Source organism: Mirounga angustirostris, unplaced genomic scaffold (genome assembly GCF_029215605.1).
Source record: "Mirounga angustirostris isolate CCGP_5_RB_7025 unplaced genomic scaffold, mMirAng1.0.hap1 SCAF_2, whole genome shotgun sequence".
NCBI lineage: Eukaryota > Metazoa > Chordata > Mammalia > Carnivora > Phocidae > Mirounga > Mirounga angustirostris.
In genome coordinates, this window is record NW_026991710.1 from 80,456,440 (window position 1) to 80,528,528 (window position 72,089).

Below are 72,089 nucleotides of genomic sequence, written 5' to 3' on the forward strand. Positions count from 1 at the left end.
CCTTATGCTTGAGGAAGTGCAGGACGCTGCAATTATTTAACCATGGTCATTATCTGGAAGACAGAGCCAGAACACAGAAAAGGCCCCAAATGTGTATGTAATACACTTAAGGCCTTGACATGAGACAACACAAAGCAGGGTCAAGTTGGAACAAAATCTTGCACCTCACATTATTTTATAGAGTATCCTATACAAACTCCACAGGCATTTCACAGAAACTATTTACACAAAATTGAGTCAAAGGTTGAAAACAAAAATAAAGCAAAAAATTAATACCCTTAAAAACAAAACCAAATGCCAAGGGAAATGTTTTGACAATATATAGATGTATTTGGGAAAAGCTCTCATTTCAAAAATTATGAAGTTCATTACACTGCTTAAAAATAAAACAGGGTCCAATATCAACATATTTGATTCAAGCTTTTTCAATGTTTACAGGCCTAAAATATAATAGGTCTTATTGCTTGTCTTTGGGAAAATGTACAATCTAGCAAAGAAACTATTTATGACTTGTATTTATAACAATGTTGGCTCATGAGAAAGTAAAGCAATTAAAAACCAATCAAAAAAATATCACAAGGCCCCAAACGGCAAAACTTGCAAAGGAGCACTATAGAACAGTTACAGAACTGATGATGATTCATGTATGTGAATTAGAACAGTCTGGATGGGGAAGGGGTAGAGAATAAGTGCCACTGCTAAAGAACAGAAAACAATTTCCTTTACCCAAACCCAAAAAACTCCAGTATACAAAGGTAAGACTACAATTTATACAGGGGACTATAAAGGCAAAAATGACTAGGAAAGCAGGCAGGCAGTCCTCCAACAGAGCACACATTCATACAATGGATCACTAGACCATGAACAAAAATAATGTTCTATGTGCACAATGACAGCTAAAAATGTCCAAAATTACTAAATGAGAAAACGCCAGCAAAATGATTTGTGTCCAAAGTTACACACACATACACACACATATATCTGGTGTGTGCACAGAAAATTCAGACATTTACAACAGATGTGAGTGGTACCTTGAAAAAGAGTGGGACTGAACAAGAAAGGAAATTTTTACCTTCTACCTTTCTGTAGTGAAAATAAAATAAGCATGCATCATTATGTTTGATCAAACATTAAAGGAAAAAACATTATCAGTATTTTGGGAAGGTAACTATAGGACTGCTGTCTATAAAACCACACCAATGTAGACACAATCACATTTAAAATGCTTCACCATACTCAGTATGTTAAATGGAAGTTGTAATTTTTAAAAAGTACAATCACATAACCAGAAAAGAACTACCAAATTTCTCTTGGACAATCTTACGGACTTCAGTAATATAGAGTAAAAATTACGTCTTGCAAAAGCTGTAATTCGCATGTGAGGGTTTAGTCCAGTCTTCCTATATAGTGTGATCTGTTCATTCAATGTTAAACAGTCTCATTTTATATGTACCTTCAGATTAATTCCCAGTAATAGAGACGCAAGGAGTTCTATTTCAATAACAAAACCTGTAGAATTTTATGGATTTTTAAGACATGTCTGCTTTTAAAAGTTTACAGCAGGAGCTTTTTATTCTGTTCATTCTATTTTCTGCTGTATGCCCATTACCTAGAATATAACAAATAGAAGTATTCAATACATATTTTTGGGGGGGTATGAAAGGTAGGAACAGAACCTCTGTGAAAAACTATGAGGCATTACAAGTTCTGAATTAAAAGAAAATGGGACAAGATTAAAAGGTGAAAATTGGGGGCACCTAGGTGGCTCAGTCGTTAAGCATCTGCCTCCGGCTCAGGTCATGATCCCGGGGTCCTGGGATCGAGCCCCGCATAGGGCTCCCTGCTCGGCGGGAAGCCTGCTTCTCCCTCTCCCCCTCCCCCTGCTTGTGTTCCCTCTCTCGCTCTGTCAAATAATAAAATTTAAAAAATAAAGTGAAAATTTGTTCCTCTGAATTAAAAAAAACCATAGTACCACATGTGACCGCATGACTGCAATTTCATTTCTGGCTTCTAGCAATGGAATACTAACAGCAACATTAAAGTCTAAACTACTCAAAGTACTAGGAAGGCTGCCTGATGTCTACTTTGGAATTCATAGTAAGCAGGATACCACACAGTATTAAAGATGTTACAGTTTAGGACTGAAATTTTGACATCAAGTCCAATAGTTGTGAGAAGATGAGGCATAGAGAAATAATAAACCTAGTTGTTTCAGGGAAGGATGGGCAAATGAGCTGGTCTTGGCTCCTGAGGAAAGCTACCTAAGAGTAGTGTTTCTCAAATTATATGTGAAGGACCAGTTTTAACCCTTAAATTGCACTCTGTCAAAAAACATACTTTTGTAAAATATATTTTCAAAAATTACTAGAAAAATTACTGATCATATACTTTAATGTTACAGTAATATCAAACTGCTATAGAATGTAGACATTCTCAATTTCTACACTGGTCCACAGAGATAACAATGACCTAGTATTTTGTTTTCTAATGTCAATCTGACCTAAAAGCTTGCATTCGTCTAGAGTCTGACTCTGAGTGAGAGAATTTAGTTGTTCCCCCGACCCCCACTAAATAATGAAGACAACCCCTAACAATGAGAGATAAAAAGTAGCATAGAGACTTGACATTAACTCGTTTTAATTTTAAAATGTAAAACATTGCATTATCATACTACCTTAGAAAATTAAAATTATCCTTTTAAATGCAAGCTACAGCATTTAAGAATGTTGACTCCTATCAACTTGATAATTTTGCTTTATTTTACCATTTATTTTAGAAGATAACAGGATATAGACACTTAAAAGTTGTATATGAAAATATCTGCTTGACTTATATTAACTATGTAACTCATGTATCTGTAAACTCCTGTTATCTTTGTTTCCATGTTCTCAAAACTCCCCAAATGATTAATTTAGTTGATTGCTAACAGGGTGAGCCTAGGGGGCCTATTTTAAGTTCCATTACCAAAGGAAGTAAAATGAAAATAAAATGCCTGGCCTATAAAATGACTACAATCTGGTGTGATTTACTATAGCCTGTAAGATAGGCTCTACACTATTGAGAGAGTATAATGTGATTTATAGGGTCTCTGGAACCAAATCCATTTTGCAACTTACAAGCTGTAAAGTGACTTACATCCTCACTGCTTCTGTTTCATCTATAAAATGGGGATAATAGCACCTACATCAAAGGATAATTGTGCAAGTTAAAGTGCATGTAAAGTGCTTGGAACACTGCCTGCCACATAATAAGTACTATATAAGTATTGTAATTATTTAACTCTTACACAGTATGTCTCAAATCCTTCTCTAGAGCTGGATTAACAATTAAATTGGTTAAATATGTCACATCCCTATAATTAATTACAATTCTTCTATTAAAAGATTTTAATTCTCTATTATGAAAATATATTTATTTATAATCTCCTACTGGACAGGGAGAAAAAAGATAGAAAATCATGTACAGTCTAATCTTATATTTAGAAAAGATGCTAATGAAGTTATGAAAAGTTGCAAGTCACTGTAATACTTATGTGGCATCTGCCAAAAGTGACTCAGTAATTTATCATTCTCCCCACCCACTGGGAAAAGACTTAAAATAAAACTGATTATGATTCTAAAATGGTAATAATAAGAATAATCAAATGCATATTATAAATCAGGTTTTTAAAAAAATTTAGAAATGTGTGCATTTAATTAATTATTCCTCCCTCCACTCCTGAAAGCCGATGCTTCTTAAAATGGACTACATCTTAGAATTAAGGAAATAGAGCACTGATTTCTAATAGATATACTACTCCAATCCCACCCATTGCCAACACACCACCACCACCACCATCACTTACAAGCAGCTCTTGTAGTGCTCACAACTACACATATCAACAGACAATAAATCACCTTATCTAACCACCCAAGCTTAAAAAGCAGGTATCAGGTACAGTCTATTGAGATTATAAACACAAAAGATTCAGTATTTCTAGAATACTGAACAAGAGGTGTTTGTGGTATTGAGTACTCAGATGGTAGCCTGTGGCACCCTTTAAACGGTTTTAAAATTCTTCAATGAAATCAATACTATTAATTTCATGTTTACTTTATATAGGATTTTTGTCAAACGTATCAGTCTTTAAATTAATTCATAATCACCATTTAAAGACAAATTTTCCTCTTATCTAATGATTTTCATTCTATCTATAAGTCCAGCTTACCCTTTTGTCTATAATAGCCATATTTCATTTTCTCTCATCTGAAACACACAATTATTATGTACAGAGTTTTTCACATGTGCTTTCAAATGCCTACAAAGAGTAGATCAAGTTTTCAAATTTACATAAAACCATACTATACCAATTTACCAATATAAATATGTCTTCATACCTATTTATTCCATTCTATTTAGACAGTAACACTAACAAAATTCTTAATGAATATGCCCCCACTACCTGAATTCTTTCCCTATGCTATCATGTTGACACTTACAAAAGAATATCTCAATTCAGCAACCAAGTTTTACAACTACCATTCCTACCAATCAAATGGTAACGCACCAAGATAACAACTCTCTGGAGTTTTACCACATTAAGAGTACATTATTTACCTAAGACCGAAGGACTGTGCCTTCCTGTATAAAAAAACAAAGATAGCCACATCAATTTAATTCCATATATATGGTGCTACCTATTCAATTTATTAAAATTTGTATAAACATAATAATCAAACTAGTGCTCCAAACTTATGCTGTTCACGTGGAAGACACTACAAGAAGACACAATAGAGACTGCCTGGCAATAAGAGGTACAAATTCCTTCTATAGAGATGGAGAAATAAAAGGACAAATCTAGTTGTCTAAAAGACAATTCACTGTACACATTTTATTTACAGTTTTGTACACTGTCTTATTAATATGAATGGGACCGCTTTTCTACTTGAGCCATTTTTTAACCAAAGCAAAAAAACCTAAGTAATACAAAGTGTTAAAATACAGCATAAAGATACAAAAACAGACATACTAATTCTAATTAGGAATGTAATTATGATGTTACATTTTTTATAATCCACAATTATGTTTAGGAAATCACACAAACATAGATCACTGATTTGAATGAAATGCATAAATTTGTAGCAAAGCTTTGTAGTTACAAAAAAAACAAAAATATTACCAAAGAATGCACAAAATTAATGTTTATTCCACCTTTGTGTCATATTCCTGGATCCTTCACCAATGTTACATGAGGAAAAAAACAAAAGCAAAACAAATGAAAAACTGAAATCAGAATCACTAATGTTATCAAGTAGGGAAACAAATAAATTAAAATCTAGCAGCCATCAGCAAGAGTACAGCAAAGACAATGCTGTAAAAGGAAACAAAGAAAATTGCTAGAAAACTGTATGCTTCATACTCTTTCAAACCAGCAAAATATGCTCCTGCATACAATGGAACATAAACAGAATTTTTTTCCTGTAAGGTATAGAAATGCAAGTTCTTTTTTGAATATTGTGGATGGGTAAGATGTGTTTGTAATGGTAATTCTACTAAGCTATTACAGAGTGGGCCAGGAACACATTTATGGATTCTGGGGATGATGTGTACTGTAATTCTTTGATTGGGATAGTGGACACTCTAGCCAAAATTAAAAAAAAAAAAAAAAAAACAACCCATGAACACAGAAGTACAAGACAAAGGCGAATGAGACTTCTATCTTAGCAACATTTAGATGGAAATCAAATTTAAATGCAGTCCACTCTGCTTTTGAAGAGGCTTTGGTTCAGCTCCCAAATCTCGATTGCTTGACGCAGTCTCCTATGAGAATACTCAGAAGGTGTCTTCTTAAACAACAAACCTATTTTTAGTGGTGGAGCCGCTCTTAGTAGCTGTGTCTGCATGGGACTGATAACCAATCACTATCTTTGGAGGAAGTCCTAACCTTTCCTTGTATACCCTCCTAAAAGAAGAAAAAGAAAAACAGTAGCCATTAATTTTTATTCACACACACCAAATTTGATATTACTTTACATTAAAAACAAAGTCCAGAGAGTGAAACAGGAAATTGTACACCCTTTTCCTTTTAGCAAAATTTACTCTTCATTTTTCAAAACAATCTCAGTTAATCACTTAACCAATATTTAGACTCTACTATGTTATCAGGTACTGTGTGTGTAATTACTAATAAATCAATAATAAGCAAAGCATGGACAGTCCCTGGGTGTTTATAGTATTTGATTATTTATAAACAAATAATCACAAATACATATACTGGAGGGGCGCCTGGGTGGCTCAGTTGGTTAAGCGACTGCCTTCGGCTCAGGTCATGATCCTGGAGTCCCTGGATCGAGTCCCGCATCGGGCTCCCTGCTCGGCGGGGAGCCTGCTTCTCCCTCTGACCCTCCCCCCTCTCATGTACTCTCTCTCATTCTCTCTCTCAAATAAATAAATAAAAATCTTAAAAAAAAAAAAAATACATATACTGGAGCTGTATCACATGCATAACTCATTTATACAAAATTAATTGTCTACATGTCTACTTTAATTTTCTGAAATAAAATGCTAAATTATATTTTACATATAAATCATAATAAATATTGTCTATTACTGCAAATTATTTACTGTAATTATTACTTTATATTTTCAGAGTAATTTAGAACATACATCATTTCTGCTTTATATACTAGCTCTGCAACCTAATTTTCAAATAATATTTGACTCTATTTTAAGAACAAACTATGATGAGTGCCAAAGTGAGTAAGTATAGGGGCTGTGATATTGTATAACAAGGATGACCTAATCTTGTCTGTGAAATCAGAGAAATTTCCCCTTTAAAAGTCATGAGGTTGAAAGTAAAATGCTGAGAGAAAGAAGCACATCTGAAGGCTGGGAAACAAAGTAAGGCTGTGTGGCTACAGCTCGTAAGGAAAAGGAGTATGAGCAAAAAGGATGACAAAGTAAAATTGGGGACAGATCATAGCATCACAGGAAAAGTAGGAATCCAGACATTTATTCTCAAGAAAAAATAGCAACACTTCAAAAATAAACACCAAAATAAAGCGATATACATTTATACATATTGGAGCTAAATTCTCCAATATGATACCAGGACAGTTTTATCCATACTCCACCTTCCAGAAGATTCTACTACCTTCCTTCAAATAGTTTCTAAAAATAATTTTATGATAACTAAAATAACTATTATCAGATTTATATTATGATACAATGTATTCCCTTCCATTATACTTAACCATTAAAAATGCCAGAAGGCCAGAGCACTGAGCCATGTAACTTGGAAGGGTTAAAAAAAAAAAAAAAAAGAAACCCTCCCTTGAAAAACTGAAGTCAGATATTTCACAAAGATTTCAATAATTTTTAATACTGACACAAATACAAGATTTTCAGAGGAAAGAAATTCACACTTATTTTTAAACTGTTTTCAAATATGAAATCCCCACAACTAATAAGTTTTGATGCTGACAGAAAGATTAGAATACGACCACAAATCAACAGTCAACTTTTCTTTTAGAGAAAACCTCTGTAGCATGAAACCTGGAGAATCTCCATACCTTTAGTTCAAAAAGGACTAAAGGGGAATTCATAATGTTTGAAAAAAATCACAAAGGACAAACCAAACATTTTGTGACCGATAAGCAATACTTAATTTTAACACAAAATTTAAAGTAAAATTTTACTAACTTAAATGTAATAAAAAGAAAATCCCAGTTAACAATGACCAACGTATGGGGTGGGACGGGGGCGGGAATGATAGGCAATTTTTGCAAGGAGTAATATTCACACACACAAAAATTAAAAAACATACACATGTGGGTTTTAAAAATATGTACAGAACTAAGACACATGTCACTGAAAATTTTATGTACAGTGTACACACATGTGCACAGAATACACATATACTATTTGCCAACACTCATGGAATTACTAAGAGTATTATAATATTAATGTTATGATTTTAAAGTAGAAAAAAGACAATACTGTCCTATGACAAATGAATAAAATGCTACATGCCAAAACAGAGTGCTCTAGTGATTGATTATATACTCCATTGTGAAGGAAAAGAAATTTTACAGAAATTAAAAAAAAAAAAAAAAAGAAAATGAAAACCAACAGAACAGTTAAGGATTATAAGTTTTCATGAAGACATTACAAGGAAAATAATGATCTACAAATCCAAGTATTTTTAAAGCTATAAATAACAGTACTTCTGCTTTTAGTTATCTTAATATTTTATTTTCTTATCTTAATATTTTAAAGGAAGTATACAAACAGCAAAACTTACCCTATATGTGTAACAGCCTCTCTGTTTTCACATTCAGTAGTCCATATTGCTATCTTATCACCTTTAGTTCTAACATTAACAACAGCTCCACATACATCATCACTGTAGTCATCAAAAGATTCTCCAATAAGGCACAGCAGCTTTAAAAAAAAAAAATCAATCCCAAATTACATGAAATAAATTATACACTGCTTATTGAACTACAAATGTCTCCTATATTTGTATATATACAAAACTGAAACAGTTTTTAAATCAAAAGTTGACTTTTTGAATGTCTAAATTGTATTTATGTATATAGGTCTTTGTCCTGACTTTTTAAAAATTCATTTGTTTCTTTGTTATCAAGAACATTAACAGTTGTTTTAGCTTTTTAAGCAAATGGCGCAATTGATGTCAGGGCAAAAATAAAATGCAACTCATCTTAATATTCATCTGTTCTGCTGCTGCTTCTATTTGCCAGCAAACAAATATTAATGGAATAACTGAATAGTTGCTCATGCTGCCTCTTGTTCTTGCTGTTTTTCATGAACACAATTTTTCTTTATTGTGGCAAATATACATAAATTTTACCCATTTTGACCATTAAAATTATTTTTGAGTATAGACAACACATGCCATTAAATCACTTTAACCATTTTTAAGGGTATGGTTCAGTGGCATTAAGTATACTGACAACATTGTATAACTATCACAACCATCCATCTCCAGAACTTTTGTCATCTTACAAAACTGAAATAACTTTTTAAAGTGGAATTCTAAAGTGTATTTACTGATAACCTCCCCCAAAGCAAAATTAAGTCTCTTCATTTAAAAAACAAAAACAAAAAAACCCCAAACAACATTCATTCAAATACTAACTGCTTAACTTAGTAAGTGCTAACTATAAATGAGACACTGTGACAAGTGCTAAGAATCCAAGAGAGACTATTATCCCTACTTCTGATAGCTTGGGGTTTAGAACTTCTCACTAGAGAAAATGACAGTTACCTCATATTTAATATAGGTTTTATAAAGCCAAAAGTTCCAGGTTATATCACAATATATAACACAATACATAAGGTAAATAATATCAAGCTACAATTTCATTGTTTGCTTCACTGATCTAAAAAATTTAGTATACAAAGTAATACTCTAAGAGGGCTGTAAAAACTTACATCATACAAAATGCGAGGTCCTATAATTTTTAAGTTAATGAAATGACCAGGATGAGCTCTCTCATGGAAGATGAGAGTCAACTGCCAATCACTTTTTATCTGATTTGTACTATGGTATGGGGTTTCACTGTACCACTATGTAAAATATAGGGTATTCACATGACAGAACAAAATTGCTGGCTTAGATTTTATAGGGTGGGCATCCTTATCTCTTGAATTAAGTAACCGATGTAAAATGTAATCCAAATTAAGTTTTAGTATTCCAAAACTGCTTTATAATTTTAAAACCTTACTGTCTCTAGCCAAAAGCGATCCAGGTCACTTCGTCTCTGCTGCTTGTTCAATGTAATTAGCCATCGTCCTCCTCGTTTGTTTTTCTCATCTTCCCACATAGGCTCAATACCATCCTACAAGGTTAGTAGGTAATAATATTAGACAAAATTGTTACTTTAATTGGGGAGATCACTAGAAAAGAGGAAGCAACAACTCTATCAACTTCTTATTTTATTCTCCATAAAGCTATTATTGATGTAGTGGGGAAAAAAGCAGGCAGGACTTAAAGCCAGAGGCGTGGGACTGCAGAATTAGAGTCCTGACAGATATTTATTAGCTATCAAACCTTGGGTTTCCTTTAATTTGAGGTTCTTAAACACTGAGAAATGGATACCCTTGAGAAGCTACATACATTTTGATATCTAGAAAATATATGCAAAAATTATGCAATTTCAGAGTTAATGAATGCCCCACCCCCTACCACTTGACAAACCCATTTATAAATATAAATATCCCAAAGACCAATGCATCCCAGGTTAAGAATTCCTGACAAACTCTAGACCTCAGTCTACTCAAATGTATAAGAGAGACTGGACTGGATGATCAAAGCTCTCTTCAAAAATCAATCACAGTGTGTGCCCATAGAGTAAGTCTCTCAATTTCAATTATTTATACCAATAGCGTAAAATTTGTTTATGCTAAAAGCCCAGTAAAATTAATTTATTTATTCTCCAAACCTCAGAGCATTAACTATTCCTAAGTTTCTGACAAGATTTCTTAATGTGTAACTGAATGGTCCAGTCTTATAATAAATATATGAAATCACCAGTTAAGCATACCTTAAAAAGTGAGTAGTCACAGCCTGGCATTAAATTACTAGACAACTGGATGTGGTTGTACAGACTAGGTAAAAGAAAAGGACAATTATAAACACAGAATATGTAATGCAGAGTTTAGGTACTTACATATATATTTAGAGAATATGATAAAAATAAAAAGATAAAAGTTCATGTTTACTTGTTTGTCTACTGAGTCAATTTCTGTAATAGACCAAACAGGTATCTTACTTACATATATATTTAGAGAATATGATAAAATAAAAAGATAAAAGTTCATGTTTACTTGTTTGTCTACAGAGTCAATTTCTGTAATAGACCAAACAGGTATCTTAATAATGGTCAGTTCAAGAATTAGCATTTGATAGGATTTTTAAGAAAGTATTTTTAATGATTTTATTCTGACAAAAGTATATTTTGATATATAGTTAACTCAGTGCATACATATGTATATATAAGAAACTGATAATAGGAGGTATGACGCGCCTTTAAGTACATGAAAGAATTCATGAGGCTAATGAGCAGTTTTAAACACACAAAAAAACAAATCAAGGGAAAGTCAGGACTGCATGACTAAACGACAACACTAATATCCTTGAAGGCATCCTAGAACAGACCAATGGGTCTCAAATACTGCAGTCATTACTAGTCAGTCAGCATAGCAACCATTTGGAAAGCTTTGGAAAAAACAAAGCAGCAAGCAAACAAAAACCACCCCAGGCCCTACTCCTTGTGATTTTAATCCCTTTATAGATAGGGTGGAACCCTGGAATCTGTATTTCTAAACTTTCCCCCAAATATCAATGTAACAGAATAACACTTGGGATGACTTAGATATTCACTAGCCTGAAGGTAGAAGGCTAAATCATTTGATCTCCTAAAGTTTCTTCTTGCAAAATTATTATAAAATTGGCAACAGAATAAGAATGCTTTGCCTGTCTCCAATATTAGTTGCAGAAACATGATCTTTACTACATCTGTAGATCATAGTCAATGCTATTATCCTTAGTCAGATTCTCTTGATGCTATTTTAACCCAGTCTAGAAATATTTCAAGTAGAGTTTTAAGAAAGGTTCTGGAATCCTTTGGATCACATTCCACAGATACATACAAATCCAATTTAGGGGAAGGTAGCCTAAGGCTGAATAAGATCTGTAGAGTTACTCAATGGTCACTCTTTCCAAACTACATTATCACTGGCAGCTTCCACTAGGCAACAAAAGAGGCCTGGATAGTAACAGTAACTATAGAATTAGCACTACCACTTTACGAAATTAACGGACAGGGTGGAAATGCTTTCTTCAATTGCATTCAAGGTAGAAATGCTTCTTTATGCTGTCTCCTTTCTCCTTCATGATGCTCTAAGGTCTATTAAGTTTATAGTAATGAGAATTTGTAATGACACATTTAAACAGAATCAAAGCACTACAGACAAGACTGGATAAATCCCAAAGGGCTCAACAGCTGTTTACTACTAAATCTGCCAGGAAAAAAGAAATTAAGAAATGCTTAGGTATTTAGAGAAAGCTACAGAATTCCTGCATATGTCTAAGTGTAAAAGTCCACTATGCAACGACATTGCTTACACATAACTAAAGTATGGGGGCCATGTTCTAATTAGAGGCCCACTTAGAAACCCAATTATGTAAACTGGTGAAAAGCCAAACAAACCAGATAAATGCAGATCTGGTTCAGTGGGGGAAATGGTTCAAGACTCTTGCTCTTCCTCCTCCATAGGAGATTGGAGACTTTTTGGTTAAGAGGACTCAAACAAATACAAAGAAGAAAATCACTTGATGCTTTGATGAAGGGCAAAACACAGCAACACTAGTTTAACTAGACAAATAAGCCTATGAATTACTGGGGATTTAAATATAGTTCCATTACTTTTAAAAAAGATAATGATTTCAGTATAAAGTGACCACTCTTAAAGTGCATAGCTTAAAATTTAAGAGTTTTCTCTAATTATTCTATGCTTTTTTGTTTTCCATGATTCAAATGCATACTAAATGCCTATTACGGGCAAAGCACTGCAAAGATACAGAAGAATACTGTTTCTGCCCTGGAAGAAGTATACATAAATGAATCTTCTGACAATCTGTTCTTCTGTGTGGGCAAAATAAACTCAGGGGTTATGTTAATACATAAGAGTTGCATCACTGATTCAACATATATAGGATCCAAAAATATACTAGATGTACAAATTAGAATTTTTAGGTAACTGCTAATTAATTTACACCTCTTAAAAATGTTTTAACAAGTTTTATCCTTGAAATGAAAATTATTTTTCAAATAAATTACATATTAACTTTTTTTTTTGAGAATCACTACTACAAAACATCTTGAAAAAAGTTTTGACCCCCAAATCTTAACTTTTTGCTAAATCTGAAACAAAATCTCAAAGAATATCTTTAAGTTGATCAACTACCATCACAGATACTTGGACAAACCTTTCAGCCTTTGAAAAATCTCAGAATCCCTATCACAGGAAATCCCAGGTGTTACACCAAAAAGAATTTGCACAAATGGGAACCTAACAAAGCTCTGGAGTATTAGGCAAATGTATCTAGGCAACCAAGAAAAGGGATAGATTCCAACAAATTGTCAAAAGTTCTAGAAGCAAGAAAGGACTCTCAAGGGAAGGATCTCTTAGGACAAGAAATATAGAATATACACAGGACTAAAGGATGACAAGACTGAAGCTTTCTAAATGATGAGATATAATCAATTCAAACAGTTGTGAGGAGACGGACAAACAAAAAGGTAGGTCTATAGATGCACATTTATTAGTTGTTTACCTTATCCTTCATTTTGTGAATGTGACTCAAAATGAAAAATTACACAATAAAACAAACATCCTAAAATGGTTACTTACGCCCAAAAGTCTTCAACAGTATCAAACTTAGAGATCAGCCGAAGGTTTGCTTGCCAAGTTTTGCTTTTATCATTTTTAAAAAACCAGAGTGCCCATCTAAAAGTAAAAAGTCAGTGTCAAACATGGTAGTTTTTAATTTACATTCCTAGCAGCATTCTTCACAATAGCCAAAGGGAGGAAGCAGCCCACCTCCTCACTGACAGATGAATAGATAAATAAAATGTGGTTTAAACATACAGTGGAATATGTGTCAGACTTAAAAAAGAAAGTCTGAGGATGAACCTTAAGGACATTATGTTAAGTGAAATAAGCCAATCAAAAAAGACAAACAGTATGAATCTACTTGTATGAAGTATCTCAAGTAATCAAATTCATAGAGACAGAAAGTAAAATGGCAGGGGCTAGAAGGAAAGGGAATGGACAACTGTTTAATGGGTACAGAGTTTCAGTTTTGCAAGATGAAAAGAGTTCTGGAGACTGGTTGCACAACAGTATGGATGTACTTAACACTACTGAACCTCACTTAAAAAATGGCTAAGATGGTGAATTTTATGTTATGGTGTATTTTACCACAATTAAAAATTTATTTTATTTTAAAAATAATTTTAAATGGTAGGTACTATTACAGTGGAAAATAATGAGTAGTTTTTGCTCTTTCATTTAGAAAGTATGTATTTTGTACCTATTTCCTAACAGATTCTCTGCTATACTTTAGAGACCCATTGAAGCTCATCCCCCAGAGTAATTCACAGAAATGTAATAGACAATTACAGTGTGGTAAGTGCTATGATAGAGATAATCAAGCAGTTACTTAAGAAAAACAGCAGAAGCACTTAACCAGAAAAGAAAGCAGGGAGCAAGAAAGCTGAATTTTCAGAGAAATGAAAAGATACTAGCCAAGAGTGGAAAATGAGAGACTCCTAAAAAAGGGGGAACAACTATGAAATGCAATTCTCTGTTTACTCAAGCACACAAATGGGAAAATAACAAAATAAAGAGATTCACTGGGGAATGCTATCACAGATACGTTCTGAAAAAAAAAAAAATAATAATGTATACTAGTTTCTACACATCTATATATAACTATTAAAAAAAAGTTTTATTCTAATACCTAGAAGATAAACTCATGTCACATCAAAGCTACACTTAAATATCCCAAGATAACATCTTTATTACAATTATCTGAATTATGATACCAAAGGTAACTCAAAAGGGAAATTTCATTTTCTCCTTTAGAATAATGTTGTCTGAAGACAGGTTTCCAAACACATATATACATTTCATAACTCCATGATTAATGCTTGGATAATCTGACATAAAAATAAGATGCATTTCAACATCCACTTGATAATGTGAATTTGCCAAGCCGCTATCAAGGACAAAAAAGAAAAAAGCAAAGGCACAGAAATTATTAAACACACATGTAATAAGGTCAAGTACTATACTCTGGTCTTCCAAAATTAATTAAACCTTTCATCAAAAAATTAAAAATAGAACTACCATATCATCCAGCAATTCCACTTCTGGGTATTTATCTGAAGAAAATGAAAACACTAACTCAAATAGATATATGCACCACCCTCATGTTCATGCGGCATTATTTACAATAGCCAAGATGTGGAAACAACCTCAGTGCCCATCAATGAATGAATGGGTAAAGAAAATGTTGTATGTACACAATGGAATATTATTCACCCACAAAAAAAGAGGAAGAAATCTGTCATTTGAGACATTGGATGGACCTTGAGGGCATATGCTAACTGACAAAGACAGACAAATACCGTATGTTCTCATTTATATGGGGAATCTTAAAACAAAAAACAAACTAAAAAACCAAGGTCATAAACACAGAAAACAGAGTGGTGGCTGCCAGAGGTAGGGGCTGGGTGAAAAGGGATGAAGAGGGTCAAAAGGTACAAACTTCCAGTTATAAAATAAATAAATCATTAACTATATACAACGTGGTGACTACAGTTAATGACAAGGTATTATGTATATGAAAGTTGCTAAGAGACTAAATCTTAAAAGTTCTCATTACAAGGAAAAAAAAACTTTATAACTACATATGGTGACAGATATTAAGTACACTTACTATAGCGATCATTTCACAATATACACAAATACTGAGTCATGTTTTACACCTGAAACTAACATTATAGGTCAATTATACCTCCCAATTAAAAATGATAAAACTGTTTTTTTTTTTTTACTGTATCCAGCCACTAAACATATAAAAATTTATCCTAAGAAAATAATTAGATGATTAGGCAAAAATTTTGTACAGAAATGTTCTTAATGTTGGAAAATTTGGAAACATCTTTTGTGCTTTCAACAAGGAATCATTTAAATCCAGTTATCAAAATGTGGTTTGCAAATGCTTAGGGGACTCCAGGACCCTTTCAGGAGCTCTGATAAGAACTATTTTCATAATAATCCTAAGACATTATTTTATTTTTCACTGTGTTGACATTTGTACTAATGGTGCAAAAGCAATGGTGGGATAAATCTCCTGGCGTCTTAGCAAGTTCCATACAATGGGACCAAATTGTACTAGCAGTCATTGTACCCTTTACCTTCACCACCTCTCACAGTAACAACATCAGTTGCAGTTAAGAATGCCACTGACGAAGCAGTAATTATTGGTTTCATTAAATTTCAATCTATGTACATCTTTTTCATATTCTGCAAAAAATCAAAAACAGGGGCGCCTGGGTGGCTCAGTTGTTAAGCATCTGCCTTCAGCTCAGGTCATGATCCCAGGGTCCTGGGATCGAGCCCCACATCGGGCTCCCTGCTCCGCGGGAAGCCTGCTTCTCCCTCTCCCACTCCCCCTGCTTGTGTTCCCTCTCTCGCTGTCTCTGTCTGTCAAATAAATAAAATCTTTAAAAAAAAAAAAAACCATTTCTGCATACCAAGGTACAATCAATGCTTAATGAATTGAACTGTGACATGAACTAGCCACTTTTTTCATAGAACTCCATTTTAACCATGACTGATAGATAAACCAGGTTATTTCTTGAAAATAAGGAGAGTAAGCCTGATGCTTGTAATGTGAGCTTTCAGGAGAAAATCAGAATTTTGGAAAGCCTGCATATGCCACTGAGACAAACTTACTAAAACTTAAAGACATTTCTGATGAGTTTAGTAGTGATATTATGAATGTTACGGTTTTCATACTGTATCATTAATGAGAAGTATCAATATCCAGAAGATCTGCATAACTCACTGAACCAATGTTTTCCAAATGACCACTGGTGTGGCAAAATCATGCATGGGTAAAAGATCCATGCCAAATGCAAGACAGGCCAATAGATATTAATGTAACAGAGAAGGAAAGGTTCTTGGATATGGTTGCAGATTCTACATTGCAGCTGACCTATAAAAAACCTATTATCAAAGGAGAATATCTATAATTAACTTACAAGGCTATTAAAAAATCCTCCTTTTCCAACCACGTACTTGTATGAGGTCATATATTCTTATACTTCCTATGAAATAACTTATCTCCTTCACAGACTGAATGCAGAAACAGCTATGAAATACATACCACTAACTTCTGTTAAGTCAGGCACTTAAAGAGATTTATAAAAATGCAAAAATGCTATTCTTCCCACTATATTTTTGAATATTTTTTCATAAAAAAATTTATGTTAACATGCAATGGATTTTCTAAATGAATATGTAATTTTACATTTTCTCAGGTTTATATACTAAATGGAAATAGATAAAAATCTACATAACCAAAGCTCTGTGGGGTCCTCAATAAAAAGGTCATGAGACCAAAAGTTTGAGAACTGACTTAAATAAAATATACACCAATAAAATAGACCACTATGCAGCTATTAAATAGAATAATTATGTGGATAAAGTTATTCCTAAGATGAACATGAAACCCAGAAGCCATGGAGAAAAGGTGGTACTGGACTACATAAAAATCAAAAACCTGAAAAAAAAAAAAAATCCTGTAGGAAAAAAACCATGTAATCCCACAGACAATGTTAAAAGACAAATGATTTGGCTAATTCACTTTCAACCTAATGTCATACATGGATATGTTAGCATCCTTAATTACAATGCTTGGAAATAAACTTAAAAAAAAAAAAAATTATTTATTTTAGAAAGATGGGGGCAAAGATCTCAAGCAGACTCCCTGCTGAGCAAGAGCCCAATGCAGGGCTTGATCTCACAACCCTGAGATCATGACCCGACTCAAAATCAGAAGAGGGACACTTAACCAACTGAGCCACCCAGGCACCCTGTAAATAAAAGAATACCTGCCCCCCACCCCTAGACAAAATAACTGAGCGGACTGTCCACAGATAAAAACAAAAATGTTCAATATATATAAAACAGCTTTGCAACATCAATAAAAGAAATGTAAATTTAGGGACGCCTGGGTGGCTAAGTGCCTGCCTTCGGCTCAGGTCATGATCCCAGGGTCCTGGAATCGAGTTCCACATCAGGTTCCCTGATCAGCAGGTAGCCTGCTTCTCCCTTCCCCTGCTTGTGCGCTCACTCTCTGTCTCTCTCTCTCGGACAAATAAATAAATAAAATCTTTTAAAAAAAAAAGCAAATTTAAAATGAGAAAACATTTTTTTTTTTTCCTGAGAGGAGACAAAATCCAGGTCTCCTACTCCTCCGCCATCTTGCTCCGCCCCCCAAGACATTTTTTTTTTTAGTAAGTCAGACTAGGACCAACCACCTGGCAAAAATGTAGAAACCAGGAATTCTCAAACTGCTAAGAGCCTAACCTGATAAAGGAGGAAGGTTGTTAAAGCACAGTCTTTCACCTAAGAAATCTGAAATTTTGGGCCTCCGGGGTGGCTCAGTTAGTTAAGTATCTGCCTTTGGCTTGGGTCATGATCTCAGGGTCCTGGGGTCAAGCCCTACATCAGGCTCCCTGCTCAGGGGGGAACCTGCTTCTCCCTCTCCCTCTGCTCCTCCCACCACTCTCTATCTCAAATAAATAAATAAAATCTTTCTAAAAAATGTGAAATTTTATCTTATAAATATATTCACACAAGCGCACAAAAACATACAGGAATGCATACAACACTGTAAATAGGAAACAAAAAAGTCTATATACCCATTAATACAAGGCTGACAAAATACATGACTATTCATTTAATACAAAGCACCAGTTTAAAACAACGAGGCAAATCTGAACAAACAAAAATGTCAATAGTATTATCACCTGTATAAAAAAAAAAGATAGATATGCACATTGAAAAGCTATGGAATACTACAAACCAAATTTAACACTGACTACTCCAGGGAGCGAAGAAAAGTAAAAGGGAGAAGAGAATAAATATGTGAGGAAAACAGAACTTTTACTTTATATACTTGTACCCTGATGATTTATTCTTTCTTATAATTATTATATATTTTTAACAATGCATAATTATACAATATTTACAAAAAGTAAATAATGAGGAAACTACCAAGATCTGAACATAAAACATCTTAGAATATTTTTCTAAATGATATTATTATTGAAGTAGAATTCACAGAGAAATTGAAATCCTCAGAGACTTCATTTCAGTTTATCTACTAATGACATTTTCCAGGCTCTTCTCAAATTTTATTCAAGCTGTGAGGGATATATGCCTTGATTACTTCTCCCAACAATCAATAACAACACCACCAAAAACTGGGTTCACAGACAAAAGGCACACAGTTAGCTTTTTGTAAGATAACACTAAAAACGTGGAAAAAAAAAATAGGGGCGCCTGGGTGGCTCAGTTGGTTGAGCTTCCAACTTTTAGTGGGGAGTATGCTTGAGATTCTCTCCCTCTGCCCCTTCCCCTGCTGTGCATGCATGCACGGTCTCTCCCTAAAATCAATAAATCTTAAAAAAAAAAAAAAAAAAGATTAAAAAATACCTTACGGGTTTTGGTGCTATTCTTATGTTGAATTATATGAAACTGCCACTAATCAATCGTTGAACTTTGGTACAATGCTTTCCTGAGGAAGGATTTTACCCTTTATGGACTATTTGACCTTTGATGGCTCACTCATTAGCTGACGATCCCCACTGTGTAGAGAATTAATTTCTTCCTCACTACAGGATATGCTGAACCACAGTTCTCTTATGAAAAAACTACATAAAACATGTTTGGACTTTTATTTCAGTAAGTCTACCATGATAATGAAGAAATTATAAAAAATATTTAGGCCATAAAGGGAAAATGTATTTTTTGGGTAAGTGAAACTACAGGTATACCTCAGAGATACTGTAGATGCAGTTCTAAACCACCATACTAAAAGCAAGTTTACAAAAAAGTAAGTCAGACTATTGAAGTTTTTGGTTTCCCAATACACATAAAAGTTATGTTTATACTATACTGTACTTTAGTAAGGGTGCAACATCGTTGTCTAAAAAACTAATGCATGTACCTTAATTTAAAAATACATTATTGCTAAAAACCATCATCTAAGCATTTAGTGAGTCATAATCCTTTTGCTGGTGGAAGGTCCTGTTTTGATGATGCTGGCTGCTGACTGATCAGGGGGTGGTTACTGAAGGATGGGGTAGCTGTGGTAAGACAGACAACAGTGGAGTTTGCCACATTAATTGACTCTTCCTTTCACAAACGACTTATCTGCAGCACGTCATGCTGTTTGGATATTTTATCTGCAAAACTTCTTTCAAAATTGGAGTCAATCCTCTCAAACCCTGCTGCTGCTTTATCAACTAAGTTTATGTAATATTCTAAATCCTTTGTTGTTATTTCAACAATCTTCACAGCATCTTCACCATCTCAAGAAACCATTTTCTTTGCTCATCCGCAAACTCCTTATCCAATCAACTTTTATGATGAGTTGCAGCAATTCAGTCATATGTTCAGGCTCCACTTCTCATTCTAGTTCTTTGCTATTTTTACCACATCTGCAGTTACTTCCTTCACCAGTCTTGAAGCCCTCAAAACCATCCAGGAGGGCTGGAATCAACTTCTTCCAAACACCTATTCATGTTGATATTTTGACCTCTACCCGTGGAATCACAAATGTTCTTACTGGCATCTTAGAATGGTGAATCCTTTCCAGAAGGTTTTCAGTGTACTTTGTCCAGATCAATCAGAGGAATCCCTACCTATGGCAGCTATAGTCTAACAAAATGTATTCTTAAATAGTAAGACTACAAAGTCAAAATTACTCCTTTATTCAGATATTGTATAAACTGCAAAATAGATGTATTAGCAGGCATGAAAACAACATGTACCTTGTACATCAGAACTCTTGGGTGACCAAGTACATTGTTCAATGAGCAGTAGTATTTTAAAAGGAATTTTTTGTTCTGAGCCGGTTTGAACAGTGGGCTTAAAATATTCAGTAAACCATTTTGTAAACAAAAGTGCTGTCATTCAGACTTTACTCTTCCATTTATAAAGCATAGGAGAGTAGATTTAGCATAATTGTTTAGGACCCTAGGATTTTCAGGACAGTAAATAAGCATTGGCTTCAACCTAAAGTCACCGGCTATATTAGACCCTAACAGGAGTCACCCTGTCCTTGGAAGCTAGGCACTGACTTCTCCTCTCTAGCTATGGAAGTCCATCCAGATGGCATCTTCTTCCACTAGAAGGCTGTCTCATTTACACTGAAAACCTACTGTTTAGTGTAGACAGCTTCATAATATTCTTAGCTAAATCTTCTGGATAACTTGCAGCAGTTTCTACATCAGCACTTGCTGCTTCACCTTGCACTTTGATGTTACAGAGACAGTTTCTTTCCTTAAACCTCATGAACCAAACCGTGTTAGCTTTAGACTTTTCTTCTGAAGCTTCCTCACCTCTCTCAGCCTTCACAGAATTGAAGAGAATTAGGTCCTTGCTCTGGATTAGGTTTTGGCTTGAGGGAATGTTGTGGTTGATCTTCTATCCAGACCACTTAAACTTTCTCCCTATCAGCAATAAGGCTGTTTCACTTTCTCATTATTCATGTGCTCACTGGAGTAGCACTTTTAATTTCCTTCAAGAACTTTTCCTTTGCCTTCACAAGTTGTCTATTTAGTGCAAGAGGCTAAGTTTTTGGCCCATCTCGGCTTTCAACATGCCTTCCTCACGAAGCTTAATCATTTCTAGCTTCTGATTTAAAGTGAGATGTGTATGACTCTTCCTTTCACTTGAATACTTACAGGCCACTATAGGGTTATTAATTGGCCTAATTTCAATACTGTTGTGTCTCAGGGGAGAGGGAGAGAGATGGGGAACAACCAGTGAATAAAGCAATTAGAACAAAACACAGTATTTATTAAGTATGTCATCTTACACGGGCACAGTTCATGGTGCCCCAAAATAATTGTAATAGTTACATCAAAGATCACTGATTGCAGATCACCATAACAAACATAATGAAAAAGTTTTGAGATATTGCAAGAATTGCCAAAATGTGACAAAAAGACACAAAATTAGCAAATGCTGTTGGAAAAAATGGCACCAAAAGACTTGCTCAAAGCAGGGTGACCACAGACCTTCAATTTGTAAAAAATGAAGTATCTGCAAAATGCGATGAAACAAGGGATGCCTGTGAAACATACACAGGCTTATGGTTTTTTAAAGTAGATAGGGTAAAAAAGTCTTGGGGTAGGGGAATGAAAGGAATTGAAATACTTAAATATCCTCAAATTAATTCTAATTTACTTTCTTCTAGAGTCTTAAAATATTTCTGCATTGCCTTTTTCTTCTATCAGCTCTCAGAGCATTAATGTTAATTTTCATCATATAAACCATAAAAACACAAATATAATACTGGGAAGGGGTGGGGTGGAATTGGGAAAACTATATAATGAGCTACTACTCACCTACTACACTTAACTATGAAACTTAACTCATCTTTTTTTTTTTTTTTAAAGTAGGCTCCACCCCAACATGGAGCTTGAACTCACGACCCCTGAGATCAAGAGTTGCATGCTCTACCAACTGAGCCAGCTAGGTGTCTTGAAACTTAATTCATCTTAACCTCTCCTCTTTCCTCTCGTAACTTGTCTTAAAAAGAAACCAACCAAACTCCAGACTCCATATCCCCCAGCCTTTTCTCCTTCACAGCACAACTTCAATTTGCTTATTCTTGCTCTATAATACATTTATATTCACTATACAAACTACTCCAATCTTTTTCCATCATCTACATTCTACTAAACTTTCTCCTACATTAGCAAGGAGTTTATCATTCAATCCAATGGCCATTTTGAGCCTTTTTCAATTGTTTAATCCAATGGATATTTGACCTTTTTGTGGAACATATGCTATTGACCACCTGGCCTTAAACCATTTTCTTTGTTTCCCTGACCACCACTCTATTGTAGTTTATACAGTTTATGTCTAAACTCTTCATAGGCATTATCCCTCCAAAAAAATCCCCTATAAGCTGGTATCCCAAGCCTCTCTGTCTTGAGTCAAGTTTACTTTAAAGAGAATTCATTTACTATTATAGTTTCACTTCCACCAAGTACTGATGAATTTCAAACCCAATGTCTCAACCGGTTCTCTTTTCTGAGCTCAAGATTTACACATAAAACTGCTTGCCAGAAACAGGTTATCCAAGTGAAAATGGAATCTTCAACCTAATATAACTAAAACTAGTCTCGCCTAATTGTTCCCCCCCAAACCTGTACTATTTTACCATTTACCTCAATGCCTGAGTCAGAAGAACCTATGTGTCAGAAGACTTACCTGTTCTGTAAAGGATGTTTAATATAGTGTTCTGGGTTAGCAACCTCCTGATTAGATTCTGTTTTCTCTTCTTCTGTAGGCGGGGGATTAGGAGTAGGGGTGGTTTCCTAATGGAAAAATAATAAAACATTATTTTAAATTTCTTAACATAACTATGATAGCAATACTCTAAATCAAATACTGCCACTATTCTTTTTTTAAGAAGAATTATAAAAGCATTTCATAAAACAGACCAAAGACCAAGCGCTAAGAAAAGCACCAGATTCTCCATTCTAGCATCTCTTCACTAAGAGCAAAAGGCTTCTCAATAAAAATACAGCCCATAAACAGTTATCTGTGACACATTTTGGTATCAGAAAGATTGTTAGACACCATGCAACAAAGCTAAGAACATCAGCTGTCTTTCCTAACATACCATTCAAGTACTACATATGGTTTGGAGGGTGGGGGAAATATGACTAAAGTTTGGAGAGAATAATAACTATATTAAAATGACAAAAGGGAGCTTTATAAACTGATCAAGCCAATACTACACAGGTCCTTCCCTCTTGTCACACTATTATATGGTAACTTAGAAGTTCAGCAACTTCTGTCATTTTCAAATGGCCCCAGGCAAAAAGCTCAATGTTGGCTTGAACTTAAATCTTCTTCTAGGTTAGACATAATTAATATTGTCATCTAAAAATGTCAGGAAAAGGTGCGCCTGGGTGGCTCAGTCAGTTAAGTGTCTGCCTTTGGCTCAGGTCATGATCCCAGGGTCCTGGGATGGAGCCCTGCATCAGGCTCCCTGCTCAGTAGAGAGCCTGCTTCTCCCTCTGCCTGCCAGTAACCCAGCTTGTGCTCTCTTTCTCTGTCAAATAAATAAATAAAATCTTAAAAAAAAAAAATCCTTTAAAAATGTCAGGAAAAAATGGAGCTTGGGGATAATCTGTGTTCTCCACATTGCTCTATGTAGCTCTTCACCCAATTATAAACTATTTCAACAAAACTGAATGCTAAGGAAAGGCACCAGAAGCTAAAACAAAAGCTGATTTTTTTCAAAAAGGGTACCACAACAAGTCTGGGGATAAATTGAACCAGCAAAACAACAGAGATGTATGCTCACATTAACAGGATTATGCAAATCAGAGATGTAGGATCTAAAGGTATCCTAGTGGATAGGGAGTATTCATTTTACAAAATACATTTTTCTTAATAACATGACATGTCTAGGAGCTAATTTCTACTAGCCTATGAAGTCGCTCATAACAGGCTATGTCTTGATTTTGCTCACAACTGTAATGCCAATGAGCAAAGTGCTATACTCAATAGGAACTTATTGTCTTGATTTCTTAAGTAATAAATGTAAATGTTTACAAAGCAATTAAGACTCTAAAATTTACAGAGTAGTCAATGCCCTAAATTCACCATTTTTTACCAGCATTTTTTGATCACAGTCAATTTACATCATCATATAATTACAAAATGCCATTCCTTACCCCACTAGATTAAAATTAATGATAGTTTTCAGACAGAGGCAATCTCAATGGATCAAGAAAATAGGGGACAGTTAGGGACTAAGTGGGCCTAGGCAGACAGGGTACTAGAGAAAAGTGGCCTACAGAGGAGTAAGCCTCAAAAATCTATGTAAAAGTCCCTCAGAGGTCCTTGGCTAGTTGCTAAGCTGTGATGTTCAGAGTACAGCTCTGGGTAGTCTAGCAGAGAACAGCTGAGCCAAGGCTTCAGAGGCTGTATACCATTAGGAAGACTGGGTTCAGACCCAGCTCAGAATGGGTGGGTGAAAATCCTCAGCTTTCAGATGAAATCCTAGAAAGGCCATGCCCTAGGAATCAGGTGAAATACGTCTAACAAATCCTAAAACCAATCTTCTGACAGGATCAATGTAATCTACCTATAAGTTAAGTGCCTCCAAGAACCAAACTCTGCATTCTTCAGAAGAGAACATAAGTCTGTCTTTATGAATGTTATTTACAATACCCTACCAAACAATCAAACATTACTAGACATGCAAAGAAATTTTTTTTTAAGATTTTATTTATTTATGGGGTGCCTGGGTGGCTCAGTTATGTATCTGCCTTTGGCTCAGGTCACGATCCCAGGGTCCTAGAATCGAGTCCCACATCAGGCTCCTTGCTCAGCAGGGAGCCTGCTTCTCCCTCTCCCTGCTGCTCCCCTTGCTTGTGCTCTCTCTCTCTCACTCTGTCAAATAAATAAAAAATCTTAAGATTTTATTTATTCAGAGAGAGCAAGAATGAGAGACTACAAGCGGGGGTGGGGGGAAAGTAGAGGGAAAGGGAGAAGCAGGCTCTTCGCTAAGCAAGGAGCCCGATACTGGGCTCAATTCCAGGACCCTGAGATCATGATCCGAGCCGAAGGCGGATGCTTAACCGACTAAGCCACTCAGGCACCCTGCAAAGAATATTTTTTAAAGTCACTAATGATCAAGAAATTCACCTGTCCACAGAAAGACATCCAAACATGACCCAGGTAATGGAGTTAATAACTACGATTACTATGGTAAAACAGCAGACAAAGACATAATAACCAAGATTACTATAGTAAAATAGAGAAGATAGGGGAAAGGATGAAAGAAAAATGGGGAGTATTTGAAAAGAAAACTGAAATCTATTTTTAAAAAGAACCAAACAGACATAATTTATGACAGACATAATTTACTGCCAAGTACAATGTCTGAAATTAAGAGTTCACTGAATGGGGGCACCACAGTGGCACAGATGGTTAAGCGTCCGATTCCAATTCAGCTCAGGTCATGATTTCACGGTCATGAAATCAAGCCCCAGGTGGAGCTCCACACTCAGTGTGGAGTGATGCCTGAGATTCTCTCTCCCTCTGCCCCTCCCCCTGCTTGTTCTCTCTCCCTCTCAAATAAATAAATAAAGCTTAAAGAGTTCACCGAATGATTAACAACAAATTCAACTCTGCAGAGTGTGAGATTGGTGAACTCAAACATAGGTCAACCGAAGATATTCAAATAAATACAGACAGAGAGAAAAATAGATGGTAAGAAACATTACGGAAGACAGTTAAAAAGTTCAAGGACAAGATGAGAGAATGGGACAGAAGCATACACAATGACCAAAATTTACCAAATCTCATCAGAAACTCAAGTCACAGATTCAAAAAGCTCAAGGAACTCCAAGCAGTAAAATACAAACAAAACTATACCTGGGCATATCAGCTTCGAACTACTGAAAACTTAAAGAAGTCACATTAAAAGCAGTTAGGAAAGGGGACACACACACACACACACCATTCACAAGAATAATAAGATTAACAGCTAACTCCCCAACAGAAACTCTGGAAGCCATTAAGACAACAGATTGACATCTCCACACTGAAAGAAAAATGGTCAACCTAGAATTCAGTGCCTAGGAAAAATATCCTTCAGAACTGGATAAATACACAGATGCACACAAACAGACACAACCCCTTCTCCCCTAACACATACACACAGGTCCAAAACAAAAAGGAACAAACACCAAACGGAAAGTCTTCAGACTAGAGGGGGAAAAAAAAGAGCGCAGGTAGGAACATGAAAATGCAAAAAAGAATGAAAAGCACTGGAAAATGTAAATAGGTGGATCAATTTGTCAAAGACTATGAACAGTTTAAAAGAACAATATAATGATGTCTTACGGAGTTTAAAATAATAATGATGGTTCTAGCAAAGGATTAGGTATATATAAATTTGTAAGGCTAGGTATATAGCACATTCTTCCTCCAGAAGTTAAGTACTATAAATTCTCTTATTTATCTAAAGTAAAAGACAAGTAAAATTTACTCATAAGTTCCAAATCCTCAATACAAACCATACTTTCACATTTATTTAAACAGTTTATGTCAGCAGCACATAAAAACAATGAATTAATTATAGTCTGAATAATTATACGTTTCATGAGATCCAAAATATCACCTGCTAACTAACTCAGTATTTTACTTTCTTTTCGATTACTCAACTCTTTTCACAGTTAGGGGAATGATGACTTAGATGGTATCAAAAATCTCTGGACACATAGGAACTAAAAGCAGGTAGTAACTTAGGAAAAAGTACATTAAGTTCCTAGAATTTAAAAGTTTCGTTTGAATTAAAAGTCCTACCTTAACTAATGCTTTAGTCTTTACATTAAGAATTTACAATTTTGAATTTTTCTTATAACTAAAATTAAAATAACTACAACTTTAAATAAATGTGTGTGGATGTATAAAAATGTAAAACCTTTCAGCCTTCACTTTTAATATTATACAAATATGCTAGATGTTAAGACAAATACTCTAAAACACTCCAAAAAAATATTAAATAATCATCTTTCAGTATTTAAAACTTTTTTTTACGATTTTATTTCTTTGACAGAGACAGAGCAAAAGAGCACAAGCAGGGAAGGCAGCAGAGGGAGAGGGAGTAGCATGCTCCCGGCTGAGCAAGGAGTCTGACCTGGAGCTCAATCCCAGGACCCTGGGATCATGACCTGAGCCAAAAGCAGATGCTTAACCAACTGAGTCACCCAGGCACCCTCCCCCCTTTTTAAAAAGATTTTACAAAACTTTTTTTTAAAATATAAGCATAGACTGACATTTATTTAGCCTTTTAAGTTACCATCTGCAGTCTTAATAGTCTCATGTTCAAATTTTTTTTAAAGATTTTATTTATTTAGAGAGGGGGCTTACATGCCTGCGTGGAGGGGAGGGGCAGAGGGACAGAGAGCCTTAAACAGGGCTCACTCTCATGATCCTAAGATCACGACCTGAGCCAAAACCAAGAGTCAGACAATCAACTGACTGCACCACCCAGGCACCCCTCATGTTCAAATTTTTACCTTAAGAATTTCTCAAACTCTTTTAATAAAGAAACAATGGTTTTAATAGCCATTTCCAAGATAGAATATAAAAATACTCAAATACTCTACGAAAATACTCATTAACATGGCACAAACCAAATCTAATAAAAGTTAGAAATCACTTCATGATGGAATTTACTTATGAAAACATTAATATTAAAAACCACATATAAAAGGGCACATTAAAAAAGGAAAAGTCATATTTTCTTATTTAGGCCATATTTTGTTATGATCATCTACTTGTCTCACCAATTCATTCTTAATCAGCAGAAATTTAAACCAAAATCTAAACCAAAAATTTATTAATCATTCACCCTTTAAGTTGCTTGCAACTATATTGTAAATTATTGCAAAGAAATAAAAAAACTTGTTTGAGACTGTTGAGACATGCCTCTGTTAATTTCTTTCAACTTATTATTTAGTTATAAAACCTCTCAACTTTGATTCAAATAATCAAAATGCTTTTTAAAAAAAACTTAGATAAAACAAAAGAAAAAATATTATCAATGTAGGAGCTTATTTAAGACTTCCAGGCTAATTCTGTAAGGGTAGTCCTCTATGGGGAAAGTCCAATTCCTACACAAAGGTTTGAATCTATAGCAGACACAATGAGAAACGATGTCCAGAATGATGGCCATACTATATTAAATTCTTTGATCAAAAAATGATTTAAAAAATGATTTATAATTATGAGCATATGCCAAATCAGAAAAAATATAATTTATTTTTTAAAGAACTGGAACAAAACTGATTTCAGTTCACTCATCAGTTAAGCATAAACCTCATATAATTATAACAAATCTCCATATTATCCATTTTTTGTTCTAATTTACTAAGTACTTCTAATATAAACTGAATTTGAAAATAAAATTATCTTGGAATTTTATCTCCTCTTAAAATTATTTGGAAAGCTATCTGAGACTTAAGATTACCATGAAATAGGTATAGGAAGGCTATGTGTTATTTGTTAGCACCAACTTCACAAAATTCTCCCTGAAAACTCCACAGCAGGAGCTTTCATGGAATCTTTAACAACTGATTCAGTTATTTATTTTTAGTAAGATCATCAAAGTAGCAAGTAAAGCAAACAAGATTATTGTATGATCTGTATAAGAACTAAAAAATGTATTTTATAATGTCATTTTTATGGTTGCTTTATATATTGAGCAGACAATAAAAGTTTTAAATTTACATTCAATTTAAAAACAAAATTCTTTACTGCAAAGTTCCACAACATCCCTCTACCTACCCTCTAAGCTCCTCTGTAAGCAAATTTCATTGAGAATTACAACTTAAATATCCATATTTACCAGTGTTTCTGAATTTATTTATTTATTTTTAAGATTTTATTTATTGGGACGCCTGGGTGGCTCAGTCGGTTAAGCGTCTGCCTTCGGCTCAGGTCATGATCCCAGGGTCCTGGGATCGAGTCCCGCATCGGGCTCTCTGCTCCACGGGGAGCCTGCTTCTCCCTCTGCCTCTGTCTCTGTCTCTCATGAATAAATAAATAAAATCTTTAAAAAAAAAAAAAGGAAAAAAAAAAGATTTTATTTATTTATTTGACAGAGAGAGAAACAGCGAGAGAGGGAACACAAGCAGGGGGAGTGGGAGAGGGAGAAGCAGGCTTCCCGCGGAGCAGGGAGCCCAATGTGGGGCTCGATCCTAGGACTCTGGGATCATGACCTGAGCCGAAGGCAGACGCTTAACGACTGAGCCACCCAGGCGCCCCCACCAGTGTTTCTAAATTTAAAAATTATGCAAATAAAACACAAAAGGCTAGTTTAACAATTATACTCTCAAAGTAATCAAATACACTTTTTTCTTTCCAAGTTTTTATTTAAATTCTAGTTAACATACAGTGGAATATTAGTTTCAGGTATAGAATTTAGTGATTTAACACTCACATACAACACCCGGTGCTCATCCCAAGTGCACTCCTTAATCCCTATCACCTATTTAACCCATCCTCCCACCCACCTCCCCTCCAGTAATCCTGTTTGTTGTCTATAGTTAACAGTCTATTTCTTGGTTTGCCTTTTATTTAACTCCTGTGTTCATTTGTTTTGTTTTGTTTTTAAAGATTCTATTTATTTTTTGACAGAGAGACAGCGAGAGAGGGAACACAAGCAGGGGGAGTGGGGGAGGGAGAATCAGGCTTCCCGCTGAGCAAGGAGCCCAATGTGGGGCTAGATCCCAGGACTCTGGGATCATGACCTGAGCAGAAGGCAGATGCTGAACAACTGAGCCACCCAGGCGCCCGTTTTGTTTCTTAAATTCCCCATATGAGTGAAATCATATGGCATTTGTCTTTCTCTGACTTAGCTTATTTTGTTCCACATATGAGTGAAATCATATAGTATTTGTCCTTCTCTGACTTACTTAGCTTAGCATAATACTCTTTAGCTCCATCCATGTTGTTGCAAATGGCAAGATTTCATTCTTTTTGATGGCTGAGTAATATTTCTGTGTGTGTGTGTGTGTGTGTGTGTGTGTATACCACATCTTCTTTACCCATTTATCAGTTGACAGACACTTGGGCTCTTTCCATAATTTGGCTATTACTGATAATGCTGCTATAAACATCAGGGTGCATGTATCCTTCTGAATTAGTATTTTTGTATCCTTTGGGTAAATACCTAGTAGTGCAATTGCTGGATCATAGGGCACTTCTTTTTTTAACTTTCTGAGGAACCTCCATACTGTTCTCCAGAGTGGCTGCACCAGCTTGCATTCCCACCAACAGTGCAAGAGGGTTCCCCTTTCTCCGCATCCTCACCAACACCTGTTGTTTCCTGTGTTAATTTTAGTCTAAGTGAATTATCAAATACATTTTTAACCTAAAAGACAAACTACACTTGAAAAACTCTTGTATAACCTATTTCAGGTGGGTAGAATGGAGAGTACAAAGCAATGAGATGGTACCGGGTTTAACTAGAAGATGGTAAGGAATCAATGAGACTGAAAGAGAGGGATCATGAAGCCAAAGACAGACTAGAACGGTGGGCTGAAGGGAGACTGAAAGGCCTCAAGGGTCAAGCTAAAAGTATACCTTTCATTTTGTGAGCAATGGAAGCCATTCACTGACAGATCAAATTGATTAAATACTGATGACAAATAAGGGAATAGAAAAGACAACCAGTTTAAGTGCAAAATATTAAACATAGTTTTGGATTTGTGGAGTTTCAGATTCAAATAAAAATGTAGTCTTATAATTTAGTGGTCCCAGAGCTCAGTAACTGTCATAACAAGAGAAGAAAGTTGGGAAGAAAAAAAAAAAAAAAGTAGAGCAAGGGTGGGGCAAGTTCAACAATCAGCTGCAAAGAATCTCAGGCAGCTTTTGAACATTGCTACATCTCAGAATGCAGTAACATTCTGCAAAAACCAGCACATGTATCAAACACAATATTAACTTTGTTGGACAATCCTAGTATTATAAAGCTAAATACTTCCCAGATATAGTATCATTTCTCTAATCTGACTAAAGTTTAGATTCTTACTTCTAGCCATGTTCAAATCTACAGTGCTTAAATTCCAAAACCGTGGTATGCTTTTCCACGGTTGTGAACACCCAAGATTTTTCATTAACTCTCAACTCAAACACACTTACAAACTATCTCTTCTAGAAATAACATTAAGCCTTCCCCTCAGGAAACTCAATTAGTGTCCTCCATTACTTCACTCAACAAATATTACTACTAAGAACTTCCAGGGCGCCCCCCCCAACACACGTATAGCTTTAGGACATCACCTAAACCTTAATTTGAAGTAAGCAAAAAGCAACAGTTCACCTGGCACTAACACAGGTTTAAAGCAGTAACACAAAATGCAGTCCACAGATTTCTGCTGGTTATAACCTACAACCACGGTAGGTATAGAATGGAAAGTAAGGACTTAGAAAACTTTACAACAATCTGACAGTATTTTTGCACCTGTCGAAACTAGTAATAGCAAATGCAGGCTTACATTTTTGTGCCTTTTTTTTTTTTCACTTTTCTTTATCCTATTTTTATGATTTACAAAAACATTACATGAGAAATTGTTTAAAAGAAAATAAAAGGGGTGCCTGGCTGATTCAGTTGGTCTAGCATGTGACTTCATCTTGGGGCTGTAAGTTCGAGTCCCACATTGGGTGTAGAGATTACTTAAAAAAAAAAAAGTCTTTAAAAACAAGTAAGTAAATAAACAACCCGCTTTCCACCAGAATATGGGAGACACTGGTTTAGATCACATACTCTGGAGCCAGACTACCCAGGTTAGAATCCCAGCCCTGCCATTCACAGTTGTATAATTTCAGCCAAGTTTAACAGAGCACCGAATAATGGATAATAATATCCAATTTTCAATAGCACTTCCTTATATATACCCTCTTCCTTGCTTCACTGTTTTTTCAGTTGAGTTAGAAAAGACCATTTGTGGCCTTAAGAGAAATGTAAATGCTATTATGGCAAAGATAGTTGCAATTATCTCTACAAGTTACTCACCCCCCAACATTTCAGTAAACTGAAGGCACTACATACATTAAATAAAAATATGAAATAATGAGAAGAGTAAGCAAATAAGAACAGAAAAGAATGGTGCTTTATGACTTTTCAAATGGTAACATCCACCCTCCTCACATTTCATCCAAACTATGAGTTTTTACTAGATAGGTAACATTTACCAAGCAGTTACTATCAAATAATATGCTACATATTTTTATGTACATTATTTCAATATTTATATAATCTCAATATATTCAATCTTCACAATGCTGTGAAACTCTCTGGGTCTTTAAATTTAAGGGCTGGAAGTTAACGTGGCCTAGCTGTATTCTACATTTGAATCCAGAACTATCACTATCAGGATTCACAGCTAGGGATAACATATGTCCTGGTTTTACCTGTTTTATTGTTCCAGTGTATCGGTAGAATCTTCATTCACTCCCAGAAGTGCCCAGAGTTGGATAATAAATTATATAACGTTATCGAGGTACTCTTTCCAGGTCGCATAACCCTACAGTATGTACTATGCCTTGTGCCACAGCCTCAGACTCAATACCTTCACTATCTTGCAAATGTAAGCCACTGCCAATAAACTAGAAAAAAAGGCCATGAATGGTACACCTCACTCCCAACACACACACAAAATCCCACTATGAAAAAAAGCAAGTAAATGCCAATGATCAATTATAGTGAGTTTATATTATGTAAGACAGCATACTAAATGCCTATATGGTCAAATACCTCAGAAATACAGGGAAGTATAAATAAAATCCTCTCTTTATGGATACAAATAACTGGAAAGAGAATTCTATCATTTCATACAAGTAAGATGCGTAAACAGACCTCAAGATATATTACTCTTCCCTTTAGTCTCCAAACATTCAGTTCCCAGGTCTCTTTTTAGCAAACAATGCATTTCCCCCAGCACCCTCCATACGTAAATTAGTGTAATTAATTAACTAGTACATAAGAACAAGTAGTCTTACCACTTGCCTTGTAAGGAATAAAAAAACTGGTGTAAACACTGAAAATTACCACAAATAATTAAATCAATTGTTTTGATTGTTAAAGTAGTATCAGCTAATCTGGCATCACTCATCACAAAAGTGGGAGGCTGTGGATTTTGCAGGTCTTCTTCCTTGTCTGTAGTAAAGAATCAAAATAGTGACCTTCATGCTCTAAACTATAACACTGAAGTAGAAAAATAACATATGCAGATTTAGCAAAATACAACCCTTTTCTTAAAACACTGCTAAAATGGAGACATTTTTTTCATGTTTTTCATTCCTTTGCATAATAGTGACCATAATCAATGGTCACTAATCAATATACCCTGTATGTCAATTCTGATTCAAAAGACAGTACTTTTTAATATTCTTTTCAAATGATGTAAAATGGCATCTATACAACAAAAAAATACTGGAAGCTGAGGTACAGAAGGGAAGAGCTGTGATTTGTACAAATTGTGTCATATCTATAAGTACTGCAAAATTTAATAGCTGTTCGATCTATTTAAGGAACAATAACCTAATTACCTGACTAAAATTAATGACTAGCAACCACTACATTTTTCAGTGAACAGAGCTGATTAAGTTTGCTGCTCTATAGCTAAAAATGGTTATTTCTGGATAGACAGCAAGATAGACTTAACCACATTTCACTAATATTAAAAAAAAAAAATCCCTTCAGGCCACACTTGAATTTCTGACCTTATGGAATACAATTTTTAAAACTTGGATGCGTCTATCTTTAACTCTTTACTAAAAAGATCTGTAGGCATCTTGTTTCATTCGAAATCTGTCAACCAAATTACTCTCCACATCTTACATAGCTCAGAGGATCCCAAATTCAGAAAGGAAAATGTGATGATAGACGTAAGAAATGAAGATGTGTGATCTAGAATGATAACAAGGCTAATGATAAAATTTAAATATCAATACTACTTAAACCAAAGATTACCAAAATACTCGTATTTTATAACAACTAAGGAAATTTATAGAAGTTAAACATTATATACAAAATTAAAAAGTGCTCCAAATAACATTAAAGTGATGTTAGGACAAGCATTTTCACTGCACAAAATTACACTGGTTTCAGTAGCAAAGCAATTTCAATTATTCTTTAAAGCTTCATAATTAGAATTTGAAAGGCAAATATTTTGCCTACTGATTCTTTCTAAGTTTATTCCTTTTAAAATTATAACTAAAATTTAATGACACTGATTGAAATCTTTACAGTCCCAAACAAGTAAGCAGCTGCTTTTTTTTTTACAGCTGAATTTTCTAAATTCTACATGTTTTTTCAAAGTTCTACAATGTTAAAAGTTAAAGATTAAAATTGTGATATAAACTATAGTTTCTTTAAAAGTAATCTCCACACCCAATGTGGGGCTCAAACTCATGACTCCGAGATCAAGAATCGTATGCTCTACCAACTGAGCCAGCCAGGCACCCCAAAACAATAATTTTAATAAGAAAATTAGAGTTGTCCTTTCATATTTCAAATATTTAAATTATCTTCCGAAAGAAATCAACCTGTATTTCTTTAAAAAATTAGAAAACTAGGGACAGTCAGTTTCAAATGTCCCCAGGTTTATAGAGTAGATCATATCCCGCTTAAGTTAATGAAATACAAGCTTCCAAATATAAAAAGAGCTATGTTCTTTAACTCAGTAATTATACTTCTAAGAGATTTCTTTAAAAAAAAGTACCAGGACACTAACAGTTTTGTGTATTTTATGTTAGTAAATAAAAAGTACAGTCAACATATATCAAAAGATACAACCAAAAAATAAAATATATTATGGCATTCACAATATAGGCACTAAATGTGATGCTTAGAAAACTGTACAAACAGGGAGGACTTTACTTTTCTGGTGGAGGGGAGGCATTTTTTAAGAAGTCCTAAATAAACTATGGTACATCCACACAATGCAATACTGTTCTGCACAAAAAGAAATGAGCTATCAAACCGTGAAAAGACATGGAGGAATGATAAATGTATATCACCAAGTGAAAGAAGTCAATCTGAAAAAACCACATGCTGTACAATTCCAACTATATGACATTCTGGAAAAGGCAGTAAACATGGGGGTAGTAAAAAGATTAGTGGTTGCCGGGGTTAGAAAGGAGGGATAAATAAGCAGAAAAGAGAGGATTTTAGGCAGTGAAACTCCTTCTGTATGATCCTACAATGTGGTAAATACATGTCATCATTTATTTGTCCAAACCCAAAGACTGTACAACACCAAGAGTGAACCCTAATGTAAACTAGAGACTTGAGATGACGATGATGTGTCAGTGTAGGTTCATTTGGTATAACAAATGTTCCACTCTGGTATGGGATGTTGATAGTGCGGAGGTGAGGAGGGGCGCGGCGCACCTGTTCATACAGGAACAGGAAGTATACCAGAACCCTATCTTTCTCTCAATTTTGTAGTGAATCTAAAACTGCTCTAAAAAATACTCTTATAAAAGCAGAAGAGGGGGCGCCCGGGTGGCTCAGTCGTTGGGTGTCTGCCTTCGGCTCGGGTCATGGTCCCAGGGTCCTGGGATCGAGCCCCGCATCGGGCTCTCTGCTCTGCGGGAGGCCTGCTTCTCCCTCTCTCACTCCCCTTGCTTGTGTTCCCTCTCTCGCTGTGTCTCTCTCTGTCAAATAAATAACTAAAATCCGTAAAATAAATAAATAAATAAAATAATAAAAGCAAAAGAGACGTCTAGGTGGCGCAGTCGGTTAAGCCTCCAACTCTTGGTTTCAGCTCAGATCAGGATCTCAGGGTCCTGAGATGGAGCCCCACATCGGGCTCTGGGCTCAGTGTGGAGTCTGCTTGAGATTCCCTCTCTCCCTCTGCCCTTCCCGTTCATATGCCCACTCTTTCTCTCCCTCCCTCCCTCATATGTAAATAAATAAATGGAAAAGAGGTATGTATAAATGAATGAATGAATGAATGAATGAATAAGAAAAGAGGTACAAAGAAGAGATGAGGTAAGAATAAAAGAGTCCACAAACAAGTAAACCAAAATATTACCAAGGAAAACCTAGTTGTTGGGATTATAGATGACTTTTATTTTCTTCACACAGATCTAAATGTTCCATATTTATTACAACAAAATTATACTGAAACCAAATATACACTTGAGTCTACCGGACTGAGCTGTCTGTTTCAGTGATCTGTCAGTCCCATTTACACCAATACCACATTTTTAAAAATTAACTGTTCAATATTTTTTTTCTCATTGTAGGGCAAGTTCTCCATTCCCCTTTTCTTCTTCAAAAATTTACTGCCAATTCTCATTTATTTATTCTTTCAAATAAACTTTACAATCATTTTATAAAACAGGAGCTTGCAAACTTTTTCTATAAGGGGTCAGAGAGTAAATATTTTAGGCTGGTGATCTTTGTCACTTATTATCTGCTTTATTTTACAACCCTTTGAAATACAAAACACATTCTTAGCTAGCAGGCCACACAAGAACAGACCTAAGGCCAGTTTGTGGACCTCAGCATATAGTTCCCCATCCCACTGCAAAGATTTTGGCATTTTGATCCAATACATACTGAATTAATTCAGGAAAAATTAACATCTTCCCAATATCAAATCTTTCCCCAAAGCAAATTATGACTTTGTTTACTAAAGCCCTTCATTGTATTCCTCAGCAGAATTGTAGAGCTTTCATTTATGAATCCTGCAAATTACTTACTAGGTTTGTAATTTCTGGGCACCTGAAGGCACTGGTACCTGGGTACAGGAAAGCAGCAAATTACTTGCTAGGTTTATTATTCCTGGCATTTTTTGCCTAGTTACAGAAAAACTGTAATACTGTATTCTATGATCAGAATGAAACAATGTTACTTTTTAAATATCATGCTAAGTGTTACTTCTTTACTTTTTTTGCTATTCAGTAATTCAGTAACTTTAAGCTCAAAGGAGAGCCGGGTTAAGCACTCAGAAGTGTCTAGCACATGATAGTACAGTACTCAAATGTTTGAATAAGTGAAAGATTTTAATTTTGTTCCTTCTCAAAATCCCACTAAAACGATAATAGAGATTTTTTTCTAAGTCCACAATTATGGGAACAGCAAAGAAAAAAAGAAAAGAGCTGGAACAGAGATGGACAAGTGGTCCCTAATCAATATACACAGATAGATCCTAAAAGTCTCAAAAACTGGCAGCACCTTTAGAACTGAGAGTGAAAGGAGGTAAATTAAAGAGAATATGGTGACAGCTATTGAAAAATAACTAGATCCCTCAATTTCCTCCCTCTACCTTCACAGGAATGCTGCCATGAGTTCAAAAATAAAAAAGAAAATAAGCAACTTGGAGGGAAGAGGCAGGGAAAAGAAAATGCCTTCAAAAATATGTAGCTCTCTATATATCCTCAAAAGGTTAAAATGTGGGGTGCCTGGGTGGCTCAGTTGTTAAGCGTCTGCCTTCGGCTCAGGTCATGATTCCAGGGTCTTGGGATTGAGCCGAGCCCCGCATCAGGCTCCCTGCTCCGCGGGAAGCCTGCTTCTCCCTCTCCCACTCCCCCTGCTTGTGTTCCCTCTCTTGCTGTGTCTCTCTCTGTCAAATAAATAAATAAAATCTTAAAAAAAAAAGGGTTAAAATGTTGCATCACAATTATAGGAAGTTATAAAGTGAACACAGAGAAGAGAAGTGTCCTGGAAATTAAAATTATGACAGAAAGGCTTGAAAATAAAATTTCCCAGAAAAGACAGAAAATGAAAACAAGATTTAAACTTAAAAAAAAAAAAAAAAATCAGAGACCCATGCTAGGAGATCCAGTATCTCAATAACTGTTTCAAAGAGGGGAAAATCACAAATAAATCTATAAAGTGATGAATAGGAGTTGCCACGTTAAAAAAATGCAATGAGTACCTAGCCCAGTGGAGCATGTCATTGTGAAATGGGGACAAAAAAATTTCTCGGTTGAAAAAGAACTGGTCACACAAAGAAAAGAAGAGAAAAGAAAAGAAAAAAGAAGTCATTAGACTATCTGACTGAACAGCCATAACAGAAGATGACCTGAAATAAGGACTTTAAAATTCCAAAGAAAAGAATTCTACACCCAGCCAAACTACAGATATGACATTGTTTAAGAGGCAAGGTCTCAAAAATCTTTAACTCTCATGTATCTTTTCTCAAAATATTACTGGAGATGTGATCTACTGAAATGAAACAAGAAACCAAGTAAGACAACAAGGGACACCAAGAAGTCAGATGAGAGGGAATCACGAGCACAGTCAAAGACAAGTGTGCACCAGATATAGAGAGCAACATCCAGATTGGACCAATGTGATTCTTCATCTGATGGCTATAATGCTCAAGATGCTTATTATTCTACCCTCAAAAAAAAACAAAACACTGATTGCCATGGTTTGTCTGGCCCAGACTTTTATCTTTACTTAACTCAGCTTAACCCTGTGTTAACAAAGCTCCTTTTCTCTCCTTTGTGCCCTTCCTCCTCAAACAGCTACAAATTTCACACCAAATGAGTTCAGCTTTAACCCACACTTAAAACAACACACAAAGACACAAAGCATCTTACTACCACAAACCACTCTCCTAACTAAAAGTTCTTTGCCTGGCCCACACCATAACCTGCCAGATAACAACTGTGGAGTCCTATGTTTCCCAGAACATGTTCATGATCTTGCCCACTGGTTTCCCCAAGTGGGGCTTTAGTAGAGATTCGAGGAAGCTGAAGCCATCATAAAGACACGATGATGGCTTAGGTGATGAGTACAAAGGTCATCAATTTATTACTCTAAAACTTATGCACATGTGTATCTTTTATGTTTTTTACATATAAATTTTTCACAATTAGAAAGAGGTGTAGTTCTAAAAAAAATTATAGCCTGATAGCCAACTATAGTCACAAAGTGTTTTATCTAACCAGTAGTTTCTAAATTTTCAATTTACTGGCAAAACATTTACCTTTTAGCTATACTACCTCATGTATGGAATATTAGAAGGCTATTCACCATAAACTGAATTAGCAAATGGTTGGAATAACCCAAATGTATAGAAATACAATATAGAAATAACTATGTTAAAGACCAAACCGTGCAATACATACCAACAAAAAAAAGTGAAAGGTTTATGTGCTAATGTGCAATGCTCTAAAACACCTATTATTAAGTGAAAAACATAATGTGCCAGATTAATGTATACAGTTGACTTAACATTTTTTTAAAATGTTAGTCCTTGTTGCCTATATATATAAATCTCTATGGAAAGAAGTGACAATACTGGTTGTCTCTAGAAGTGATCTACCTGAATGGGATCAGCCTGAGATACAGACTTCACTACATAGTCTTTTGTACAAAATCTGATTTTCAAACAACATAAAGTACTGCCTACTCACAAATTTTTTTTAAACAGCACAAAAAAGGCTATAGGACAATTCTAATTATCCATACAAGAGCAAATAATTGCCTTTGAAATGCATGTTTACACCAGATAGGTCCAGATTCTACAGCTACACTGTCCAATTTGGTAGCCACTAGCAACATATGAAATTAAATTTCAATTAATTAAAATGACATTTAAATTAAATGAAGTTTAAAATTCACTTCCTTGGTTCAATCAGTCACAATTCAAGTGCTCAAAAGCCATGTGGGGCTAGTGGCTACTGTATTGAAAGCACAAATGTAGAACATTTCCACCATCACAGAAAGTTCTCTTGTACAGCCCTTATCTAAAAGAATCCTCAAACTGGTTAACAGTATGGATGCATTGGAAAAGGGAACTAGATGGCTGCAAAAGATAGATAGGAAATAGGTTTTTCACAATAAAAAGACAGGACTGGGGCGCCTATGTGGCTTAGTCAGTTGAGCATCCAACTCCTGGTTTCTTGGTTTCAGCTCAGGTCGTGATCTCATGGTCATGGCACTCAGCAGGTAGTCTGCTTTGAGATTCTCTCTCCCTCTGCCCCTCTTGCTCATGGGCTCGCTAGCATGCACTCTCTCTCCCCACAAAATAAATAGATAAATCTTAAAAAAAAAAAAAGACAGGACTGAGCCTGTGCCAGGCAGCATCCTTAAGGCAGCATCCTTAATGCTGCATGTTAACTCAGTTAATCCTTACTATACTTCAATGTAATTAGCTTCTTTTGTAATCCTAAGTATTTTACTTAATGCATTTAAAAACATTATTCTGACAATGGGGCCATAGACTTCACCGCTAAAGGGATCTATTTGAATTTTGGACCATGAGCATGTATTACTAATTCAAGAAAAAAGTTATTAAAAAAAAATAAATAAAAGCTAAATGGTAATTATTTATAAACCAAAATCCAAAAGAGATTTTACAATCCTGAACATTATTAAAAAATACAGCGTACAAGTTCAAATGAATGAATAAAAAAAAAAGAGAAAAACCTGTATTGCTCCATGCCACAGCCCATAAGTCATTTGGTATATCTTTTCAAAGACAGGCATTTTTTTTAAATGTTTATTTGAGAGAGAGAGGGTGTGCGCATGCGTGGGGGAAGGGGCAGAGGGAGCGAGAGCAGCAGACCTCCCACTGAGCATGGAGCCTGACCCTGGGCTCAAGCCAGGACCCTGAGATCACGACCTGAGCCAAAATCAAAAGTCTGCTGCTTAACCAACTGAGCCACCCAGGTGCCCCTTCAAAGACAGGGCTTTATATTTAATTTATTTGTGCATAATGATGATCTATCCAGCAATTTTTATGCTTAAGGTAGGAGTTTTACTGAAGATAAGGAGTTAAGGCTTTTTAGTCTTGAATTTCAGTTTCTTTTTTTGAACAGAATAGTAACACAGCTTGCGGCCAAGGCCTGGGTTTGAGTTCTAAGCTTGGCAGGAAAAAAAAATTACTTGAAATATGAATTTCCCACCTATTATTTATCTCAAAATATTAAGAGAATTAGGGAAAACTACAAGAAAAATATGTGTTTCATCTTTCCATTAAAATATTACATTTTCGGGGCGCCTGGGTGGCTCAGTTGGTTAAGCGACTGCCTTCGGCTCAGGTCATGATCCTGGAGTCCCGGGATCGAGTCCCGCATCGGGCTCCCTGCTCAGCAGGGAGTCTGCTTCTCCCTCTGACCCTCGCCCCTCTCACGCTCTCTCTCTATCTCATTCTCTCTCAAATAAAAAAATAAAAAAAAAAAATCTTTAAAAAAAAAAAATATTACATTTTCTTTCCTTAGTTAATACTTGGAAGTTATCAGACTTTGTAACTGCATAAGCTGTTGCCCTAAGAGGACTATGTAAAACCCCATAAAAATTCTTCATAAGAACACTAACATAGGACGCCTGGGTGGCTCAGTCAGTTAAGTGTCCGACCCTTGATTGCAGCTCAGGTCAAGATCTCAGGGTCCTGGGATCAATCCCACATCAGGTCCCATGCTTAGCACAGAGTCTGCTTAGCAGAGATTCTCTCTCCCTCGCCCTCTGCCCCTGCCCCAACTTGCGCTATCTCCCTCTAAATAAATAAAATCTTAAAAAAATATCCACACTGACATTAGTTCACATAAATATAAAAATCTTATTAACTGTCACTATAATAAGCAGAGCACATTTTTTTTTTTAAAGATTTTATTTATTTATTTGACAGAGAGAGACACAGCGAGAGAGGGAACACAAGCAGGGGGAATGGGAGAGGGAGAAGCAGGCTTCCCGCGGAGCAGAGAGCCCCATGTGGGGCTCAATCCCAGGACTCCGGGATCATGACCTGAGCCGAAGGCAGACGCTTAACGACTGAGCCACCCAGGCGCCCCACAGATTATAATTTCTGTACAGCATTTTTTAGTAACAAGTTTAGAACATATATCTAAAAACATGCAAATATATGTTTTAGCTCTAACAACTACTGCAAAGCCTTGAGTTTCAGAGAAATGGTCTTACTACTATCTTCCTCAAACAATTGAGCTTTTAAGACTAGCAACATTAGGGGTGCCTGGGTGCCTCAGCTGGTTAAGCGACTGACTCCTGATTTAGTCTCAGGTCGTGATCTCATGAGATCAAGCCCGGTCTGGCTCCGTGCTCAGTGGGGAGTCGGCTTGAGATTCCCTCTCCCTCTCCTCCCACCCATCCCCCACATGCACTCATGCGCCCGAAAAAAAAGAAAAATAAGACTAGCAATATTATACTGAAACTTTTTCAAAACAACTGCTAAACTCTTAGACCTTTCACCAAAATTACTAACAGTACAAAGGTAGTTATGAATAAATTCCATAATCACAAATTTTTAAAAACTTACTGCACTGTTTTTACTAGGAAAATATTTTAATTGGCAAATCATTTGATTTGACAAGGTCCAAAAATCAAATGAGAAGGGGGAGAAGGGAAGTGACCATTTGCTTTCTTCAGAAATCTATCCAAAATGTTCTGGACCAGTTTCTAAAATATAACCTTATGTGTAACAACGCGTTTAGTCCTTGAATTTAGACACCACAGTGCTATTTTCTTACTGTACTTTGGTTATCAGTTATCAAACACTGTAGTAGAAAAGAGCCTAAAATGTCCACACATTTTCTTTTAGAGCTGCAGTAAAATACCTAGTAAGTTTATCAAATTAATCTCCCCAAATCCCATAAGGAAAACACATTACATGGCTATTGGAAAGACGGTGTCATGGTTAAGAACACATCCTCTGGAATTTGGCTGCTTTAGTTTGAACTCCACCCCACCATTTACTAGCTGTGTGATCTTGAGCACGTTAGTCACACGGTTACTTAATCTCTTTGTGCCTTGGTTTCCTCATCTGAATGAAGGATAATAGTATCTACCTCATAGGGCCGCTGTAGGATTAAATAAATTAATATATGTAAAGTACTTAATGTAGTGCCTGACATACATACATGCTATATGTTAATTAGTAAGAAAGATCTGCCTACATTAAAAATCACTGTTACAAATAGGTTGTGATTAAAGGTCATTTGTTTTAAAGATTTATTTATTTGACAGAGAAACAGAGCCAGAGAGCACAGCGGGGGGGGGGGGGGGGAGGATGGCAAAGGGAGGAGGAGGAGCAGGCAGGGGGCCCCAGGCAGGGCTCGATCCCAGGACCCCAGGACCATGACCTGAGCCGAAGCAGACGCTTAACCACCTGAGCCACCCAGGCGCCCCTTAAAGGTCATTTTTAGGGCAGCTGCTTAGAACTCTAAATCCATATCCCTGGAAATTCAATGCTGGTTAGATTTGTCCTAATGCCACTGAAACTTACTGAACAATGTGACAATATTACAGCTTCCCATTGTTTCTGTGGAATAATGTATCAAAAGTTCCAACTGGAGGGAAAAAAACACTTACTTTCTGACCACATATCTGAAAGTCAAAAGTGATCCTTTCTTTTTTCTCCAGACACAAACAGGAACTTTTGAAGGAACACTAGTGATTTTTATGATAGGGATAGGAGTGGGAAGAGTATCTGAGGATTGTAGAGCATAAGCTTTGCATTTCTTGCCAACGACTAAGGATTGATAATCAAAAAGCAGCTATGTGAATTTCTTATCAAAGAGAGAAAAAGATGAGTATACATGAGTATGCATGAATACACCTGCATGCAACACACTCATGGACTATTAACTTGGTATACCTAGTTTTTCATAACGGACAAACTGTCATCTCTGAATACTGAATTTGAAAATCAAAATCACTGTAAGATATCTTATTCCCATTTTCTCAGCTAGACTTAGAAATTTCAGCCAGGGTGACACAGATATTAAAATTAGACTATACCCCATGCTCTTTCCCACTTCTCTAATAAGTCTCTATAACATAGATGAAAAAACTCATAGGTACCAGAAGAGCAAGAAAATTTCCAGCAGTAGCAGAGAAGGAAAAGTAATTACCATTGCTAAAATAACCATTTCACAAGTTCCTTGTTACAACCAGGTACTCTACATTTTTAACCTGATATAAATTAAACAACGTATTTTAAGTATTGCCTAGAATTTGCTGTCCAAATTGGATTAAGCTTACCTAATTCATTTACTACTATATTCTCTGCAACTTCAGTGTATAAACTAGGACTGCTTTCTAAATTGGATTTCTGAGGGGCGCCTGGGTGGCTCAGTCGTTAAGCGTCTGCCTTCGGCTCAGGTCATGATCCCAGGGTCCTGGGATCGAGCCCCGCATCGGGCTCCCTGCTCGGCGGGAAGCCTGCTTCTCCCTCTCTCACTTCCCCTGCTTGTGTTCCCTCTCTTGCTATGTCTCTGTCTAATAAATAAATAAAATCTTAAAATAAATAAATAAATTGGATTTCTGAGTTAAATGATTATGCACAGTATTAATTCAGAGTATGAAATGAAATGAAACTTGAAAATATAAACACCAGAACCAAATTTATTTGGTTTATCAATGAACTCTGATACATGTACTGGGTTCTTTCATTAAGGCAAAAACATAATATTAATTTGCAAGGTGTGCTTGTCAATCAACAGTCTTTGATTAAACAAAAACCTGAATTATATACAACATATTTGTCCATATATACGTAAGCCTTATTCACTTTTAATAAGCTCTTTGCAGTACAAAACATGTTTCTAAAGGGTAAAAATGGAAACACCGACTGTCCAAGTTGATTCCAGTAAGCAATTAATGTAGCTTTAAAAATCCAAGAAATACAGGGCACCTGGGTGGCTCAGTTGGTTAAGCGACTGCCTTCGGCTCAGGTCATGATCCCAGGGTCCTGGGATCGAGTCCCGCATCAGGCTCCCTGCTCTGCGGGGAGCCTGCTTCTCCCTCTCCCACTCCCCCTACTTGTGTCCCCTCTCTCGCTGTGTCTCTCTCTGTCAAATAAATAAATAAAATCTTTAAAAAAAAAAAAACCCAAGAAATACAATGTAAAAACAAATAAAACTGTATACCTTCAGTTTAAACAAACAAAAAACCTCTTACCTTAAAAAGAACTACAAGTCAAAAACAGCCCAATAATGAAGAATGCAGAATGAAGATAAAGTTACAAAGAAATGTTTTGCCACTGGAAGCAAGGTGGCCTGGGGAAACTGCCTCCCCATCTTCACTACTAATATTAAGTCTAATTTTGATCTAGCCACAAAGGATAATTTTGACCTAGCCACAGTTCAAATGCCAAGAGAATAACAGAAAAGCACTGTTTATCCCAATGGTCAAAATTTGCCATATTACCTATAAAGAGGTAAAATGCTTCCTTTAATTTTCCCTATCAAGCTTCTCAACAAATTTAGTATTTGTAAGCCACATCTTAATGTAACTGATCTCTTACACACACTTGAAAAAAATCAAATATCAAACTGAAAATGACTGATATTTTATGTAATTTCCATAGATAAAAATTCCCCAAATACCTATGAAAGGTGGGACAATCAGGAAAAGCCATGATTCTTTAAGTGCTTATGATTATGCCCTACAGAAGAGCAATAAGGAAACTCACAAGCTAGCTGAAATAGCAATGAACAGATACAATGGTTTCTGTAGGCTTCAGTAGGAATATCTCAACTACAATCAATACTAATCAGCTGCTGTTTAAAAAATTAAAAAAAAAAAAAAACCACCTCCCAGTATTTAAAATAGTCAAAGAATTCTAAAAGACTAACCTGTGAAAAGGGTGCATTGAAAGTGCAAAAAATTTGCCATTCTCACTAGAAATGAACACGTCAATGTATTTTACATACATCCTCAAAACTACTACTGGCCTTCCACTTTCACACACTTTTAGGTTCCCTACTACCCAAATTTAAATGCTGTATCCAACTTTCCCTGGGTCAGCACTAGAATGAATACTATACTGTATCACCCACCACATCACTGGGAATTAAGCTCCTTAAGAGTTTATGTTGAACAAGGTACAGAATCACATTTTGTATAACTTTGTATCCTAAAGAACATTTGATATAACCTCCTAAACATAACAGAGGCTATAAATATTTACTGACTCAAAATAGTCCAACACTTTGTAGTTCTGTTCTGTGCGGTTGAAAGAAAATTGCATAGCTTTACAAAATCCAAAGGACCTAAATGTTACTGAAACTTCACAGAATACATCATTATTTCGCAGCTTAGAGGTTTTAGCCTTGCCCCTATTACCCGCTGTAATGCTTTTTAATGATACTGGTACAGTAGGGAGGAGAGCAGATCCAGTAAAAAGTTGACATGGGAACTTGTTAAAAGGGAGTATTTTCATATTCATCCTTTACCCTTTTATTTATGTAACATTAATGTTCTAAAGTCAGTTAACTGTATCAGCAAATTAAGAGACAGTTTTGCTGAACATAAATGAAAACTGACACCAATAAAAAACAAGTAACCAAAGAGAAGAGCTGCCTTAAATTCCGGCAACAAGGTAGGATAGTTCACACCAATGTAATGAAAAATAAGTCTTTTTGTAGTCTATAAACCGTCCATAACTAATTTTTGAGCTAGCTATAAAGGTCTCTAAAAAGTTAAAACAAATCGGTTAAGTCATAATCAAAATCACAAACTATCATTAAAGATACACAAAAATATCTCGCAACCAAGGTCTAGAATTGGTTCCAAGGTCTTCAGTTGTTAAAATACTCCATTATGCCTCTAAAACAATTTCACTTAGATGAGACATTCCTAAAACAGCAACACAGGCCTGTAAGTTTCAGTGAGCCAGTGCCGGCAAAACCAAACTATGACAAAGATATCCTCTCCTTTGGGCGGTAACTACCAAATTACTGTTCTGGGATCGGCTTGCTTCAACTAAGTTTAAGATGGTGCCTAAACTGAAAAGAAAGAGGCAGAACGCGTAAAGGAAAAATAAATAGAAAACTAATTTTAAAAGTTAAGTTCCTATTTCCAGTAAACTGTGTCTTAGAAATCTTTCAGACGATAAACGCGCCGAAGAGCAGATGGATCAAGACCCATCCGCATTCTCTTGAGACGTGCGCACTGCGCGGAAAAGGATGAATGAATGGAAGACAGGCGCGTGTGAAATGCAGCAGGTCCGGCCGGCAACCAGACCAGCAGCAGCGATCAGTAGGCCTCGCTCCTCCCCCTTCCCTCCTCCATGACAGCCCAATATCAAGCATGGAGGGGAGAGGACAATGTGATCCCCCTTTCTCACCACCACCACCCTTCATCCTACTCTGAGAGCTCTACCGCGCAACACGAGGTTCTCCTCCCCACCCCAAACCTTTCTCGCCTCCCCTGCCGCCAACCCCGGCAACTCTCGGGCGCGCTGGAGAAACATGCGCTTGCCCCTCTCGGCTCCCCTCGGCGAGGTCGAAGCTTCTCGCGTACCGCGGCACCACTCTCGCCCAACCCACCCTCCGGCAACGCGCGCCCACCGGCTCCCTGGCCCACCGGTCTAAAGAAGACCCGCGCGCGCCTCGCACACGAACCCCTAGGCTGGAGCTCGGGAGGGAAGCAGGGACGGAAAAGCTACCCCGGGGCTCCCTCCTCCAACTCGTTCCAGGCCGGCTCGCCGCCCACCCTCCCTGCGGATCCCGGCGCCCCCTCGGAGCCAGTCCTGCGCCCTTCTATCCCGAAGACACAAACCCCACACACCAAGCCCAGGGCCCCGATCACCCTCCACCCTAGCAGACCACCTCGCGGATACGCAGGAGGCGCCGTGCCGCCCCTCCCCCACCCCCTTCCCCCAGCTCTCGGGCCCCCACCAGAACGTGTGCGCTACACGCCGCCGCGGCCAGCCTCCGGGGCGCCCCCAGTTGCCCGCGGAGAGGTCAGGCCCAAGAAGAGGGGGAGGGGGCAGCAAGGAAGGGGTAGCGTGCGCGCCGGGAACGCCGTCCCGCGGGGTCCTCCAGTCCGAAGGGAGACGGAGCGCGGGGACCGATGGGGGTGGGGGCCAAAGGCAATACTCACCGGTTCCACAGTCGCCATCTTAGATCGATCTGATCGCACAACCGCTCCTGAAGGGGGGGTGAGAGGAAAAAAAAGAGATTCAAACCGGATTGGCCGGCTACTGTCCACGTGACGGACGTGTCCGTTTGGCCCCGGCGGCGCCTGCGCAAGACTGCGGCTGCGTGGGTAACAAGAGGCTTCTGGGAAGTGGAGTCTCTCTCTCGCTCAGTGTCTCTCTCCCTCTCTCTTTTTTTAAGGGCAAAGAAGTTAAAAAAAAAAAAAAAAAAAAGACTGGTCGCGTGGTTGGTGGGTAGGGTGCGCAGTTCTCGGCGGCGGACCCTAGCGTGCCGGACGGTGGTTTTCAGTCCCGCGCTCTTCCGCCTGGTTAGCTGCTGTTGCGTTTACTGCCAGGCATGCCTGCTGCGCCCTTTGTTGCCCTGTCCTCCCATCTTCCCCGGAAAGTTGGGAACTGCAGGCTCAGCACGCACAATGAGGCTTCATTTGCTTAGTTGAGGTCCTAGGGCAAGTTGTCTGTTTATTTAAATTTTGTTTGACTTCCCACCATTTTCTCTTGCTTTCAGAAAGAGGCGGCGATGGAGAGTCCTTGTTTAAAGCAATCAACCCTCCCCCGTCCCCCGGCTCTGCTAACGCTGGTGGTCACTCATTGCCATCACTGCGAAAGGGGGTGGCGGAACCGCCCGCAGTACCCACTTGCCACAGGTTGGGGGAGGGGGAGTGCACCCGACAGCTTTTCCTGTCCCAAATCCTGAGATTAAGACCTCAGGGCTAAATCTGAGTAGAAGTAAAAATTATTTGAAAGTTCTGTCCTCTCGGTTCCCCTACTCTGCTTAACAGAACGGAAATAGCCTAAGTCCAGGTGCCAGCCAGGGAAGCCACTCCGGGCCCCGCTGACTAAGCCCTGGACTGATCGTCAGAAGTTAGGTCGGTCAACTATGACTCTTGACGTTGACTCATTCTCCTTAGGCGAGTGACTTAATCATTCAGTGCCTCAGCTTTTTCATTTATGAACCACAGATGATAATACACTTACCTCACAAGGGTGTGCTGTGGTAATGATTGTAACCAGCTCTGAAAATGCATCGGTCTCTGTAAGTGCTTAATAATAAGGCACCTTGTGCCTCCCTAAGGATAAGCTGCTTCCCCTGATGTTTTTTTAAACAATGTTTTAAAATGTTTTTTCTGTTTACTTTGCTACATTATCATGTACACCAAGGAATTTAAATTTTAAAGTTTCAAGATGACTTTTTTCTTTATTACTGTAGCTACCTTCAACAGAGGCTTTATGTCAGGAATATATTGTAATATTCACAACAATCACTGGCAGTTAGAAATTTATCCCCACACTAGCATCCTACATTTCCTTTTCCTCTGAGATACTCTGCTGTTTTCCTTAAGACCGTGTTATTCTGCAGAGTTTAGTCGTTAATAAAACAAATGGAGATAAACCTAACAGACCACTACTATAAAGTTCTAATGAGGAAGACATATCATTACTATTTTCCATACTTCTTAAGAATGTTAACACTAGAAACATCAGTATAAGCAGGCTGCCTCTGCCTGCCTGCTTTAGTGTTGCTGATGTCCAGAGCTGTGTCATACCTATTATTGAGTACATAATGGTTGCTTGAGTTGACTAACACATAATTGAGGCTGTATATACAAAACCATTACCTTTGCATATGTTTTGGTTTCCGTGGATGTCAAAGGTGATTAATGAAAGCTTTTTTTCCAGTCAGCTTAGCTCTAATAGGCTTAAAGTAGATGGAATTGTGAATAAATATATAAATGAATTTCTACTTACAGAAACTACTGTTACTTAAACTATCCAAAGTAATTACAGTTGATCTCAGTGATATCTTCTGTAGTACCTGGTTATCTTCTTTGAGGAGATAGCATAGATGTATTTTCTTTTTTTTTTTTTTTTTAAGATTTTATTTATTTATTTGACAGAGACACAGCTAGAGAGGGAACACAGCAGGGGGAGTGGGAGAGGGAGAAGCAGGCTTCCCGCCGAGCAGAGAGCCCGATGTGGGGCTCGATCCCGGGACTCCGGGATCATGACCTGAGCCGAAGGCAGACGCTTAACGACTGAGCCACCCAGGTGCCCCAGCATAGATGTATTTTCATTGTGCTGCTAGATAGTAGCAAAGAATTAAGGAAATTTCCGTCCCCATATGAGACTGAAAGCCAGTGATATTCTTAAAACTTTTTAATTATAGCTTCCATTTTATTAACTTTTCTCGATTAAAAAGCTCCCCACTTTTGTCAGTCATCCCAGTACTTCTATAAGACTTATATATGCTCCTATTCTTTGTAGCTTAATTTATCTCCATTTTGTATATGCTTTGTTGGATGTGTTTATGGCACATTCATGTGTCTTTGCCTAATATCACCATTAGATTCTACCATGTCATAGATTTGGTGATTAGATTTTTATCTATGTGTTTATGTGGTTGTATTGTTTTTGTCAGTCTGAATCATGCAGAGTAGAAATGTTATACTTTATTTTTGTACTAATATACAAAAAAATTACATTTGTTATATTACTACCATATTCATGCTTATACTTAAGGAAAAGAAAGGGCAATAAAGAGATATATGAAATGGGATACGGTATTGAAATACTATTCTACTTCATCATGTTAGTTAATACATAACTAATGGCCCAGCATCGTATCATGGTAACTGTTACTTAAAAACCTGGGATGATTGGTTACCATTTAGCACGTATAAATAGTCATGATCTTTTCCCTACGTAATATATTCCTCAAGCTGCTATATTACTAGCCTTTATAGATTTAACTCATGGTAAAAGATTTTAAATAATTTGATAGAATACATCAGTTTTTATCATTTATTTACCTCTTTGTCATTGGAACTTTATTTAGGTTTTCTAGATAACCAGAGTCATTGTTTTGCTGGGCATTGTTCAACTATGGTTCAAACTGATCACATCTGTTACAATCAATCCCTCAAAAATATTATTGCTGTACCCTCTGGGATTTTTTTTTTTAAGGCCTTGGAATTTTTTTTTTTTTTTAAGATTTTATTTATTTATTTATTTGACAGAGAGAGAGAGAGCGAGCACAAGCAGGGGGAGCGGCAGGCAGAGGGAGAAGGAGAAGCAGACTCCCGCCAAGCAGGGTGCCCGATGTGGGTCTTGATCCCAGGACCCTGGGATCATGACCTGAGCCGAAGACAGACGCTTAATGACTGAGCCACCCAGGCACCCCGGGCCTTGGAATTTTAGACAATCTGTTCTTATTAGATGCCTTTCTTAGTCTTTCTTAATCTCTGATCAGCATTAAGCAACCATTTTTCTTAAAATGAATAGATCTTCAGACAGAAGATATGAAATTACATAATAAAGTAAATGGTCCTTAATATTACAGTGTTGGCTATTAACTTCAGATATAATCTAAAGCAACCTCTAATTAACATTAATATTGAGGTTTGGTTTTGGGGTTTTTTTTTATTTTATTTACTCTCTTTTTAAACTTGATCATACCTTAAGCTCTATTTTTTTTGTTACTGTCACTTTCTACAGTGATGTTCCTTAAAGAAAGACTTAAGGTGATGGCTTCAGACAGGATAAGTAATCTTTTAAATTATAATTGCTTAGTTTAATATTTAAGAACGAGCTGTGATTTCAAATTATCTGATTTGTAATCCCAATCCTACCACTTACTATATGACCGTATGCAGATTATTTAATCTCTCTGTGTCTCATTTTTAAAATTTTTTTTAAGTAGGCTCCACACCCAACATAATTATTTAATCATAATTATCATGATGTGATATTGTAGTAACATAAGTTTCTTATTTCTACTTTTTAGTTTAGTCTAATATGCTTAAGAATTCTTTTATGCAGGGGCGCCTGGGTGGCTCAGTTGTTTAGCATCAGCCTTTGGCTCAGGTCACGATCCCAGGGTCCTGGGATCGAGCCCCGCATTGGACGCCCTCCTCCTTGGGAAGCCTGGTTCTCCCTCTTCCACTCCCCGTGCTTGTGTTCGTCTCTCGCTGTGTCTCTCTCTGTCAAATAAATAAATAAAACCTTAAAAAAAAAAAGAATTATTTTATGCAGAGAACCAACCCCAGCCCATTATCTTTAAGGATACTCTAAGCTTTCAAAGTCAAGTAGCATTTATTGATTTCCTATAACTTACCAAGTATTTTTCATATCGATTACTTTGTTTGACCTTTACAACAATTATGTGAACTAAGCATTATCATCCCCATTTTATAGATAAAGAACAAATGCATTAAAGTTAGGGGACATATGCAAATCCATACAGCCAATGGTGAGCTGGAATTCAAACCCAATTCTCTTGACTCAAGATTCTTTCCTCCATACCATAGCAACTTTCCTCTGATAGGTTCTTCCAAACACCTGTTCTTTTTCAAAGGACTTCTAATACTAAGTTCATTTACAGAACTGACAAACCAGTCAAGAAGTACTAAGTCAGTAATGGGAAATGTGTAATCACTGGCAGATATTTAAAGCACATGGAAAGCCCATGCACTTCCTTCCTGGACTGTAAAATCTGCTTGGCATCCTAAGTCATAGAAATATAAATAGTTCAGTACCCATATAAAGAAGTGTGACTAAGAACCAAAAGGATGCAGCTAACAAACACCATAACAAGCACTCATTCATCTAATGAATGAGACAGTCACATAGTTCCTTCCCTCGTTTCACTCAGGTCTCTGTTCTAATGCCATTCCTGAGGGAAGACTTCCTTGACCACCCTACCTAAGTTAGCATGCTCATTACTCTTTATTGCCTTACTTTGCTTTATTTTTCTTCAGAGCACTTCATTACCCTAGCTCTACACCCAAGTGTATATTAAACATTGTTTAATTAATTATAGGTTGTCTCCACTATTAAAATATTAGCTTCTTGGTGATTTGTAGGTAGATTGCTAACAAATATTTGGGAAAATTCAAATATAATTTTAAAAACTACATAAAATTTCTAGTCTGAAAACTAATAATGTAATAGAAAAATTATTATATGCCAGGCACCATGTTATGCAGTTTACTTGCCATGGTAATAACCTCATTTTATCTTCAAAACAACATTCTGAGATAGATAAGGAAACTGAGGTTAAATAACTTTCCCCAAAACACAGTTTGGTTTTTAGGGCTCTTAACACTATATAATATTGACTGGATTGTGATTGGACTGCCTAGTAAGTGAGATCATTGAAATAATGAGAAAGAAATAATCTGCAAAGAATACATGAAAAATTCATATAAGTAGTATGTTGGGCAGCTCCCAAAATGATTTACCTTAATTTACCTTTAAAACTGAAATTAAGAAAAATGTAAACATATGAGATGAGATCAATGGTATTTAGAAATAACCTGCAAGATTGTAAACACCCAAAATTCAGAGATTTAAGTGGAACTCCCAGGGAGGCGTGACTGAATTGCCACATATGTGAATAAATGCCTACATTGAATTTCTCTAAAGACAGAAATGTATTAAGGGGTGGCAGATGGCCTGCTTGCTATCTATAAAGGAGAAATCTAGAATGACAATATTTGATGATCTGTCTCTAGCATTGTTTTGCTGAGAAGGTGCTCTGGTGCAAAAATATAGATCTCAGGTCCATTGTTCCTCATTGGAGATGGTTTCTTGAGGACACTAACCATACAACTGATTCGCGTTGCTTTGATTCCAGGTTCACAATCATATGGTAAACATATCTTCCCATGTTGATTTGTGCAAGTGTCGAGCTGATATGGAAACACTAATATCCAGGTCCATAATAGTTATATTGCTCAGAGTCCATTTAAAAAAAATTTTTTTTAAGTAAGCTCTGTATCCAACATGGGGCTTGAACTCATGACCTCAAGATCAAGAATCACATACTCTACCAACTGAGCCAGGCAGGCACCCCAGAGTCCGCCCCCGCCCTTTTTTTAAAAGAGTACTAAGTTTTATAATTACGGTCTCTGAGCTTGGAAAACAGCTACCCCTGCAGACTGGATTTTCTCTGTGTCCTCAGATTGTAATGATTCTGTGAAGAAATGTCAATCTGTAGGAATTGTCTGGATGGCTAATCAGCCTTCTTTAGTACTTGCCACGTGCCTTTTTTTTTTTAAGATTTTATTTATTCATTTGAGACAGAGAGATACAGAGAGAGAGAGCATGAGCAGGGGAGAGGCAGAGGGAGAGGGAGAAGCAGGCTCTCAGCCAAGCCGGGAGCCAGACGTGGGGCTCGATCTCAGCACCCTGGGATCATGACCTGAGCCAAAGACAGATGCTTAACCATCTGAGCCACCCAGGCACCCCTTGCCATGTGCCTCTCTATTCCAACTGCATCTTTAGAGACCTGTGAGTTAGGAACTTTTGACTTGCCTGTCTCTAAACTCCTTAATTTCAGAGTTTGAGAGATACCATTCCTCATTCAGGAAGTTGCTTAAAAACAGGAGATGTACTAAAAATTCTGATATGACCCTATGTTTTTCAGGTAGCTAGTGGAAAACCATGATTATTGTTTTATTAATATAAATTATAAAATAATGTTAATAATACTCAAAGAGTCATTTGCATCGTAAGAAAAATGAGAAATCGCTATTAAAGGCACGCTATCTGGGGAGATCTTTTGCCAGCTCTACAGATGCATTTAGTACAAATTCACCAACAGCATCAGAGCTCTGAAACGGAAAGTCAGTAAACAAGGGTCTATGCTTTATCATGTCAGTACCTGAGGTAATCAGGTTTTAAGAAGAGGGAAAGGGTTTGATCCAGATATGGGTATTAGCAGACTGGATATATTTAGCGTGTAAAAACTGACTTCTGGGAAATGACAAAATACCATTTTCAGCTGACCTCTGAAGCTGTTAGTTTAATTGCCAGGCAATTTATGGAACTGGCACCTTAAAAAAATAATCCCACCTTGTTTAAAAGTTCTTCCTTATAGCCCTATATGCATCCTCCCACCCAACCCTGCTAAGCCGAGAGAATTTATTCAGATGAAAGTTAAATGTGGTAACTATTTCATGTTACAATAAAGTAAGATGGCAAGGTGAGTAAACACAATCTTATCATTTTATTAGAGCTAAATTTTTACATTCTGAAAGGGATTTTTGGAAATATATAGGAAAATATCAGCAGCGTTTGTTAAAATTGAAAAGCCAAGGGGAAAATATTTGTTTTGTTAATTACAAAAAAAAAATTGGCTAAATGTAATATTTGAAAGGCAGAGCAATCAACAGTACTTGACTGAAAATATTTGAGTGAAAGTTTTAAATATTTTAGCTTATTACTTTTGTTAATTTTTGTTCTGAAAAGCAACGTTACATTGTATGTCAACCATACCACAATAAAGCTGTTTGTTTTTTAAGCTGAAAAGAGAATGTTTAATATAGGAAATTCATGCTATTTTCTAAACCTGCCTAGAGGGTAAAGGTATTTAAAGTACTGACAGGGGTGCCTGGGTGGCTCAGTTGTTAAGCGTCTGCCTTCTGCTCAGGTCATGATCTCAGGGTCCTGGGATCGAGCCCCGCATCGGGCTCCCTGCTTGGCGGGAAGCCTGCTTCTCCCTCTCCCACTCCCCCTGCTTGTGTTCCCTCTCTCGCTGTGCCTCTCTCTGTCAAATAAATAAAATCTTTAAAAATAAATAAATAAATAAATAAATAAAGTACTGACAAAGAGGGGCGCCTGGGTGGCTTAGTTGGTTAAGCATCTGATTTTTGGTTTCGGCTCAGGTCATGATCTCAGGGTCCTGGGATCGAGTCCCTCATTGGGCTCCCTGCTCAGCAGGGAGTCTGCTTGTCCCTCTCCCTCTGCTCCTCCCCCACTCGCCTCTCTCTCGATCTCTCTCAAATAAGCACATAAATAAAATCTTAAAAAAAAAATAAAGTACTAATAAAGAAACTTGGAATTATGTTGCTAGTTTGGGAAATTAAGTCAGATATATAATAGAAGATAATATTACTTAGAAGTCTTGTGCTTAGCCCATTAAAAAAAATCACGCCCACACCCAAAGGTGAATTTGTTTGCTTTTTAACTTAGAGCTGGACTTTAGTAGATTTCATTTTGGGGTTGGAACAGCTTAAATCAGTTTGAATCTACAAACTTTTGCTTTTCAAAATGATTAAGGAACCTTGGAGCAGAATTAGAACTTTAAAAATTATTTTATTATTCATGTTATTTTTTATTGTTCTTCCCCTTGGTGATTTTTTTTTTTTTAATTTATTCATGAGAGACAGAGAGAGAGAGAGAGAGGCAGAGGGAGAAGCAGGCTCCCAAGGAGCAGAGAGCCTGATGCGGGAGTCGATCCCAGGACCCCGGGATCACAACGAAAAAAATTTTTTAAAGATGTTTTTATTTGAGAGAGAGCAAGCAAGTGAGCGGGGGTGGGGGGCAGAGGGAGAAGGAGAATCTCAAGCAGACTCCCTGTTGAGCGTGGAGCCCAAGGCACGGCTCAGCCCTGGACTTGATCTGGATCCCACAACCCTGAGATCACAACCTGAGCCAAAACCAAGAGTTGGATGGTGACTCAACCGACTGAGTCACCCAGGAACTCCAAGAAAAAAAAAATTTTTTTAAGAAAATCTCTTCTACTCCAGTATATCCAACATGCCAACATTTTATACTTTTACAATTGTAGGGCACATGCAATTTTAAACTTGGCGTTGTTTCACATGATATTTTATTGAAAATATTGCATATTGAACATTGGTTACAGACTGGATAACATTTTTAAACATTTTATTTTGAAATATTATCAAACTTACAGAATCGTTTTAACAGTAAACTCTCACAAATGTTTCTAAATTCACTAATCATTAAAATGTTGCCTTGTCTCTCAATCTTTCTCTCATTATTTCTAAGTCATTCAAGAGCAAGTTGCAGACATAATGACCTCTAAATAGTTCAGCATATTCCTAAGTATAAAGACGTTTTCTTATAGAGCCATACAATTAATGAAATCAGGAAATGTAATATTAAGTCAATACTTTTATCTAAAATATATAATCAATATTTGAATTTTGCCAATTGTTCCAATAATTACTTTTATAGAATTGGTTTTTTTTTTTCCAGTCCAGGATCACGCATTGCATTAGTTCTCATGTCCCTTTAGTTTTCTTTAATTTGGAAAAATTTCTCAGTTTTTCTTTGTCCTTTGAGATATTGACACTGAGGAATAAAGGACAGTTGTTTTGAAGACTATCCCTTACTTCGGTTTATCTGATTGTTTCCTTACCACGGTTTGACACTCAGTGCTGATAAGGTTACTGTGATCTTATTATGTTGATACAACATTTTTGGATTGTGCATCTTTGGCAGAAATGCTACGTAAGTAATATCGTGTCCCCCCTAGTGCATCACAACATTGGTAACATTAGTGGCTTCAGAATATTCCACTGAGTAAGTATATTATAATTCTCTTACCCAATTCCCCAGTTATATATTCAGGTTATTTCCATTTTCTCCTATTATGAATAAGGCTGGACTGTGCCAGAAGAAAATTCATGAAAATTTTTTTTTCATATTTTAGATGATTCTTTCAGGATGAATTTTCAACAATGGAATTAAACAATTTATAAGGTATAAACAAAATGTTCACTCTTTATATATATTGGAATCCACACAGCTCTCTAAAAGTGTTATATTGATGTAACAGGTCACACAAACTCATCAGCATTGAGTGTTAAAAAAGAATTAAGAGAATATATTGGGGCGCCTGGGTAGCTCAGTCGGTTAAGTGTCTGCCTTCGGCTCAGGTCATGATCCCAGGGTCCTGGCATCGAGTCCCACGCATCGGGCTCCCTGCTCAGCGGGAAGCCTGGTTCTCCCTCTCGCACTCCCCCTGTTTGTGTTCCCTCTCTCGCCGTGTCTCTCTCTGTCAAAAAAAAAAAAAAAAAAAAAAACTTAAAAAAAAAGTATATAAAAGCCAATGGGGCCTGTCCCTCAGAATTATGGAAATAGTTAATAGGACATGCAGTCTCTAGGTGCAAAATAGATGGGCAGCCAACAAGAAAGCTATTTGATTTGTACTATCAAAAAATTATGATGGATGGTAAGAAGGCCAAAGGCAGTCATATCAATAAAACATCACAATTTTAAAAATTCAATTATGATTAACATACAGTATTATATTAGTTTCAGGTGTACAATATAATGATTCAATAATGCCATACATTTCTCTGTGCTCATCAAGATAAATGTACTTATCACAATCTTTTGCCCAATTCCTGGACCTGAACCAGTTTTCAGACCCATATTCCACTGACTGAAGGAGCTGGGTGCCCCAAAGAAAGGAATCATGGCCAGTAATAGGGAAATGATTTTCCCAGTCCTCTCTCAAATGGATCTAAGGCCATTTATTTGGGTAATTGCACACCTTGGAGAGGGGAATACCTAAATATTTCTAATATCATTGGACTCAGGTCTAACTTTATATTGGATACCCAGGGGGCTGAAAAATCACCCTGGCTCCCCCTCTTAGAATGAGGGCATATGGAATTCAAGTAATAAATGGAATCCCCATTAGTGCCTAGTACACAGTCAATCCACTGTATCAAGAAACCCACTGGGTAGTTATTTTACCATTCCCCGAATGTGTAGCTGGAATAGTCATACTTTGTAGTTGGAACCTTGGCCCTTGCGAGAAAAGGTTTCATACTGGTAAAGGCCAAGTGAAAACCTCTGAAACTCTTCCTCCTCGCCCACTGACTCCAGTTAAGGTAATAAGCCAGAAGCAGTATATTTCTGGGAACAATGGTAGTACCACTCCTAAAACTCAAAAAGATGCAGGGATGGTAGTCCCCATTATATCTTGATTTAATCCACAAGCCTTACCCATTTAAAAACTAGATGGATCCCAAAATATGACATTAGATCTTTGAAACTCAAGTAAGTGGAAGCTCAAAATGCTGCTACTGTACCAGACATAGTATCTTTGCTATAGCAGATTAACATGGCCTCAGTACATCGCATATGTCCATTAGTTCAGTGAAATTTTTTTTTCCATCCTTATCCAAAATGTGGATTAAAAAGACTGCATTTACATAGACAGGACATATACATTTATAGTTTTGCCCTCAGGCTATGTTATAATATGGTATACGATATGCTTCTGTCATAATACAGTTACATGAGGTTCTCAATGTCTGGACATCCTGCAAAACATCACATTTACTTGCTGTATCAGTGACATCATTCTAATCAAACTGGATGAGCATAAGGCTAGCACATTGGAGACTTTGGTAGGACATATATGCATCAGAATGTAGAAGATAAACACTACTAAGATTCAGGAACCTGACATGTCAATACAATTTTTAGGGATCCAATGGTCAGGGGCATGCCAGGATATCCCATCCAAACTAAAGGACTAATTGCATCTCACACCACCGCCAGTGAAAAAAGAAGCATAACATCAGGATATATGCTTCTTCAGGTTCTGGAGGCAGCATATTCTCCTTCTGGGATAAATAAAGTCATAAAGGCTGCTAGCTTTGAATGGAGCCCAGAGGAAAAAGGGCTCTAGAGTAGGACCAGATTAAGGTGCAAATAGCTCTGCCCTTTGAACCATATGAACCAGAAGACCTATGATGTTAGAGGTGTCAATAGTGGTGAAAGATGCCATGTGGAATTTTTGGCAAGCCACAGAAGGATAATCACAATGTAAGCCTCTGGGGTTCCAGGGCAAGGCCATGGCATCTGCAGCGGAGAATTTTACTTCTTTTGAAAAACAATTTTCTGGCATGCTGTTAGACCCTGATAGAAGGAAAATACTTGCCCATGGGACATCAAGTGACCATATGGTTGCAACTACCCATGATGAGCTGGGTTCTGTCAGACCTATTCCACTAAGTCACAAGGCTAGGCAGCCTGGCAATGATTCATTACGAGATGAAAGTTGTACACCTGGAATCTAGCACAAGCAGGACCAGAGGGCACAAGCAGGTTGTAGCAGCACATCTCCTTCACCTTACACTGTGGCCATATGGAGAATTACTCAAGATCACCTGATGGAAGAGGAAAGGTCAAGTTTGAATCATGGCTGGGTCCACTCAATAAGTGGGTGCAAGCTGAAAATAGAAGTTCACTGCAGCTCCACATGGGTGTGGCCTTAAAAAACACTGGTGAGTCCCAAAGACAATGAGATACCTAGGAATAAACCTAACCAAAGAGGTGAAAGACCTGTACTCTGAAAAATACAAAATGCTGATGAGAGAAATCAGAAGATGACACAAAGAAATGGAAAGACATTTCATGCTCATGGATTGGAAGAACAATGTCTATCCTATCCAAAGCATTTTATACATTTAATGCAATTCCTATAAAAATACCAACATCAGGAGTGCCCAGCTGGCTTAGTTGGAAGAGCGTGTGACTCTTGATCTCGGGTCATGAGTTTGAGCCCCATGTTGGGTGTAGAGATCCCTTAAATAAATAAAAAACTTTATAAAAAATACCAACAGCATTTTTCACAGAATTAGAACAAAAAATCCTAAATTCTATATGGAACTACGAAGACCCCGAATAGCCGAAGCAATCTTGAAAAAAGGAAGCAAAGCTGGAGGCATCATAATTCCGGACTTCAAGTTATATTACAAAACTGTAGTAATCAAAACAGTATGTTATTGGTACAAAAAAAAAAAAGAAATATAGATTGATAGAACAGAATAGAAAATCCAGAAACAAACCCACAATTATATGGTCAATTAATCTTCAACAAAGCAGGAAAAAATGTCCATTGGGAAAGAGACAGTCTCTTCAACAATGGTGTTGGGTTTTCCCAACTGGACAGCAAAATGCAAAAGAATGAAACTGTACCAAACACAAAATAAATTCAAAATGGATTAAAGATCTAAATGTGAGACCTGAAATTATAAAAATCCTAGAAGAGAGCACAGACAGTAATTTCTCTGTCATTAGCTGTAGCAACTTTTTTCTAGATATGTTTCCTGAAGCAAGGGAAACAAAAGCAAAGATGAACTATTGGGACTTCATCAAAATAAAAATCTTCTGTACAGCAAAGGAAACAATCAACAAAACTAAAGGGCAACCTATGGAATGGGAGAAGATATTTGCAAATAACAAATTTGATAAAGGATTAGTATCTAAAATATATAAAGAACTGATGCAGTTCAACACCCAAAAAGCAAATAATTCAATTAATTCAGAAGACATGAACAGACATTTCTTTAGAGAAGACATAGAGACGGCCAACAGACACATGAAAAGATGCTCATCATCACTTATCATCAGGTAAATGCATATTAAAACTACAGTGAGATATCACTTCACACCTGTCAGAATGGCTAAAATCAAAAACACAGGAAACAACAGGTGTTGGTGAGGATGTGGAGAAAAAGGAAACTCTTGCACTGTTGGTGGGAATGCAAACTGGTGCAGCAACTGTGGAAGATAGTATGGGTGTCCCTCAAAAAGTTAAAAGTAGAACTATCTTATGATCCAGCAATCACACTACTGGGGTTATTTGCCTAAAGAATATAAAAACACTGGGGTGTCTAGTTGGCTCAGTTGATACAGCATATGAGTCTTGATCTCAGGGTCATGAGTTCAAGTCCCATGTTGGATGTGGAGCCTACTTAAGAAAAAAAAAGGGAAAAAAAATACAAAAACATTAATTCAAAGGGATACATGCACCCCTATGTTTATATCAGCATTATTTACAATAGCTATGATATGGAAGCAGCCCAAGTGTTCATCAATAGATGAATGGATAAAGAAGATGTGGCATATATATATATACACATACATACATTTATATACATATATATTTTATATATATGGAATATTATTCAGCCATAAAAAAAGAATGAAATCTTATCATTTGTAATGACATGGATGGAGCTAGAGCATATAATGCTGAGTGAAATAAATCAGTCAAAGCCAAACTACTGGATTTCACTCATATGTGGAACTTAAGGAACAAAACAAACAGGCAAAGGGAAAAAAAAAAAAAGAGTGAGAGAAACAAACCAAGAAACAGACTCTTAACTATAGAGAACAAACTGATGGTTACCAGAGGGGAGGGGGTGGGGGGATAGGTGAAATACCTGATGGGGATTAAGGAGTGTACTTGACATGATGAGAACCAGGTGATTAAAATAAAAACTTAAAAAAAAATCACTGGTTAGTGAAATTCCTCCAAATGAGTACACTGTGCACTGGGTCCTCACTTTGTATGGAAAGATAAGCGGCCTAGGGTTAGAATGTATAAAAACTCATGTCAGTGGTGAATGGCTCGGCCAGCTAGATAGGGGCCTGAAAGAACTATTAGAAGATTAGAGCCAAGTAGATCTGGGGTAGAACATGTGGATAAACATATGTGAACACAAGTATAAGGATCCCTGTGTCACATGTTCATGTCCACCAAAGAGCATCTACCATGGAAGAGACTCTAAACAACCAAGAAAACAAAATGACTTGACCACTCTACATTAGCCAGCCTCTGTCATCAGCCACCTCAGTGCTTGCACAATGGGTGTATGGACAGAATACCCACGGGAATGGTGAATGGAGGCTACACAAGGCCCCCAAAAGACGAACTCACTCACCAAGGCTGATGTAGCTACGGCCGCTGGCAAGCTCCAACTTGGCAGACAAAAGGAGGACCCATCCTTCCGTCAGAAGTCATTGACCCTGCTGATCAGGATGAGGTAGAACTGCTATTAAGCAGTGGTGGCAGGGAGGATACACTTGGTGCCCAGGAGATCCACTTGGGGGCCTCCTGGTACTTCCTTGCCTAATTTTAAAGGCAAATGGACACAGAAGGGCATGGCACCCTGGGAATCTGACTCTTAGGGTAAGCACCTGGACCAAACCACGGGGCAAACGACTAAGACCAGCACGGATGCTCTCTGAAGCTGAGGAGAAACGTGAGGGGATCATGGAGGAGGGAGATAATGAGGCTTAGCCCCAGCCCTGACATCAGCTGCTGTGGTGGTGTCTGCTCATCTTCCACTTCCAAATTCCCCTTGGAAAACAGGTCCACTGAGATCTGGGAGGAGGTGTTCCAGAATTTATGTGAAGAAGCGGATCTGGACACCCGAAACGAATGTAACATCGTGTGTCAACTGTACTTCAATTAAAAAAAAAATTACTTAAAAAAACAGGAGTAGGTGTGAGCAGCACAGGGGATAAACTACTGTTAATGCAATGGTGACCCACCAAGACTTGCCTTTAATGAGTGACTTGTTGGCCTAGGCTCTGTGTCAGAGTGTACTGTCCGTAGTGTAGAACCAGCAACAACCAATAGACATAATACTATAAAATTCTGAGCAGGTGAAATTTGATATCTAGGTGTAGAAGAACACTTACGTTTAGTACTTTTTAAATGAAATATTTTTAAAAATATGTACCAATAATTGAATAGGCCTAGAAAAATTCATGATTGAATCATAATTTATGAATAAATTGGAAAATATATAATGGCATAATTTGTCATAAAACCCTGAGTACATCTATTAAGCTGAATATGTAAATCAGAGTGAAAAATATTAAATTGTCACGTGACACATCTGGCAACTTAAGTTGTGATTTCCAGATTTTTTTCTAAACTGCTATATAAAGAATTCCTATGTCCTGACCCAAAGGATTATTATTGCTTTTTAGGGTAATACAGTTTGAGAATGTGGCTGAATATTATTATACTTAGATGGGTGGCTTACTCACTTCTATATTTGGAAATGCTAAAATCCTGAAACTATACTTTATGTTATTTATAATGTTCCTGCTTATTTATTTATTTATTGGATTGAGAACAGGTAAAAATTCAGCATTTAGACACACTGACCTCATAGTCTCCAATCCCCACAATTAAATTCTAGCTCGGGCTGCTAGGACAAGACCTTCCCACTAAGTGACCTTATGTGACTATATTAGGGTTTTCCAGAGAAACATAACAAAACAGAGCAATATCCTGCTATAGGACATTTATATATCTCCTATATACATGACTTATGGGAATTGGCTTACGCAGTTATGGAGGCTAAGAAGACTCACAATCTGTTGTCCGCAGGCTGGAGAACCAGGAAAGCCAGTGGTATGATTCAGTCTGAGTCTGAAGGCCCAAGAACCAGGAGAGCCAATTGTGTAAGCCCTAGTGCAAGTGCAAAGGCTGGAGAACCAGGAACACTGATGTCCAAGGGCAGGAGAAGATAGACGTCCTAGCTCAGGTAGAGAAAAAATTCACCCTTCCCCCACCTTTTTATTCTGGATTGGGTGATGCCCACCCACATTGGTGTGGGCAGTCTTATTCAGTCTACCATTCAAATGCTAATGTCTTCCAGAAACACCCTCACAGATACCCTCAGAAAAAAATGATTTGCCAGCTATTTGGACATCTCTTAGCCCAGTCAAGTTGACTCATAAAATTAACAAGCACAGTGACACTGGAATAGCTAAAAATACTATCTGGGACTCACCAGCTTAAAGTAGAATTGGACTCTTAATAACCAGCCTCCTCCAATGTTGACCAGGTGTTTTATTTTTAAAATAAAATGTTGCAGGGGCGCCTGGGTGGCTCAGTTGGTTAAGCAGCTGACTCTTGATTTTGGCTCAGATCATGATTTCAGGATCATGAGATCAAGCTTGGCGCTGAGCGTGGAGACTGCCTAAGATTCACTCTGCCCCTCCCCTACCCCCCAACCCCACCCTGTTTGCAGGCACGCCCCCCACGCTTTCTCTCTCAGAAAATATTTTTTAAATAAATAAATAAATAAAAATAAATGAAGTGTTGCAGGGGCACCTGGCCGGTTCATTCAGTAGAGGGTGTGACTCTTGATCTTGGGTTTGAGCCCCATGTTGGGCATAGAGATTACTTAATAATAATAAAAAAAAATTAGACTGTTGCAGATACTGTTGCAACAACCCCTTTTGTATTCCTCCTACATCACACTTCCTTCGACCCTCCCCAGTAGTCCTAGGGCAACCTTCCTTAAGATTGAACCTCTAAAAATACTTTTATATATTGTTGGTCATATATAACTTATAAGGGTTAGTAAACTTTCCTGATTTAAAATGCTTACTATTTGTCAGCCTCAAGAAAATTTTCAAGAAATTAATATTAAGGTACTTTGTCAGAACTTGTCAAATGGAATTCCTAGTTTGAATGCTAGTAATTAATATGACATTTAATTCATCAAGAGATTGTGAATAGAATTGATGAAAAATGTGCTTTAAACTATGAAAATTATGGTTGTATAAGATGAGGGAGTATGTTTGTGTGACTCTTACATCAGTCTTGGTGATTTCTTTTTTTTTTTTTTAATTTTGTTTTTAAACAATCTCTACACCCAACATGGGGCTTAAACTCACAACCCCAAGATCAAGAGTGACACACACATTCCACCGACTGAGCCAGCCAGGTACCCCAGTCTTAGTGACTTCTAACTCAAAGACCATGATATGATCCTGATTGTATGTTTGCTCACTGCTGTTTTCTTTTCTTTTTAAGATTTTATCTATTTATTTGAGAGAGAGACAGAGATAGTGACAGGGAGCATAAGCCTGGGAGGAAAGGGAGAAGCAGGCTCCCCACTGAGCAGGAAGCCTGATACAGGGCCCAATCCTAGGACCCTGGGATTATGACCTGAGTTGAAGGCAGACGCTTAACTGACTGAGCCACCCAGGTGCTCCTCACTACATGTTTTCATCCATGCACTGGTAACAAGGAAAAAGTACCGATAGTCTGATCCAGTTGATTCTACATGAGTGCTCCTTGAAGAAATAGCATCTTATATTTACAACTTTTGAGGATCCTATTAGTGAAAATAAAGTTCAGAACATCCTGTGTAACCTTAATGACATATCTCGAAATGTTTTGTTCTGTTGAAACAAAGTGATGCTTCAGAGATGGTAAGAACAAAATGGGAGTGTCCTTAAAATAAAGAGAATATGTTATTTGGGGACCTAGCATAAGCAAAAAGAGGGAGATTACTTAAGAATCTCTTTTAAATGGAAGAAGTTAGAGAAGAAAAGAATGAAACTAAGTCTCAGGAACAGGGAATTTGAATGACCTCAAAACCTCCTCTGTCTGTAATTTGCGCTCTTCATGTCTGCTTCATTCTCTCTCACTGCAAACTGTCTCCAAATTGTAGGAAAACATGGCTGCCAAAAACTCTGAACTTCACTGCCGTACTGTAGGCCTTGCCACCATAATGGTATTGACTCCCATGGTCCTGTGCTAAACTAATCGCAGGGAAGGAAGAGTTCTAAGTCACGGGCCCACATCTAGACTACAAACGATGAAGTCCAGCAAAGGTGGGTTGTTATGATTGGCCTGACTTAGGTTATATACTCCTCTTGGACCAGTCAACTCTGCCCGGGAAAGGGGTAGCATTTGTAATAATGTAGTAACTTTCATGTGAGTCAGAGAGTTGAAGGAGAAGGAAGAGTAGTTTATAGAAAGGTGAAAGGAGTGATGGGATCTCAAGAAAGGAGTGTAAATTTAGCATAGAAAAGAAAAAAAAAACAAGACAAAGCCTTCATTAAAATCATACACAGGGGCGCCTGGGTGGCTCAGGCGATTAAGCGTCTGCCTTTGGCTCAGGTCATGATCCTGGGCTCTGTCGCTCTGAAATAAATAAAAATCTTAAAAAAAGAATGGATGGATAATTAACTAAATCAACCAACCTAGATATTATAAGATAAATAAGCTCAAATAGAATAAAAACTGAGCATATTTTGAAAGAACAATAAGATGAAAACATCCAGAGGAATACATATCAATGTATTAGCAATGGTTATTTCTGGGGAATGTGTGGGGGGAAGGGTCGTGCAGATACTTCCATGTTTTACACGCCTATAGTGTTTGAAATTTTTATGATCATATGTACTTTTGTAGTGTACCAAAGCTTATGAAGAAATAGCAAACAAAGACAGAAGACCCAAGATTCCTTAAAAGTCTGTTAAGCAACAGTAATAGAGGAATATTATATACTGGGAAACTAAGAGAGGTGTCATGGTGTGATGAAAAACACACCAGAACCTATAAAATGTAACAGTCATCAATTCTGTGGATTTGAAATGAAGAGTGAGAACAGTTCTCCTGCTCTCTGGGAGAAGAATATTTGCACAAGAAATAACATACAAGCTGATGAAATGGGTATGATACTTACATGAGGTCGCAAAGTACATTGAAGTCTAGATAGATAAAAAAGAAAAATAAGTAATTAGAGGAATCTGAGGCAAGAGAAAGTTAGTTAGGGATAGTTCAAAGATTTCTAAGGCCTAGGTTGTGGAGATGAACCCATAACCAATACTTCCCAAATGAGGTAGAGAGTAAATTTAGTTGGTTCAAGAAGCTAAAAGCATAGTATGACACAAAGTGATGAGTATGCTTCCCCAGTGAGAATGGAACTCAGAAGTCTAATGCATGGTCTGTTTAGGTAGAACTTGTCATTTGTTTTAACAAATTTAAAAATTGCCAGGCGCTACTCAGCAGAGACAGAATTTCAGTTTAGAGCAGATTATTTTTGGTGGGGGCGTATAGAATCACCCGAGTGGCTGCTTTTGGTTATATAAATGTAAGAACACAGGCACCCCATACCCTTTATTTTGTCTTGACAAAGGCTGCCCTTCCACATGCTTCTTGATATGCAAATTTTCATAGAAAACAAGGAGCTTCCTGGGTGGAAAGGAACCAAGACCTTGATCTCTTCTCTTCTGATATTCCAATATATTACAATCTATTTAGTGGATTGAGATGGTGCCCTCTGGCAGTAAAGGACACCAAAGGCACCAGGAATTAGCCATGAAGAAAGGGGGCATCTGGCGACAGGGACAAATCCCTATGTCGCATAGCATATGGCTCACAAGCTTTTCTCTTTTCTTTTAATTTTGTTTATTTATTTGACACAGAGAGAGGGAGCAAGCGCACAAGCAGGGGGAGTGGCAGGCAGAAGGAGAGGGAGAAGCAGACTGAGTAGGGAGCCCTACGGGGGGCTGGATCCCAGGACCCCAGGATCATGACCCGAGCCGAAGGCAGATGCTCAACCGACTGAGCCACCCACATGCCCCACTTTTCTCCTTTCAACCTCACAACTTGTCTTGGAGAGTGTGTTCTTAAATATGTTTAAATGCTATAGCTTTGGGGGCACAAACCTACAATGACCGGTGCCCCATTTTGACCAGCAAAGTATTATTGTATTAGTAGACAGAATCATAACCCCAAACTAGAGCTGTTGGTGAACTGGTATGCTTCTTCAATTCTCTTTTCTGTAGCTAAGCAGTTTAGGATTAGAACAGGTCTTCTTGGACTGAATAAGTTTCCAGGCTTTTTTAGTAATTCAGGGGATAATGCCAAAACAGAGCACACTCCTCCAATAATGAGTAGAAAATAACAAATTCAAGAAAGATGTTCTAGGTATAAATTTAGAGAAGCACAATTGGGTTGTGATTTTAACCAAGAAACTGAAATGAAGTGGTTGCAATATATTCTGCCTGAACAACTGTGCTTTAACAAGGGAGAGGGAGTTAGTGGTAGTCTCCCTGTCATATTTAAAAGGAAAGTTGAGAAAGATAATTTGGGCTGTTCCACCTGCATATTCAGAGCCTTGGAACACAAATATGGTAGCTGACCTGTGAGCCAGGAATCTCTTCCTATTCTAGACTAACGAAGTTGGTGACACTTGTTGTTATTAAGTAGGTTATAAAACTTAAAGGTAGCCCTATAAAATTAATCCTAAAAATTGCTTCCAGATGAATGCTAATGAAAATAAGTGAATCTCTTTTCTACCTAACCAAACATGATTCTTTTCCTGAATTCTTTGTCCTGGTTAATGATAAAAATCACCTTCTAGCCACTCTTTTTTCTTCAAATCTTGTCATCAGCCCTCCAGTGACTCTTTCTCTCATCCTCCATATCTAGAAAATCATCAGGAATAAACAATTATTTTAAACATTCCCAAACATCCCCTCATCTCTTCATTCTCACTTAACTTAGTGTAGTGGACATCTTTAGATCCATAGCTCAGCTTCTCCTTCCTCTGGTAACAGTGATTCTCTTTTTCTGATGACCTACTCCTCTCCCACTCTAACCCTGTGGTCCTACTGGGGTCCCTCTCAGACATCTTCTTACTCTAGCCACAAGTGGAGGCACAGGACCCAGGGGAGGAAATTAAAAGGGGAGACAAACTTGACAGGATGTACTTCAGAAATTTAACCTTCTGCAAGTCAAGGTTATTGTAGTTGTCTTGGTAGAGAACTCCCCAGCAGTGGTCTCTCCCCAGATGGTTAGCCTAAGTCAGTAAGTCCCCATACTATTGACATTTGCAGTCAGATAAATCTTGGTTGCGGGGGCTGTTCGGTGCATTGCAGGACGTTTAGCAGTATTCTTGGTTTCAACTCATCAGATGCCAGTAGCACCCTTTCCTGAAGTTGTGACCAAAAAGCCTCCAGATATTGCCAGATGCCCCCTGGAAGGCAAAATCACTTTAGGTTGAGAACTGGTTTGAGCTATTTATGGTGATTCCCTTACTTTTTCCTGTGGTAGATTTAGGACTGAGTCGAGATCCCCAACCTGGCCAATGTGTTATTAAGGAATTGTCCACTAGAGGGCTTCTAGGAAGAGGTCCTCACTCCTAGGAAAGTGAACCTGAAAAGAGACGTTCTTGCCAGAAGTTGTGTCTGCGTGTAAGTACTTAAACTGCCGCAGCTATCTGGTAATCATAGAACAAGCCCTAGGATGAAGGCAATATGGAGGGAGAAATGGAGAAATGTAGAGAAATGCAAGAAATGGGCATCCTTAAGTACTGAGCTGATGATTTCCTTGCACGTTCATGCAATGTAATAATACATACCCGTTAAAATAATAAGATATGTTTCTAGTTATTGACATAGAAAAATATCTATACTATATTATTGACTAAAACAGTACATTATATAAAGGCATGTATAATATAATACTTTTTTTTTTAATTGAAGATGATTGGGAAGGATGTTTACCAAAATGTTAACAGTGGTTTTAGCTGGGTAGTAGGTCTCTGGTCAATTTTACATTCTTTATGCTGTTCTGGAATACTTAAGTGTGTTATAACCAGCTTGTATCATTTTTAAAATCAGAAAATAAATGTTATTTTCATGTCAAAAGCAAAAACCAATAATGGTAAAGTCACCTTTTTTTTTTTTTTAAGATTTTATTTATTTATTTGACAGAGAGAGAGCCCAAGCAGGGGGAGTGGCAGGCAGGGGGAGAGGGAGAAATAGGCTCCTAGCTGAGCAAGGAGCCAGACGTGGGGCTCGATCCCAGGACTCTGGGATCATGACCTGAGCCAAAGGCAGACGCTTAACCGACTGGGCCACCCAGGTGCCCCAATGGCAAAGTCACTTTAAAAGAATGGCTTCTAGACCAACTTGACTGGACTGTAAAAGATAGAAAGCATTAACACATCAAAAGAAAGAAAGTGTGAATGTGTCAGCCCCCGAAGGACTGGTCTACTATGGAAGCACTGAATGAGAAGAGAAATTTAGGCAGTACTCATGCAAGTACTATCCAAGAGAGGGAGAATCATGGCCAGTGGAGAGGCTTTACTGACAAGACCATTCTTATTGTGTTGATGAGTTATTTCAGGCACCCTCAGCCTAATGCATTAAATTATAACAAAAGAGAGAAAAACCAAACCTATCATGTTAGGAATGAGAGAGAGTATTAAAAACCAAAAATTCAGAAAAGATTTTTAAAACTTACATGAACATGTTATATACAACTCTGTTGCAAAAAAAAGTTTTTTTAAAGAATTTAGTCAAGGGGGTACCTGGGTGGCTCAGTCGGTTAAGCGTCTGACTTAGGCTCAGCCAAGAAGAGTCATGGCTAAATACACTAGTAAAAACACAAAAAATTGAGAAGATGGTCAAAGTGTTAGCTCTCCCCAAAACAAATGGCCTAAATGGTTTAATTGCTAAATTATATCAGATTTCAGAGAGCGGATACCATACATTCTATTTAATATTTTGGAGCAAATATAAAAAGATGGGAAACTTCTCAATTAATTTTAAGAGGCTGACATGATTCAGACATCAAAACCAGACAAAGAACAAAACTTAAAATTAAATCTATAGAAACAATCACTTAAAAATAGAGAAAAAAGGGGGGTGGGAGGTGATTGAAATGGGCCAACGGGGTAAAAATACAAACTTTCAGTTATAAAACAAATAAGTCCGGGGATGTAATGTACAACCTGGGTACTATACTTAATAATGCTGTATTGCATATTTGGAAGTTGCAAAGGGAGTGTATCTTTAAAGTTCTCATAACAAGAAAAAATGTTTAACTATGTACAGTGATGGATGTTGGCTAGACTTACTGTGGTGATCATTTTTCAATATATACAATTATTGAATCATTATGTTGTATACTTGAAACTAATATAACATTATATGTCGATTATACCTTAATAAAATTAAAAAAAGAGGAAAAAGAATTCCAAATAAAATATTAGACAAATATGCCCATTATGTCTTAAAATGAATCATGGCAAAGTAAGATTTATTCCAGCAATGCAAAATAATGTATTTATTTAAAAGCCTATTATATGTATGCATGTATTATGTATAAAACTGATGGCCTTAAGCCCTTATAGGAAAAAGTTCACAAACTCATCGACATAAATACTGAAAATATGTTTAATAAAAATTTGGCGGCCATTTCAGATTCAAACTAGAATTGTAATCTACTTCTTTATTATCATAATAATTACTTATCTGAAACAAATAGCCAGTTAGTCATTCTTAACAGTGAAATCTTAAAAGCATTCATCTGAAGCCACTCGTGGATATTTTCATTCTTTTTGAAATCTTTACCAAGATAATTGTTGTTAAGGCTTTCTCTACGTATTCACTTAAGCAAAATTTCTGAACATAGCT

General features: G+C 37.0%; 1 protein-coding gene across 1 annotated transcript; it reads right to left on the reverse strand.

Annotated features, from left to right (window-relative positions):
* Positions 1–1,413: 1,413 nt before the first annotated feature.
* On the reverse strand, positions 1,414–48,384 carry EIF4E (eukaryotic translation initiation factor 4E). Its single transcript, XM_045880710.3, has 7 exons — positions 48,230–48,384; positions 23,095–23,201; positions 13,420–13,515; positions 10,548–10,611; positions 9,729–9,842; positions 8,282–8,421; positions 1,414–5,941 (listed from the first exon to the last, which is right to left on the reverse strand). Exons 1-7 carry the CDS (start codon positions 48,245–48,247, stop codon positions 5,827–5,829), a joined length of 654 nt encoding a protein of 217 aa, XP_045736666.1. The 5' UTR covers positions 48,248–48,384; the 3' UTR covers positions 1,414–5,826.
* Between the last annotated feature and the right edge of the window lie 23,705 nt (positions 48,385–72,089).

Bases quoted from the DNA above. Each gene is read 5' to 3' on its own strand.
- EIF4E (XM_045880710.3), bottom strand. The intron at 10,612-13,419 runs GTAAGTAACCAT...TCTTTTACCTAG, and splicing joins ACTGTTGAAGACTTTTGGGC to TCTGTACAACCACATCCAGT. The intron at 5,942-8,281 runs GTAAGTTTTGCT...TTCTTCTTTTAG, and splicing joins GAGGCTGTTACACATATAGG to GAGGGTATACAAGGAAAGGT.